General features: G+C 38.8%; 1 protein-coding gene across 3 annotated transcripts; it reads right to left on the reverse strand.

Annotated features, from left to right (window-relative positions):
- Positions 1 to 17,717: 17,717 nt before the first annotated feature.
- sobpb (sine oculis binding protein homolog (Drosophila) b) lies at positions 17,718 to 38,954 on the reverse strand. Of its 3 annotated transcripts, none has more exons than XM_017710714.2 (7): positions 38,667 to 38,954; positions 32,015 to 32,150; positions 30,393 to 30,578; positions 30,136 to 30,287; positions 25,135 to 25,236; positions 22,584 to 24,509; positions 17,718 to 18,207 (listed from the first exon to the last, which is right to left on the reverse strand). In XM_017710714.2, the coding sequence occupies exons 1-7, from the start codon at positions 38,862 to 38,864 to the stop codon at positions 18,193 to 18,195; spliced, it is 2,715 nt and encodes a 904-aa protein (XP_017566203.2). In that variant the 5' UTR covers positions 38,865 to 38,954; the 3' UTR covers positions 17,718 to 18,192. The 3 variants fall into 3 exon arrangements, with proteins under 3 accessions (XP_017566203.2, XP_017566205.2, XP_017566204.2); XM_017710716.2 differs by having other exon boundaries at positions 32,015 to 32,140; positions 38,667 to 38,723; XM_017710715.2 differs by lacking the exon at positions 38,667 to 38,954 and adding an exon at positions 36,965 to 37,801.
- Positions 38,955 to 72,071: the final 33,117 nt, after the last annotated feature.

Genomic DNA, 72,071 nt, shown 5'->3' on the forward strand with positions numbered 1-72,071 from the left:
CTTTTTACATTTTCAATTCATTGTTGCATATTTTATTATGTATTATATATTGGAGGATTTTGTTTTGTTTAATTTGGGGAACAGACAGTCTCAATTTGGTGGAACCTATGTGGTGTCTCAAGGCAGCTGATAAATGATCAGTTTAGCTTGTTTGTCTGCTGCCTGGCTTTGGCCCTGGTGTGTCAGCAGCTGATTGCCCTACATTGAAGCCTATCTGAGAGATTACAAGCTATGCTATGGGAAATGAGAGCAGCACCCTCCCGTGAGGGGTCCATACCATGCCCACTTGAAGACCCTACAATGGACACCAATTATCTACAAATCCCATTGTTTTCTGAGCACCACTTCGACAACCAGCAGTTCAGCAACCATAACCTGCTGTAGTTTTCGGTGCCACGTGGACCTGGGATGGGGCCACAGCATATTATGGCATTGAACATCATCTGGACTCATTTATACACCTCTTTAATGTTATCTTTAGTTGTTTCTGACTGCCACATATGAATGCCATAAGTACTTGCATGAATGACTGTTCTTGAATATCTACGGCTAGTTAGCAGCTTCAGATTCCCTCTAATGTCTGGCACCCTGGGTCCCGGTATACAGCTAACTGCTTCTGGTGTCCCTAAAGGAGAAGCTATATTCACATGTCATAAAATAAAATCACCTAAAACTAGAACTCTTTCAACAGGCATCTCAGAGGGTGTCTCACTGAGTGGGACAAACCTGTCTATTCTGCCAATAATAAGCTATAATAAGCAATATATATATATATATATATATATGATTCCTAGACTTTATGATTAATCTTGCTTTAACCTATCTGACCTCTTTCTCTTTTCATCTCTGTGTTATAATTTTATCATTGACTGTTTTCAACATATACAGTTATCTTACAATGACAGAATATTTTGATCTTTTAATGGTGAAGTTATTGTCTGGGTAGAAAGGAAATGAAGAAGAAGTAAAGATTACCAAACACAAAGCTTGTTATATTGTCGGTGAATTTCAATTTGAGTGACTATTTTTACATAACAGACATCATAAAGTCATAAGTTTATTTTCAGGGATATCCCACAGAATTTTGATTTTGAGACTTTCAGGTGGTGCAAGAGGTTAACAAAGGAGGTCCCAGAGCCTCCTCAGAACTCCCTGTATTTTGCGCCTTAGTTATCCCCAACAGAAAAAAACAAAAAATTATCGCACAGTTTAAACTGTTGGTGCACTAAAAATCAATTCCACTATTTCACAAACAAAAATGGCAAATCATTAATGAACTTCCCTGAAATTATGTGTTAATATTATTCCATATTTTCAACTAATTTTTCTGTTTGTGTAAAGCACTCTGATATCTGGGAGTAGACATACATATATGCTAGTATACCATTTTCCTTTCAACAACTATCAAGGATTATGAATGATAAATGATTTCTGATTGGTGTACAATTATGAAAATTCATCTTTTACAATACCTGTTAAGAAGTCTCATTTTGTTGGAGTGTTGGATTGCTCAGTGTAGCCCACTGCTGAATTCTCCACTAGATGGCAGTGCATGTGTGTGTACATGGTAATGAGTGTTTAACACATATTAAGTTGTCTAGCTTAATCTGTCTAATAACTTACCTTAGTATTTAAATTTGAGTCATTTTTTCCCCACATTTCCACAACCAAGGAATGTGATGCTTTGATGTAGCTGTAATGAATTACTTCACAGATGTGAATTCCCTCCCTTCAGCAAATATACAACATGAACTAAAATAAATGTTCATATTTATTTACAATGAAGTCAACCGCTGTTATGCTGATGAGTGCAAATGTTGTGGCCAACAAAATGTAGTAGGCTAGAACTCTTAGAAAAATAGGCTATAAAAAGTATATATAAATAAAAAAATATAAAAGGCAATAATACCCAGAGCTGAAGCACATGTGTATGTTATTAGGGGAAGAGCTTGACCTTTGGAACTGTGGGCCTTGGATCCAAGACAGAACCTGGCCAGAGAGCTGAGAGTGGAAGCTTTGCTTATAGACTAACTTTTAAAGAGTGCTTTAAGGCATTTGTATTCTCATTTGTGATTGAATCTATGTGTAATCTAAAAACAAAGCTCCCAGTTTGACAGTTTTACATTCACAGTACACTTCTGCATGAATTATGAAAGGGCCCACAGTCTATACATTTCCTCTTTTTTTTGTTGCCGCTGAGGTCCACTTATGTTTTTCTGGTTTTATGCATCATTTTCTGATTTTCTTCATCCCTCAGAATTACAGTGGATATAAAAAGTCTACACACCCCTGTTCAAATGCCAGGTTTTTGGGATGTAAAAAAATGACAGCAAGACAAATCATTTCCCAACTTTTCCCACCTTTAATGTGACCTATAACCTGTACAATGCAATTGAAAAACAAACAGAAACCTTTACATTGGAAAAATATAAAATAAAAAACTTAAAATAACCTGGTTGCATAAATATGCACACCCGTAAACTAATACTTTGTTGCAGCACCTTTGGCTTTTATTACAGCACTCAGTCTTTTTGGGTAGGAGCCTATCAGTGTGGCACATCTTGATGTGGCAATATTTGCAGACTCTTCTTTGCAAAACCGCTCCAAATCTGACAGATTGCGAGGGCATCTCCTGTGCACAACCCTCTTCAGATCACCCCACAGATGTTCGATAGGATTCAGGTCTGGACTCTGGCTGGGCCATTCCAAAGTCTTAATCTTATTCCGGTGAAGCCATTCTTTTGTTGATTTAGATGTATGCTTTGGGTCATTGTCGTGCTGAAAGATGAAGTTCCTCTTCATCTTCAGTTTTCTAACAGAAGTCAAAGGTTTTTTGCCAACACTGACTGGTATTTGGAACTGTTCATAATTCCGTCCACCCTGACTAAGGCCCCAGTTCCAGCTGAAGAAAAACAGCCCCAAAGCATGATGCATGCTGTAGGTGTGGTGTTCTTTTGGTGATGAGCAGTGTTGTTTTTGCGCCAAATATACCTTTTGGAATTATGTCCAAAAAGTTCAACCTTGGTTTCATCAGACCATAACACATTTTCCCACATGCGTTTGGGAGATTTCAGATGTCTTTTTGCAAAATTGAGCCAGGCTTGGATGTTTTTCTTTGAAAGATAAGGCTTCCATCTTGCCACCCTACCCCATAGCCCAGACATATGAAGAAGACAGGAGATTGTTGTCACATGTACTGCACAGCCAGTACTTGCCAGAAATTCTTGCAGCTCCTTCAGTGCTGCTGTCGGCCTCTTGGCAGCCTCCCTCTTCTTCTTGTCTTATCATCCATTTTGGACGGATGTCCTGTTCTTGGTAATGTCACTGTTGTGAAATGTTTTCTCCACTTGATGACAGTCTTCACTGTGTTCCATGGTATATTTAATGACTTGGAAATTCTTTTGTAGCCTTAACCTGACTGATATCTTTGAATAATGAGATCCCTCTGATGCTCTGGCAGCTCTTTGCGGACCATGGCTTGTGCTGGAAGATGTGGCTACAAAAATGTAAGGACAAGCCTGCTAGAACAGCTGAACTTTATTTGGGGTTGATCAGAGGCACTTTAATTGGTGACAGGTGTGTGCTGACTCCAATTTAACATGAGTTTGAATGTAATTGGTTAAATCCGAACACAGCCACACCCCCAGTTATAAAAGGGTGTGCACACTTATGCAACCACATTATCTCAGTTGTTTATTTTTACTTCACCTCCCTGAAAGATTTCTGTTTGTTTGTCAATTGCATTGTACAGGTTATAGGTCACATTAAAGGTGGGAAAAGTTGTGAAATGACTTGTCTTGCTGTTATTTTTTACATCACAAAAACCTGGCATTTGAACAGGGGTGTGTAGACTTTTTATATCCACTGTAAACATGCTGTTACTAAGACTGATACATATAAATGACCCCTGTTTGGACTAAAAAACAGTCTGAAACTCTCATAATTTCTGTGGATATATGTAATTGAGTTGATTCTTGTGACATCATAAAAAACCTTGACTTCAAAACAGGCTATTTTTGAGGTGTTGTTTTCATAGATGGATTGCATGCACTGGGGACTGAGTGTTGCAATTAGACACTTTATGAATCTTTACTCATTGACTAAAAAGGAAGCTTCACCTCCAACAACACGTAGGTTTTGCTCTTTATACAGTGATATGCTAATTAGTGGCATCTGATAAGTTGTGCAGAACTGTGGGTGATCTTTTCCAAGTATGAGTATAAACTCTGTGAGACTGCTTGACTGGCACTCCCAAAAGATGCTTTATACTCTCAGAAGAAAAGGTATGACACTGTCACTGGGGCAGTACCCCTCTTGTCACTGTGGTGGTACCCTCAGGGGTACATCCCAGTACCTTTAGACAGGGAACATAACTGAACCATAATCCACTGAAATTATATTTTCTAAGTTGTACTGACTTCACACACCCTGTCTCGCCTCCAGGCTTTTTATTTAATTGTTCTGTTTTAAAACATTAGTTTATAAAAAGATACACAGTTCTACTTTTCCACTAGGAAAAACTTACTTAAGGTACACAGTTGGACCTTAAAACCACTGTTGCACCTTTGAGGGTACACTTACATTGTTTGTAACTTGATGAATGAATCATGTACCTGCATGGTACCTTTATTTCTAACAGTGTAGAGTCTTCCCAGTAGGAGTGAAGTAGGGGAGAGCGTGAAATTTGTATGCAAAACTTTGGGTATCCCAGACCAAATGATTTCTTTTGTTGATTCTTGATATAAAAAGAAAGAAAACCCAGCCTCTGCAGCAAACTGTCACAACTTGCAATTGATTTTTGTCGTCAGATTCTTTCTATTCTTGTTTTACAAATTTTTCTTGCAGAACACTTCTATTTTTGTGATGTCCTTGAGCCATCTTCAATGTTCAAGATCCACCCCCAGATTTTCAAAGATGTTCAAAAAAATAATAATTTGTTGAGTCAACTTAAAAAATAAGTAACCTGGTTGCCTTAAAATTTTAAGTTAATTAAAACTCAAATTTTAAGTTCATAAAATGTAGTATTCAAATTAAGTCAAAGAAAGAAATGATGTGGATCTGATTAACATTTCAAATTAGACGGTGTTCTGTGAAAAACTAAATACTTTTTGTTAACACAATATTGTTTTGGTTAATATGACTTAAGATTCTATTCCATTTCAACTCATTCAAGCTTGGGTATGCATTGAGACAAGTCACAATTTTAAGGAAACGTGACACAAAAATGTATGTGTAGTTGTATTAATTACTGATTTTACTTTGTGTTGACTTAAAATTTCAGTCAGGTTAACTACAAATACCTTGTTGTCTTAACATTCCAAGAAACTGACTTGGTTGCCTTAAAATGTTAAGTTGTGTTGACTCATAATTAAAGTTAACATGACAAGACATTCTGTATTTCTGTTTATTCTGACAACTTCAAATGTACAACATACAAATACATCCATGTGATGTACAAAAACACATTAACACATTCATTTAAATTTTGCACAGGAGATTAATATACTGAAGTAGTATATTAGTCAAAAAAACTCAATACTGTACATTTATCACAGTCAGAGCAAAACTAACTTCAAACTGCATAAACCCCAGCAACTCCACTGCACTTGTACCAGCGCAGCAACTGCAACTATGATACTACTATGCCAGTGTCACTGCTTTGCAGAGAATGGTCTTCCTCTCATATTCACTCAACTGTCTGACTGTGGACAAAAACGTACCATAGTTTAACTGCATAGAGAATGGCAGACAAGCTGTAAATGGCAAAAAATGGACTATAGTTCTAAACAGATATCTGCTGTAACTGTACACAGAAATGCTAGTTTTACCCATTGAGTTTAGCAAAATGTAATAAAATTAATTTAACTAACAGAACAGTACCTAATAAAGTGGCTGGTGCACACATAACAACTTCAGCCTTTATGAAAAAGCTTCTTTTTATTATAAAGAGGAATGGCATATGCATTACCGAACCCAAAAACAGAACAAGATCAATAAACATTGCATGGAAACTACAGCACATGGCATTAAGTCATTCTCTAATACAGTGAAGGTATGTTTACATGTAGTTGTGTGGTACACATGCTGTTCAAGGTAAGAACTAAAAATCTTTGATTTCTTAGAATATGGAATCTTATAATGGCAACTTGTTTGACTGTGTTCCTAGAATGAACAGGATGAAACGGCTGTGTTACTTGACATGACACAGACATGACCAAGGAACATATGATGTATAAGCTACAGCATGTAACAACAACATGTAAATGACACTATACACCAGTTGAACTGGAACAAATTTTACGCCACTGTCATAACAAAACCTCAAACTTCTAAAACAATAATTTTACAAAAGTAGTTGGAGGAATTTTGAATATGTCAATGTAGCAAGATTTTACCTTAAGTAATTTTAAATTGACGTTTTTATTTATCCATTTATCATGAATATTTGACTTATGTAAACAGCACCTGGCATTTTGAAATTATAAAAGACAAAAACAGAGACTGTGTTTTGTTGGAACAGTGACAATATATTACATCTTTACAAAGTTTACTGCAGCAGTTTGCTACAGTTGAATCCGTGCACTGTTGCACAGCATGTATCCTCACCGATATTCATGATCACTTTTGGATGACCTCAAATGTATACCTTAACTCCTTGGGATAACTGATATTTGAGGCACAGAGAAGACCCACATAAAGGGCAAAGGCATGAGGCACATCCTGCTCCTCCACAACCATATCAATAATCTCTCTGCTAAGAAGGCTGGTAGGATTGCCTTTTGTTATCATCAAGTCCAATACTCATCCCCTTGACAATCTTGTCATCATCCTCAGTTGGCTAAGAAGGGAAGATGAAAACAACAGTTGGTCATCAATGAATCTGTCCACTGCTGGCTGAGACATTTTTAAATGCAGATACAGAGATTGCTTGCTGCTAAGTCTGGGTGGTATATAGACTTATTATAGTATATTGATTTATTATTAAACACGATATAGGATGGCACAATACCATTTATGTTAATATAGTCTGATGTAACATTAAAATATGAAGTATGAATTATGAAGATGTATATTTAAAGTAAATCAAATAACTTGAAATTTGGATAACTAACATGACAAAGGATAGTGAAGAGGATACACAAATTGCATATCTTGAGCTTAGAGGGCTGCTCTCTGAGAATGTAGGGAAGACCAGGAAGAACAATTTCTCTTCTATGCTGATTTGAGTTCTGTAATAAAGAATTCAAATGCTCTAACCAGTGTGTCCCAGTCCTCACCTTAAAGACCCTCTGCTCTGCACATTTTACTCTTTTCCTTGCTCCCAAACACCTGATCCAAATAATCAGCTGATTAACAAGCCCTTATTGAGTTAATGTATTAAAGGGAAACCACAAAAATGTGCAGGGCAAGGTGCCAACAGGAGCATGTATGAGAATATTAGATCATTTTATTATTTTTTCCATTAATGAACAAACCGTATATCAGTCTGGATGACAGAAACTAGTTAGTTCTGTTATTTTTAACTATTAATTTATATCAATTAAATGAAAATGTACCTTCAGTTTAAGCAGCAAACAAGCATAATAGTATGTTAACAGAACAATGATGGTAAATCTAAGTTGACTTGACAAAGACAGATATGTTATAATAACTAAAAGTCCAAATTATTTTGTGAGAGTCAGTTTCAGCTCACATTTCTTGAAGTAGTTCATGGTAAGTTTTGAAAATATGCTTTGGGTCGTTGTTATGCTGTGGTCTCTTTTCAGTTTCAGTTTCCTGATTGTGTTATATTTGCTTTCCAAATTTGCTGATGATTAGTGGAATTAATTTTTGCATCTACCATGTTTTCTTCGCCACTGGCTGCCACACAACTTCAAACCATAGTAGATCCACACTCTTCCTTAAAACTGTCACTTTGGTCTTTTCATCAAGTGTTGCTTCTATGTTTCTACAAACATACCTTTTTTACTGTGTCCAACGAGTTCTATTTTTACTTCATCAGTTTAAAGAATCTGTTTCCAATATGCTTTTGATTTGTCTAGATGTTGATTTGCATATGTCAGTAGTTTACTTTTGTACTGAGGTCACAGGTAAGGTATCCTTATGATGACTTATGTCTTCCACGCAGAACAAGTTTGTACAACTGAGGCTTCACAGTAGAATAATGCACCACCACCTCTGTGTCAGCCACACCTTCCTGCAGATCCTTTGCTGCCATATAAGAGGTTTGCTTTGCTTTTCTGGTCAGCATACGAGCAGTTCTATCTGAGTTTTATCAGTTGGCTTTCAAGATCTTGCCTTGACATTTTACCTTAGTTTTCCTTTCTTAATTAATTCCGGACAGTGAAAGTTGTGGTCAGGAAATGATTTGAAATCAGTTTATAGCCTTCTCCTGCTTTGTCGGCATCAGTTAGCTTTATTTTCAGATACTCAGCCAGCTGCTTAGAGGAACCCATTGTGGGCTTCTTGACAATTTTTTATGACAGTTATTGACCTGCCTACTCAGAGTTTTTTTTTTGATAATTCATGAATTGATTAAAAATAACTGCATTAACTACAGGAAAACACATTTTATATTAAATGGCAAATAGTTTTAGACCATGGTAGTTTCAAAAGGTTTTATATCACATAATCATGAAGTTCAGTCCAGAAATAATGACATTCTGGTAATGTGGCAGCCCACAATGATGAAAAGCCTGCATCTCAGTACTACTCAGTAAACAGTGACTGATTCTCAGCTAACCTCAGAACTTTGTTTAGCTTTGAACTAAGACGCACTCACATTCTATAGGCTAAAATATGAAATAGCTAAGATACACATGTGAGAGTTTAAGAGGGTTTCAGAGTTTTAATCTCTTACCTACAGAAGTTCTCTGATGACTCAGCGATCGTCCGTCGCATCACAAATGAGGACGACAGACAGTACAGAGAACTGATTCAGGACTTTGTGGACTGGTGTCTGCGGAATCACCTACAGATCAATGCAGGGAAGACCAAAGAACTGGTGGTGGATTTCCGCAGGCGCACACATCCCCCTCCAGCAGTGAACATCCAGGGAACGGACATTGAAAGAGTGGATTCTTATAGGTACCTGGGTGTGCACCTTAACTGTAAACTGGACTGGTCAGACAACACAGCTGCACTTTACAGGAAGGGACAGAGCAGACTCTACCTGCTCAGGAGACTGAGGTCGTTTGGGGTGCAGGGACCTTTTTCGACACAGTGGTGGCATCAGCCATCCTCTATGGAGTGGTCTGCTGGGGCGGCAGCATCTCCACTGCAGACAGGAAGAAACTGGACAAACTGATCAGGAGGGCCGGCTCGGTCCTGGGAACTCCTCTAGACACAGTGCAGGCGGTGGGAGAAAGGAGGATGCTGAACAAGCTAGCATCCATGTGGGAGAACGACTCCCACCCCATGCGTGAGACTCTGGCAGCACTGGGCAGTTCCTTCAGTGACCGGCTCCTTCACCCCAAGTGTGTGAAGGAGCGCTATCGCAGGTCCTTCCTTCCTGCTGCTGTGAGACTGTACAACCAGCACTGCTCCCAGTAGACCACATACAATACAATATACACTTACATTCAGAATGCGAACATTTGTCATTGTGCAATATGCTAAGTGCAATACAGATTCCTATGCAACTCTTATTTTATTTTATTATTATCCTTATTTTGTTGTAAATAGTTATTTATAATGTTGAAAAGGTTTATACTGTTTCCCGTTTCTATTACTGAGTGCCTTACTCCTGTTACTCTGCTGCTGCTGTAATACTGTGAATTTCCCCACTGTGGGACTAATAAAGGATTATCTTATCTTATCTTATCTTATCTTATCTTATCTTATCTTATCTTATCTTATCTTATCTTATCTTAAAACCCCAGGCTTATTACATATTAATGCTTGTTATTCAGAAACTACAAGGATACATGCTGGAGCCAATCCCAGCCATCATTTGGTGGAAGACAGGATATTTTTGGCTAGTGATGAAATTAAAATTTAATGGTAATTAAAAATTGTAGTATTGTGTCACCTACTCATACTGCAGTGATCATAATACAGATCACTGTTAGTTAGCATACCGATAGTATAGTATTGTTTAAAGTAACTGAATAATCAGCAGGTAGATGAGGCTATATTCTCAGTAACTGTATATTTATGATTGATACTGAAATTCATAGTTTCTTGATGGTTCCTGACATTTCTTTCTGAGAACTGTTCCTCACATTATTAAACTGATGCTGAAAAAAAATAATTGTAGCAAATAAATGTACAGGATAGAAACTACTTTTCCTTTAGTTACTACTACTTTTTCTCTCCCTCTGCTTTTTACACAGGCACAGACAGCCACATGAGATGTAGTGAATACTCTATAATGGCAGATCATTTGGAGTTATTTCCCTAAATTGACAATTTATGTGGCAGTTTTTTAATACAAATGCAAAGGCTTTCAAATATAGTTTTCAAATGTCCATACTCTACAGCTGCCACAGTAGAAAGCACAAAGCATTCCTTCGTTTTAAAAGTATCCATATTGGTAATGGTATCAGGATATTAGCCTTGGTATTATCTGGTATCAGACCAAAAAAGCCCCCCAAAAATGAATGGAATTGCCTAAGCCTAACAGACACATTTTCGACATATTGTTTAATGAATGCAGCAAATAGTGACAAGCGAGAAGCAAGAGAGATAGGTAAATGCTGTAAAGAGGTAAAAACTTACACCTGGGGCAATTTAGCATATCCACTTGACCTGGTTGCATGTCTTTGGACTGAAGGAAGGAACCGGGGAACACAGAGGAAACCCAGGCAGACACAGAGAGAACATGCAAACACGACACAGAAAGGACCCTGGTCACCTGGATGGGAACTAAACCAGGCCCTTCTTGATGTGAAGCTACAGCCCTACCCACTGCCGCCCTATACTGTATAGTTCAATAATAAACTAAATAAAATTGAACAGTGCAACTGGAGTCAAATCAATGTATAGCAGTAATAGCAGCTTATGGATGAATGGAGGAATGAAAATTAGTAAATTAATACACAAAAATGGGGAGAATAAGGAGCAATGAATCGCTCAAAAAAGATAAGAAATTAGCAGCAGGTGTATTACACATATTTAATGTGTTTATTTCCTATATGAAGTTTTCTGCTTAATGGACTTCATTAATACATATGGCTATTTATGATCTCACAAATGTTTTGATCAAAACTCTTTTTCTTGCACTTCAGACTGAGAAACAATGCCACACATGATGAGACACTGATTTAAATCACATTTTAATCAAAGAACATCATGGAATTTTAATAACTGGATTAGAATAGAAATGACAATGAGATTTAAAATGAAATATTTCACATCACAATATACTAGAAACATCATAAATATTCATGTCAGCTGAAAGGATAATGTCCAACCAAATACCTTAACTTTGTTTCTTTTTTTTGCCATGGACATATTAACAAATGGATGGATAAAAAAAGTTAAAACATTAGTCATTATGACATCCTGAGAGGTCTAAGTGTCTGATTTTAAAACTATAAAATACAGAAAGTTTTTTTTTCAACTTAATGAGCAAAATGTTTTTTACTCAATAGAAGTGCAAGTATGAAAATATTTTGTTGCAAGACTAGTAATTTTTCAGGTTTATTTTAACACATCAACCAAGGGTCCAGCCTTTGGCTCTGTGCTCTGTGATAATAGCAGAGGAAGTTCTTTCTTGCCATTTGGTTGAAACAGAGAATTTCTTTTGTAGGACAATCATTTAAAGGCATTTTTAAATCTCAAATATAATTAACAGTCAGTGTCTAGTCCCAGTATCTGAAAGTTTTGATTATCTAGATCAGATAGAATTAAACTCTGCAAGGTGACAGATCACCAGGACTAGGACTGGGTACCTCTGTCTTGGGAGAAAATCTTAGAATTACACTTAAGTCCCTTAAACCCTCAGGCTCATTACATCCCAAGGCCTTTTATTCAGTAATTACATAGAAAAAAATGCAAACGACTCAGTTTTTCCATTTACACAACTGAACACTGGACTGGCGGGTCCCGGTTATTGAAAGGGTTAAGTGGTGCTTCTCTCTCTAAAGACTCTTCTCTCTCAGACTAAATTTTGTCTTTACATCTAAAACAACAAAAAAAGAAAAACAAAAAAATGTTCATAAGAACAACTCAATTTGGCCCAATTTATTATTTGTAGCAAGCCACTTGTTTGATAATCCCCCTTCAACAGTGTTTACTACTACTTATGATTTGGAGGGCACATCTAACACTTGAAAAAATGAGGAACAAGTAATAAACATGACTAAATTATCCTGATATAATTTGACATTTGCTCATCTAGCTTCTTTTAATCATGGAAAGAAGAGTAATATTTAGCTGTTGCACATACTGCAAAACAATTTGCATGGCTATTTATTTCTAAAAAGATGCTGCATAACATCACTGATGTAACTTTTAACATTTTTTCCATTCAAATTCATAATACTGTCACTAAAATGGCATCATGAATTATAATGACTTATAATGAGTTAAAAATTGCAATGATTAATTAAATAATTTATGGTAACAGCTGCCAATGTTGTGATCTGTTGAAAAGTGTAAAACCACAAGGTGCAACACATTTTAAATGGCTGGAAATTATTTGTGTATCCAGTCCACAGGTGTGAATAAACCATCACATAAATAGCATCACCTGTCTGTTTATTCATTGTATAACATGATCCCCAGATATCTTGGATAATTACTGCTGACTTGGCAAATCATCAAATGTCAGTGGTTGATTACTCAATGTTTGCTATCCTGGCATTCATTCATGTGACACATTTAGTGTGTTATTTAGTAGAGTGAAGGGCATATACGGTGCTTTGCAAACATATTCAAAATCAGATTTGTCTGGATAACAAATTACACTTCTTCAGGATGTCTTAAAAACAAAAAACAAAAAAAAATAGCTGCTTGCATAAGTATTCAAACAATTCAAACCTTCAGATTAGCACTTGGTAGAACCAACTTTTGCTGCAGCTTTATGTCTGTTGGGTAAGTTTCTGCCAGGTCTATACACTGTTTAGGAGTGATTTTGACCCATTCTTTGTGATTTACTCAAGATTGTTTCAGGCTAATTGGATGACGCTCATGGACCCTAATTTTCAAACAGTGCTACAGATTCTAGATTGGATTGAGATCTGGACTTTGACCTGGCCCTTGTAGAACAGTCACCTTTTTGTTATTCAACCACTTCTGTGTTGCTTTTGCTTGAGATAATTGTTCTGCATTTTGCACTATCAATTTGTCTTTCGTCTTTAACAAGATGCCCAATCCCTGCTGAATAAAAGCATCCCCACAACATGATGCTTGCACCCACATACTGTACTGCTGTGATGGTGTTTTCTGAGGAATGGGTAGGGTTAGATTTGCATGACATATAGCGTTTTGAGTTTTGCTCAATAAGTTTGATTTTTGTTTCATTTAACCTTTTGTAATGGCTTCTGTCTAGACACCCTCCCATACAGGTCAATTGTACGCAAGACTTTGCAGCTCGTTCAGAGTTACTGTTGGCCTCTGTGTGGCTTCCCTCACAAGTCTCTTTCTTGGTCTGATGCTGAGTTCTGAAGCCTTGTCTAAGTAGCGTCTGGGTGATATGATGCAGCTTCCATTTTTTCACAGCTGATCCGTCATTTGAAATCCAGACTGTGACTTTCAAGGGGGTTCAATACATTTGCAAGGCACCGTATACAATAGTAGTGCACCCTTTTGTTTATTCAATTTACAGGCAAAATGCCTATTAAGTTATGGATCTATGAGTTTCAGGAAAAAAGCAGAAAACATACATTTATTAAACCAAAGCCTTCACTCCTAAGTATACCATATCTATCATTCTTTAAGTTGTTCACTCTTTTGCACTTTTGTGCACCCGCTACTTCCATCTTTCCAGTCTTTACATCAAAGAGTTGCAGTTGAGTCTTCACAGCAAGAGGTCTTTCCAAAGGTGTCACTGATGTTCTTAACACTAACTTTCACACAAGTAACTACGCAAACACAGCTTAGCTGCCTTGCAATTTCTGTCATGTGCATCTGATATGGCTAAAGGGGATATTTCTGAGGAGATTTAAGATATAACATGTAAGTGAATAGAGGAGTTTACAAAACTGGACTTAAAGCTGTTTAAAAACTTTCATTTTTGAGAAAAAGAAATCCACAGGTTTTTATGTCATCCATCCACTGTCAGAAGAAAGCTGTAATAATGGTGAAGGATGGCCACACTACAATACTTATGCCACACGTACAATTTTGATATTGTAATGCTCATCGCTATTAAAAGAGATATAATGCAGTGCTTTATTTTCCATCTGGTATCTGCTACAGGCACACTCTTTATCAGCAGAGTTTTTTCTCTAACAGCTTGCTCTTTGACTCAGCTAATCTCTCTCCTCTTTGCTCACACATGTTACATGCCCCCCTGGATGCTTCCCAGTCTCTTCAATAAGAGTTCATAGCAAATGTACCAAATGTGCATATAGCAAATGTACAATAAATGCTGGAGAATACTTAACCTAAAACTAACATGTCAAAACAGTTCTTGAATATGCTACAGTATTATATTTAGTTGTTGAGGCTTTTGTTATTTTCTTTTAAATATACTTTTATAGTTGTACTTGTACTAAATGGCTGTTTTAAATTAAATGAAAAAGGGTTTCTGAAGTTTGCACATTACTGTATGTGTTAGAACTGGCATAAGAGATCATGTTTAGTGTATTTCAACAAAATAATCATTTTATATATTTTATATAATAATATGGGAACTGGATATGCTAAAGTAGTTTAATATTGGTACATGTTGTTTTTGTGTGTATTTACAGTGCAGCCAGTAACACTGACATAGTTTGTGTTGTTTTGACTATGTACTCCAGCAGACTGAATTTGAAATAAAACAATGAGTATGATCTATGGCAATGTCTCTTAGGTAATCCACAAGAGAGATAACAAAACTTCTGGAGCTGATTCTGAATGTTGTATTAGCATCTGAAGTCTTGTGTCTCACAATATTAAGATCAAAGTAGTGTCAGTGTGAGTTAAGCAGACATTCAGGAGGTTGAAAATTCAGAAAAAAATCAACCAGAACCTCAAAACATGAGGTCTCAAAATAAACTCCTTGGTACATTTTTCTTAAGAAACAATGCACAAGTGGACTTGTGCAACAGCAAACAATCTGTTTTATCACAGGTCGTATCATCAGATCACAGGAGTGAATGACGAAAGCTTACTCTCAACTCGGGGAAAAAAAAACCTAATAGGAAGTCGTAAAGGGGAATCCCTTCTATTTTCAAAAATTCTTCATAATTGAGTTATTTAGATATAACCAAAGTTATTCTAAATGGTTTGATGTGAAATGGTTCATTGTAAGAAACCCACCAACTTAGATTTCTTGATTGGCACTGGGTGCTGATAGGATCCAGGGGTCATGATGCAAAACTATAGTCATTTTATTTATTTATTAAAACAGTAATGCAGTAACCCTACACATGTCTTGTGAGTTTGTACATGTAATAATGACATCAGTAAAATAGTGGTAAACCTGAAAAAAATGTTTTGGGTATTATTTTACTTTTGTAAGACTTTTTAATATTTTGTAAGAATATAGACTATATTTCCAAAAGTATTTGCTTGTCTGCCTTCATACACACATGAAATTGAGTGACATCCCATTCTTAATCTATAGGTTTTAATACGATGTTGCCATACCTTTTGCAGCCAAAACAGCTTCTTCTCTTCTGGGAAGGCTTTCCACAAGGGTTAGGAGCGTGTTTATGGAAATTTTTGACCGTTCTTCCAGAAGCGCATTTGTGAGGTTCTATAGGGTTCAAGTCAGGACTCTGTGCAGCCCAGACATAATTGTTCAAAGCAGTAGTGCTAGGTTTTAATGCAGCCAAAAGTTAAATGACAGGAAGTTATTGCATGAAATGATTACAAATATGCTGCCTGTTGAGATATAGTTTTAAAACAGATTTAAGATAAGATTTTGGAAATTTAAAAATAATGCATTCATTGTGGAGAGGTACATGCAGGGTACTGAAAGGCAAAATAGTCCCTGAATAAAGTTTTATTTTTATTTGTTTTTTTCTGATTTACCACTATTGTCCACCATTATCAACATTACAAACTCAGAAGACATATCTGGGTTCACTGGTGGTTTTTAATTGTGAATGAAATTCTCTTCAATTTTAATGTGCTGGAGTAGGAGTCTAAATGATTCCTGAATCTAAATGTTATTGTCCAGTTAACTGGCTGCATTATATAGTATCTCACAAAAGTGAGTACACCCCTCACATTTCTGCAAATATTTTATTATATCTTTCATGGGATGACACCATAGGAATAAAACTTTGATATAACTTAGTCAGTGTATAGCTTGTATAGCAGTATAGATTTACTGTCCTCTGAAAATAACTCTACACACAGCCATTAATGTCTAAATAGCTGGCGACACATGTGAGGACACCTCACAGTGAACATGTCCAAATTGTGGCCATTTGTGTCACTGTCCCTCCCTGGTGTCATGTGACTCATTAGGGCTGTTAAATTTGGTGCTTTGGGTACAATTCTTTCATACTGGCCACTGGATGTTCAACATGGCACCTCATGGCAAAGAACTCTCTGAGGATGTGAGAAATAGAATTGTTGCTGTCCAGGAAGATGGCCTAGGCTATAAGAAGACTGCTAACACCCTGAAACTGAACTATAGCACAGTGGCCAAGGTCATACAGCAGTTTTCCAGGACAGGTTCCAGTAGGAACAGGCCTGGCCAGGGTTAACCAAAGAAGTTGTGTCTACAAGTTCAGCGTCAAATCCAGAGGTTGACTTAAAAAAATAGACTGTTTTTAGACTGTGGGAGGTCCACCTGTCAGCATCAACTTGGTCTGCATGGCCGTCGTCCCAGAAGGAAGCCTTTCCTGAAACTGGCGCATAAGAAAACCCCGGAAACAGTTTGCTGAACACAAGCAGTCCAAGAATATGGATTACTGTCCTGTGGTCTGAAAAGACCCAGATAAATTTGTTTGGCTCAGATGGGGTCCAGCATGTGTGGTAGCGGCCTGGTGAGGAGTACCAAGACAACTGTCTCTTGCCTACAGTTAAACATGGTGGTGGTAGCATCATAGTCTGGAGCTGCATGAGTGCTGCTAGCACTGGGGAGCAATGGTTCATTGAGGGAAATATGAATTCCAACATGTACTGTGACATTCTGAAGCAGAGCATGATCCCCTCCCTTTGGAAACTGCGCCGCATGGCGGTTTACAACTTAATAATGAACATACTTCCAAAATGACAACTGATTTACTGAAGGTAAAGGTGATGGACTTGCCAAGTATGTCTCCAGACCTAAACCCATTAAGCACCTGTGGGGCATCCTCAAGCAGAAGGAGGTGGAGTGCAAGGTGTCTAACATCTCAAGAGTGCAAGGTGTCTAACATTCCATGCCCAAGAGGGTTCAGGCAGTGCTAGATAATAATGGTGGTCACACAAAATATTGACACTTTGAGCACAATTTGGACATGTTCACTGTGAGGTGTACTCACTTGTGTTCCCAGCTATTTAGACATTAATGGCTGTGTGTGGAGTTATTTTCAGAGGACAGTAAATCTATACTGCTATACAAACTGTACACTGACTACTTTAAATTATATCCAAGTTTCATTTCTTTAGTGTTGTCCCATGAAAAGATATAATAACATATTTGCAGAAATGTGAGGGGTGTACTCACTTTTGTGAGATACTATAAATGCACACATGAGTGTCCTTTTTCTGATATACAGTGAAAATTGTGCTTGACAGGTGGTGTGTCAGATAACTCACATAAACATACATAATATATTGGCAGAAAGGAAGAGTTTGCCTTTGTAAACAAGGAGTCCAAGAGAGCTGAAGTCTGTCTAAATGGACCATACAAAGGCTGATAACATGCTGTTGTTCATATTGAGTTGTTGACAGCAAGAGTCTCCAGAGTCTCCACTGCCTAGTTCACAAGTATGCAGATATCTCACTCGAACCGGGGTTCATGTAAACACAATGATTCTGGATATGGAGTCATCAGTAGATGTTTCTTGGTAGTCTTGCTCAGTTTCAGCGCCACAGGAAACATCTTCATTTTTATCCCACTTCACCAACTCAAGACTATCTCACTGCACACAAGCATGTTCATTCCACAGACATCTGAAACACAGTGTAAAAACAAAGAGATCAGCATTCCCTTTCTTATTTATTGTTGCTGCCTTACATAAATCTTCTGCTTTGCTAGATAATATATAACTTCAGACTTCAGACCAAAAAATATTTGTACACAGTTCTTCTCTTACCACAAAATGTAGTCGTACACCTAAAACCACACTTGGGTTGCTAAGTAATCTCAGATAGGCTTGATATGTTTTCCAATGTATGACATACTTTATCTATAAAAATGTACTAAAGTGCATGCAAAATTGAAGTTTCAAGATGGTTCCTACAGTGGATTTAGCTATAGTATGTGACATATTTTTGGTGACCATACTGCTGATGGAAAAAGTGTCTGCAAAATATTGAGGATAATATAATGAATTGAACTAGAAGAAGTTAGGGACACTTATACACAGAGTGAAGATGTTTTATATGTGAACGTGAAGAACTTTTTACAGGTGTAAAGAACTTTCCTAATTCATGAATTCTTCCTAGAACCTTTACATTATGTACATTTTATGTACATTATATCTTCTTCTTCTTTCGGCTGCTCCCTTTAGGGGTCGCCACAGCGGATCATCTGCCTTCATCTTGTACATTATATACATTCTTTAAAATAATAAAAATAATAAAAAAATATTCTTCACTTTCATTTATAAAAATGGTACATTCAAACAGTGGTTCTTAAACTGGCCCTTAGGTATACATTCTTGCTCAACCCCAAGCTACATTGCATAGGGATTGAGCAAGAAGAGGATCATTTGAGAATTTCTGCTCTAAAGAGCCATCCATTTAATGCAGAGGTGCACAACTCTAGTCCTAGTTGTTCTTTTGCAAGTAATAAGCACATAGAAATGCATGTTAGATTAGTAAAAAGGTAATTTTTAAAAAAAATATCATTTTATGGTCTGAAATGTAAAATTATGCAATAACGAGATTAGTACTGTGAAAAGTTGAATATTCTGATATGGCACCATGGACAAATATGAGTTGCAGTGGATGGTATTTCCAGTATAATACTCAGAATTACTGCAGATGTTATTAAAGCATAAAGTAACAGCTTTAGATTCATATGCTCTGAGAATTCCTTTGAAGGCTAGTGTTGCAAATGCACCCGTATGCTGTGATAAAACAGAAGTTTTACATTCACACATACCTTTATATATAAAAACTCAGTCAGATACATGTACACAACTGATGAATGTAATGTATATATGCACTAACCCACCCACACACACACATACATACACTGTGTGCACAATTATTAGGCATGTGAGTATTTTGACCATATTATCATTTTTAGGCATATTTTCTAACTCCAAGCTGGATAAACTTGAATGCTTAATGGATTTAAGCATAGCAGGTGATGTGTATCTGTGTAATGAGGGAGGGTGTGGCCTAAGGAGGTCAACACCCTATATCAAGGTGTGCATAATTATTAGGCAGCTTTTTTCTTTAGGCAAAATGGGCCAAAATAGAGATTAAACTGACTCTGAAAAGTAAAAAATTACCAAAAGTCTCTCAGAGGGATGCAGAACTGTTGAAATTGCTAAGATATTGGGGTGTGATCACAGAACCATCAAACGTTTTGTTGCAAATAGTCAACAGGGTCGCGAGAAACGTGCTGAGAAAAAAAGACGCAAAATAACTGCCAAGGATTTGAGAAGAATCAAGCGTGAAGCTACCTGGAACCCATTATCTTCCAGTTAGATGTTCAGCGCTCAGAGTCATGGCCAAGGTAAGGAAGGCTGAAACCCGACCACCACTGAACAAGACACATAAGCTGAAGTGTCTAGACTGGTCCAAGAAGAATCTGAAGACAGATTTTTCAAAGGCTTTATGGACTGATTAAATGAGAGGGACTCTTGACGGACCAGATGGATGGGCCTGTGGCTGGATCAGTAACGGGACAGAGCTCCACTTCGAGTCAGACGCCAGCAAGGTGGAGGTGGGGTACTGGTATGGGCTGGTATTATTAAAGATGAGCTGGTTGGACCTTTTCGGGTTGAAGATGAGCTCAAAATCAACTCCCAAGCCTACTGCCAGTTTTTAGAAGACACTTTCTTTAAGCAGTGGTACAGGAAGAATCTGCATCTTTCAAAAAGACAAATGATTTTTATGCAGGACAATGCTCCAAGTACTCCTCTGCATGGCTCGCCAGTAAAGACGTTAAAGATGAAAAACCTATGACATGGGCCCCTTCCTCACCTGACCTGAACCCAATTGAGAACTTGTGGGCAATTCTTAAACGGGAGATTTACAGTGAAGGAAAACAGTACACCTCTCTGAACAGTGTCTGGGAGGCTGTGGTTGCTGCTGCACAAAAAGTTGATCGTCAACAGATCAAGAAACTGACAGACTCCATGAATGGAAGGCTTATCACTGTTATTGAAAAGAAGGGTGGCTGTATTGGTCACTAATTTTTTTTTTTTTTCTCAGAAATGTTCATTGGAAAGCTTTGAGTTGTTTGTTTATAATTCTCACTTGAACAGATGAAAATAAAAAAAGTGAGATGGGAAAATGTGTTTTTCATTTAGCTGCGTAATAATTCTGCACCATTATAGTTGCCCAATAAATGTGCACATATAGATATTCTCCTAAGAAAGCCAAAACTTCACTTTATTTTTCTTAAACATTCATGTTTGAGGTTTATTAAATATAAAGGCATCCTTTATTGCAAAAGGTGCATGCAACATGAATAATCAAGAAAGACACACACACACACACACACACACACACACACACACACAATTAATATATATATATATATATAATTGTAGTAACCTGAGAACTCTTGCATAGTAAAGTCTTCCAACACCAACATCTGGAGCTATAAACAGAGTCTCTCTCTCTCCCTCTCTCTCTCTCTCTCTCTCTCTCTCATGCTTGGACACAACTACACACACACATTAACAGGTAAACTTGTGTCTGGGTTTTTGTAAGGTTCTCTGGTTTCAGCCTTTTTCTATACTAATGCAACTTTAGAGCTATGAGAAGGACTGTTCAACTGTTTGGCGCCATTATGCGGGACAGCCCAGTGCGCGCGCACACACACACACACACAGTGTACTCTTACTTTGTGAGTGTGCATGTCTGTGAGAGGAAGTGAGAGACAGAGTAGGAATAAAAAGAGAAAGATTAAATCCACAGCAGCTTCATTGCGTAAACATTTGCCTCTGAAGACAAATCATGAGGACACCTCAAAGAAACTTTCTATAATGAGTTCTAGAGCACTGACTTTAGAATGGAACACAGATCCCAATCCCATTTCTTCAGCTTAATAGCAAATCAACCAGCAGGACCATCAAAATGCTCCTCTGACATCTATGTGTACCATCAGTGTAGTAATAACTGTTGCTACTATAAATATTAGGCTGACTTAACCCTTGTGTGGTGTTTGGTGGGACCTATTTTTAATGTTTATCAAAAGAAGAAATCATGCAATTTATTATTATTTCCACCCCAGATTCTTTGCTCATTTTCTGTAAAGAACATATAAAGTACCACATTTTCAATGACTTCACACTGCACATCCCCTACACATTTATACTACACATGTGGTGTTGGGGTGAACCTGTGAGGAATACAAGTGTGGAGGTGCTGTGTCCCTTCACTCTGTTCTCCTACTACATGGCCTGCTGTTACTGTGTGTATATCTGTGTGTATACATGTGTGTGTGTGTGAGTTTGGCCAACATGGACAGGTTGCTGACTGGCTACAGCGGCTAAAGGAGAACCCTACGCTGACCACTTGTGATATTTTTAACCTCATGTATTTTACATAAATTGTTATGGCTGTATTGATAAAAAAAAAAACCTATACTCAGATCTACTGAGTAACAAGAACATGAACACCACACAAGGGTACTCTTAAGAGTGATATCACTAGACTCGAGCAGAAGGCAGGATTGTACATTAGGAGTGATTTGGATTATTATATAGATCCACTTTGATTTGTATATTGAAATTTTGTAGAATGGCATTTCTTAACTAAATGATGTCTTTTGAGGAAAGCATGTGGTGTAGCATAGCAAACAGTTTGCACATTGTTGGTGACCATCAGGGTTATTATTGTTAACAATAAAAATATTTAACATAATGCAAATTCAAATTCAAATTCAATCAAAACTACAAGTGAAACTAAATTGAAACAAAACTAAAATTATACACATACTCTTCTTCAAAGCTGACAAACTAAACTGAAATCATAATTAAAATGAACTATAACAATCCTGATGGCCATTAAAGCTTCCATTAACTGTTAGTTTCCTTTGTCCAATAGCTTAGGGTTGTCCAGGCTGGAGTCCAGCAGAGTTTTGTGATTTCTTTGCTTTACCACACTAACAAAACATGGCAATTAGAGAGATTCCTTCTTACCTGGGCTTCACTTTTCTGGTCTCTGATGCTTAAGCATCTCCTCTTCAAAGTTGGTTCTGTATCCTGATGCATGTTGCTTTGTTCAATGTTTTGTGGAACTGCTCGTGAACTCCTGTTCCAAGTGTGCACAATTGTGTGAGAAAGTGTATGTGCTGCTGTTAGTGTGATTGTGTGTACACTCTTCTCTCGTAATTTTGGTGGGATGCATCGTGCATAAGTGTGCTCTTCGTCAGTCCCAAGAGTGTCGCCTTCAGTGGGCTCTGACCTGCTATCCTCTGTTTGGCAGTCTGTTTGCTCCTCTGGGCAGGAGCACTTTAAGTTAGGGTCTTGGCCTCCTGAGAAGTTCTCTTTCACAATCTCTCTTTCACAATTTTTTCTTTCTGGCTCAGGGTTAGGAGGGGCTTGAATTTGCCCAGAGTTTGTTCTGTTTTCAGAGGGCGTGTCAGGCCTGTCAGTCGTCACCGATGTGGCCTGAAGGGTGGGCAAGCTGGCAGATGTGTATGAGGAGGGAACCGAGACTGGTGTGACAACTGTATTGCTCAGTAACACGGAGACTGTAGGAGTGACTACAGAGGCCATATTGTTGCTACAAGGATTGAGTGCTTTTCGTAGAACAAATGAAGTAGTTAGAGTTTGTGTTGGCAAAGATACATGCGCAAGGGACGAACTACGCACTTTGGTTAATGCTAAGGTGCCTGTGCTAAGATTAGGTGATTTTTGCTCAATTGAATCATCTCTCCTCTCAAGGGCACTCCAGCCAGGCCCTTCTTCAGCCTCTCTCTGCACAAGCTCAACCTGGGCTCCTCCAGGTTCCTGTTTCAGTGGGTGTCTATGGACCACTCTTTGGATCACCTGCCGCTTCCTACCTTCGTCCCTGTCCTCTGCAACATGAACTCCTGATAAAGGAGGAGAGGCAGATGGGCTATGCAAAGTTAAAGATGAAAAAGGGAAGGTACAAGACTCTGGAGGAGATGGAGACTCTTCAGTTTTTATTCTGTGGTCAACAAAACTGTGGTGGGTGATCTCGGTATGCTCAGGCACCTTCTCTTTTGCTAAATCTCCAGAAATGATCAACGTGGTTTCTGGCCCTCTTTTCTCTTTCTCATCACAGTTCTGAATGACACTTGCATGACCTGAAACACCCGAGTTAAGAAGTATAGGTATGGGTATAGGCACAGGCACAGGGAGTGGAACGATAATTGGGTATGGCACCAGAACAGTAGGTTGAGTACATGGGAGGCTCAGAGATGGAACAAGTGGAGGAACAGGGTGAGGGTACATGGGTGCAAAGGGCAGGACTGACCCTGTATATTGGTGCAAGAGGTGTGGTGGGGGAAGTGAACGAATAGGGGGTGCTTGTAATTGTGGAGATGGATCTAGGGGTCTCTGGTTTGGGCTGCTCTCCACAATGGGGTTGTGGAGACCTTGGGCACGGAGAGACGGCCGAAAGAAAGAGGGGGAGTTTTGAAGCACCCGTGGTTGATCTACAGCAAGGCAAGGAGCAGACTGTTCATTATGGAGCTGTGAAGAACCCAATATCTCCTGCTCTTTCTGATGCTGAGCTGGGACAGATGCTTTCATCAAGGTAGACAATGAGGATGTTAACACAGATGCTGCTGAAGACATCACCGGTGTAGGTGCTTCTTTAGGTGATGAAGCTTTTCTTTCTCCTTCCAGGGAAGGGTTGTCCCAGGACTCTGGCGTGAGAAGAGTTTGACTCTCTCCAGTGGCTGGTTGGCTCTCCTTGTCTAGGTGGCTGGGACTGGAGTCAGCACTGGTGGTGGTGAGAGCAGCCCGGGCTTCCCGGTAGAATATGTCCATCTTGTACTGGTTTAGGCACTTGGTGCTGCAGAACTGAAGCCTTTCTTCACCTGCACCAAAGTCCAGATACTTAGTGTGACGCACATGCTTGCACCAGTCACATACCTGGAAGGTACAGGACAGAAGCCAAAACACTTTTATAGCCCTTCATTGAACAAATGAGTGTTTGTGTGACATGAAACAAACAGGCAAATATAGATGTGAAATTTCCATCCTGAAATAACTACTACCGGGCTGCCCCATGATCAGTAGCCTCGGGTGCAAATGTTGCAATTGTGCTATCTGATGCCATGGAAAGTTGTCTCACAGCTTCTACTTAAACAACCTTTAAACCCATGGCTTATAATTCTGATATCACAAGAGGAATTATGCCAAATGTTTGACCTAATTAAATTGTTAAGATGTAAACAAAGTCATTCAGAGTGGTTTGATGTACAATGTGCCATTCTAGGGAAAGATATAAAATATTTTTTAGAGAACAAATTTTTTATACAATGCTCCATTTCACTTCAAACTATTTTGAATGACTTTGTTGACACTTCAGTGACTGACTTGAAAAATTTAGAAAAATCTCTGGAACTCCTTTTGAAGACTTTTTGTTCATAATGTAAAGAATAACTAGGTGTATATATAACATATACGTATATTTAATAATGTTAAACTTATATGAATACTATGTAAGTGGGGTACATTTTTGATCAAGGAGACTTTGTAACTTGAGAGCTCTTACTCGTGTGTTGCTGCTCATCTTAAGCATAAGCCGAGGAGGGGTTTCTGCTGTTTGTCCAGGAGATGGAGGAGACTGGTCACTGTGGTGATCTTCATCTCGCGCCTGAAAATAGTAACTTTTTAATTGCACCTAAAATATAGTACACTGTAAAAAATTATTCAATGTTTTAAAAAAGTAACCTGGCTGTATTAAAATTTTGAATTTTGAAGAAACTTTAAATGGTAAGTAAACAGAACGTAAAACAGATTATTATGCTGCATTGAAAGTGAGTGGGTATGCAGTGCTTGGTTTTCAATGTTCTTACTGAAAACAAGCTCTTGGGGTGTTTGCGTGTACAGTGACTACCCAGTGTGTGTATGTATAGTGACTGCTCCAGATTGTGGTAAGCTGATCCTGTGCTGGCTGTACCCAATGCTCTTGCTGTCTCGCTGGTGTGTAGAGTCTGAAACCTGATGCTGCTCCAGTAAAGTATGTGCTGCAAGAGGACACCCGTCTCTCCATGGCAGCCCACAGTGCTTCCTCTCAAACAGACTGCTACTTGTCTGTGTAGCCCCCTGTTTCTCTCTCTCTCTCTCTCTCTCTCTCTCTCTCTCTCTTTTCTCTCTTTCTCTTCAGGCTGGGTATTCCTTTTCTACCCCCCCCCCATTCTTTATTGTGGGAACAAGGTTTATAGCATGAACAGAAAAGTGCTTTTCCATTTCCATTGACTGCCTCAAAAATAGTGGCCGATGTACTTGTGAGAGGGTAATATTTATAGTAGTGTAGTAGTGTGTACTTCGAAATCAATGTATGGGTAACAAATTACAACTACTTTTACACGTTGCAAAATAATATAATGCGTTAGAGTACAACCCCAATGAAGTTGGGACGTAACATAAATAAAAACACAATGATTTGCAAATCCTTTTCAAACTATAATCAATTGAATACACTACAAAGACAAGATAATTAATATTCAAACATTCAAATATTCACTCATTTTGAATTTGATGCCTGCAACATGTTCCAAAGAAGTTGGGACAGGGGCAACAAAAGACTGGGAAAGTTGAGAAATGATCAAAAAACATTTGGAACATTCCACAGATGAACAGGTTAATTGGAAACAGGTGAGTGTCATGATTGGGTATAAAGGGAGCATCCCTGAAAGGCTCAGTTGTTCACAAGCAAGAATGGGGTGAGGTTCACCACTTTGTGAACAACTGCGTGAGCAAATAGTCCAACAGTTTAAGAACAACGTTTCTCAATGTGCAATTGCAAGGAATTTAGGGATTTCATCATCTACAGTCCATAATATCATTAAAAGATTCAGAGAATCTGGAGAAATCTTTGCAAGTATGCGGCAAGGCAGAAAACCAACACTGAATGCCCGTGACCTTCGATCCCTCAGACGGCATTGCATTAAAAACCGATGTCATTCTGTAATGGATATTACCACATGGGCTCAGGAACACTTCTGAAAACCATTGTCAGTGAACACAGTTTGTCAGCCATATATCATATATAAAGCCATATATCAACAACACCCAGAAACACTGCCGGCTACTCTGGGCCTGAGCTCATCTGAGATGGACTGAAGCAAAGTGGAAAAGTGTCCTGTGGTCTGACGAGTCCACATTTCAAATTGTTTTTGGAAATCATGGACATTGTGTCCTCCGGGCCAAAGAGGAAAAGGACTGTCTGGATTGTTATCAGTGCAAAGTTCAAAAGCCAGCATCTCTAATGGTGTGGTGGTGTGTTGGTGCCCAAGGCAGGGGTAACTTGCACATCTGTGAAGGCATCATTAATGCTGAAAGGTATATACAGGTTTTGGAGCAACATATGCTGCCATTCAAGCAACGTCTTTTTCAGGGACGTCCCTGCTTATTTCAGCAAGACAATGCCAAGCCACATTCTGCACATGTTACAACAGCGTGGTTTCGTAGTAAAAGAGTGCGGGTGCTAGACTGGCCTGCCTGCATTCCATTGAAAATGTGTGGCACATTATGAAGCGCAAAATCCGACAATGGAGACCCCGGACTCTTGAGCAGCTGAAGTTGCACATCAAGCAAGAATGGGAAAGAATTCCACCTACAAGCTTCAACAATTAGTGTCCTCAGTTCCCAAACACTTTTTGAGTGTTGTTAAAAGGAAAGGTGATGTAACACAGTGGTAAACATGCCCCTGTCCCAACTTCTTAGGAACGTGTTATAGGCATCAAATTCAAAATGAGTGAATATTTGCAAAAAACAACAAAGTTTATCCGTTTGACCATTAAATATCTTGTCTTTGTAGTGTATTCAATTGAATATAGGTTGAAAAGGATTTGCAAATCATCGTATTCAGTTTTTATTTGTTTTACACAACATCCCAACTTCATTGGAATTGGGGTTGTACAAATTCAAGTAATCACATGACAGTTACTGACAAGAATTTTGCTACTTGTGTTTCTAATGTGCCTTTGAAAGAACAACATTAATTACATCTGATGCATTTTTAAAAAGCATGTGCCACCGACGTCACCTGGAGAAGAGACTGTCTCAACCTCAGCTAAAGAGGTCAGACTTGATTTTTTTCAGGAACAGCTCTGTAAAATTTTTTTGAAGCATCTCTTTATGAACTGGTGCAGTAGAAAAACACCCGTTAGCCAGTGTCACTCCTTTTAAATATGTAGGTCCATTGGAAGGCTGCTATGATACACTATATTTCCAAAAGTATTCACTCAGTCAAACAAATCATTGAATTCAGGTGTTCTAATCATTTCTGTGGCCACAGTTGTATAAAACCAAGAATGTAGGCATGCAGACTGCTTCTACAAACATTTATGAAAGAATGGGTGAGCTCTCAGGAGCTCAGTGATTTCTAGCGTGGTACCGTGATCGCACGCCACCTGTGAAACAAGTCCAGTCGTGAAATTTCCTCGCTGCTAAATATTCCACAGTCAACTGTCAGTGGTATTATAACAAAGTGGAAGTGATTGGGAATGACAAAAACTCAACCATGTAGTAGTAGGCCATGTAAAATGACAGAGGGTCAGCAGATGCTGAGGGGCATAGTGCGCAGAGGTCGCCAACTTTCTGCAGAATCAATCGCTACAGACCTCCAAACTTCATGTGGCCTTCAGATCAGCTAAAGAACAGTGTAGAGAGCTTCATGGAATGGGTTTCCATGGCTGAGCAGCTGCCTCCAAGCCTTACATCACCAAGCGCAATGCAAATTGTCGAATGCATTGGTGTAATGCGCCGCCACTGGACTCTAGAGCAGTGGAGACATGATCTCTGGAGTGGCAAATCACACTTCTCTGTCTGGCAATCTGATGTCTGGATTTGGCAGTTGCCAGGAGAACGGTATTTGTCTGACTGCATTGTGCCATGTGTAAAGTTTGGTGGAGGGGTAATTATGGTGTGGGGGTGTTTTTCAGGAGTTGGGAGTTAATGCTTCAGCAGACCAAGAGATGTCGGACAATTTCGTGCTCCCAACGTTAGTGGAACAGTTTGGGGACGGCCCCTTCCTGTTCCCTTCCAACATGGCTGCCCACCAGTGCACAAAGCAAGGTCCATAAAGACATGGATGAGCGAGTTTGGTGTAGAAGAACTTGATTGGCCTGCACAGAGTCCTGACCTCAACCCGATAGAACACCTTTGGTGTATTAGCGCTTTGGTGTATTGATGAATTAGCGCAGAGACTGTGAGCCAGGCCTTCTCGTCCAACATCAATGTCTTACCTCACAAATGTGCTTCTGGAAGAACGGTCAGAAATTCCCATAAACACACTCCTAAACCTTGTGGAAAGCCTTCTGTTATAGCTGCAAAGGGTGGGCTGACATTATATTAAACCCTATGGATTAAGAATGGGATATCACTCAAGTTCATATGCATGTGAAGGCAGACGAGCGAATACTTTTGGAAATATAGTGTATGTTTACTTCTTGATATCCAGGAAAAGAACAAACTCCAAAACCCAGTAACACTACCTCTTAATACTTCAGCGTAAATGGGCAGACAGGTGAACCTGTGAACCATGTAAATGTGTTCATTGCTGTGACATCACACCCATGAATTTTGTTTCAGATGAAAGAGTCTGAGATGTGTTCATGCTGAACCAGAAGCTGTATATAATTAACAGTGGTGGACGAAGTACACAAATCATGTACTTGAGTTAAAGTACAGATACCCAAGGTAAAATATTACTCCAGTAAAAGTAGAAGTCCTTACTCTAGACCTCAACTTGAGTAAAAGTACAAAAATATTTGGCTTCAAATGTACTTAAGTAAAAGTACTAAAAGATTAATTATGGCTCTAATGTCCTGTTCTCATTTTTGCAACAAGAACTCATTTTAGGTGAAAATACTCCAGTGTCTCTCTGGTGGTAAACAAGTCTTTTAATAGAATGTCATTAATTAGTGATGCTGACGTCTATTAAAATTATCATAAGCACAAAACACTGAAGGTAAACAGTTTATCAGGTAGAACCAAGTGGCTCTGAAATCACATTTTACACCCAAGCAAAGTTTCAGTTTCAGATTACTTTGTAAATGTTACAAGTTGAATAAAAACTTGCTGTAAACACAGGTTTATAAATAAGCTTTCCTTTATTATATTGATCTGTAGGTCTCTGTTCATAAACAAAAAACTAACCGAAACAAATTTACTATAAAATGAAAGTGTTTGTATGAATTCAGAAAAAAAGAAACATATTTCTATATTGTGGTCTATTTACAGGTTAGGTTAGTTCCATCACTGGTGCTCTTGCTTTGCACTTCTGTTTTGACATGTTACGTTTTTATACACACAAAAACCAAAAGGAACGACAGATTTCTCAAAATGTAGTGGAGTAAAAAGTAAGATATTTGACTTTGAAATGTAGTGGAGTGAAAGTAAAGTCGCCCAAAATGGAAAAACTTGAGTAAAGTACAGATACAGAAAAAAAACTACTTAAGTACAGAAACTAATTGCATTTACTTAGTTACTGTCCACCACTGATAATTAAGAGCCCCTGTTGACGGAATAGAGAACCGACAAAAACCTTGTTGCGTTTGAAGTAGGCTCGGCGACACATGGCAAAACACTTTTCACTGCAGAAGCTCTTCAGCTCAGAGCCCATGATCAGAGAGTAGCGCTTCAGTCCCTCCTTCTGACACCACACACATACTATTTGAATATTCTGCTGCTCTTCCACTGAAAGAGAGAGACCGAGAGAATATGGATTACAAATTTGTTAATGTGAGACACTATGTACTCCAGTGAGGTGGTCTTTGAGTGTATGTGGCTGCAGAAACACACCTGTGGATGGCTTGATGAGTGGCACTACCACATGTGTGCTGTGCAAGTCCTTTGTGTGAGGGGAGGATGAAAATGATGAAGGAGAGAGAGGAAAGCAGGTGGATTCTCTCAATCCATTTTTAGCAGACATAGTCAAAGAGGACGAACCTTTACTCTCCACTGCACTAGGCTTCGGATCGGAATTCTCTGGAGCAGAAAATTAACAACAATATCACAAAACAGAAAAGAAGCCAACACTAATGTAGAAACAGTGAAAAAATGTTACTGAAACATGCTTTTTTGTGTGATGTGGTACAATTCAGATAGATAACTAACCCTAAGAAGCTGCAGCTGTGTTTGGTGATCTGTGCTTGATATTAATTGCCTCTAACTCATAGTTCAGTGAAACAAACAAAAAACTTCTGTTGGATATGTTTATTCAAATGCAAATTTCAATAAATATTGTTGTTGTACATATAAAAACAAAAAATTGTGGATGAAAATGTAAGTTTAGACAAGAGCAAACAATAAAAAGCCTTACCCTACAGTTGACATTTTCTCTAATAATATAATCAACTGGCACAGTTTTTTCTTGACAGGCTCATCCATTTAATTCTTTACCACAGAGTAGATTGTAGAGTGTAGAGTTTTTGTTTTATTTACATGTTCCCTGGTATTCTTTTCCAGATTTAACATCTACATTATAATCTTCCTAAGTAGTGTTCAAAATATGTTTAGCGCTGTGTAAAAGTTAGAGACCATCTGTCTGCAGGAATATTCTTCCACACCTCTAAAGAAGAATTTGATGGCACTCTCAGCTTCTCACAACAACCAGTCCATTGTTCTGAGAATACCAGCAGCCACTTTGTTTTATTTGATTTTTGTTTTTTGTCTGTCCTTTTTTGTCTTTCAGCTGACCTTCATAATGTTGAAAGGATGATGGATATCAAAAAATTCCTGCAGTCTTAGCTGTGCTTTAGAATGGAGTTTCCCAAAGGGTAGTTGGCAAACAATTTATATTAAAACTTCACAATGAGAAACAATCACCTACAGCTGAGATTTGTTAGCCCCACTGTCCAATAGCCTCTTTCCATGAATGACTTATCCAAGGTCTGTCCCGGACATATCATGACCAAAACCCAAAGATGGAGGATGGTTTATCTTGCTTTTAGATATCAACTCAATTTCCCTGCAATGAGACACTTTGCTTAAGGAGCCGGCAAGTGTCTTTGGTCAGCTAGCACATGTTTTGTCTGAAGTTTGCTTCTTTATTTTTGCACCAGGAGCTATGAGGCTAGTGAAGCAACAAAATTACGGCTACATTGTTTAAACTGCATGACTAAATATCACCATATACTTACCTATAACTGCCTCTAACTGATCATATCTTGGAGTCTTGACCCTATTTTGGGCAAGGGGAAAACTGATTTTTTGCCAACCTGTTGCCATATTTTTGACTACTTTTGATCTGTACAGGTTTGCCTTCTTTCATTTTCTTTTATAAGCCAAGCTTTATTTATATAGTTTTTTTTTGTTAAAAAACATCATACATCCACAAAAGCTACTATAATGGGCTTTTTATTTTGCTAGAATTTGCACCTGTATTTGGGTGTGGGTGTAAGTGCCTCTCTGTGAACTCTGACCTTTAAGCACAGACACATGATGGCGTCTTGCTCTGCTGGAGAAATTCCTGGATTCAGAGGCTTCTGCATCCTGTAGGTTCACTTTGTCATAACCGTACCAGCCAAGCAATTCATTCATCGTGCTCTCTGCAAAGCTCTGACAAACACACACACACACACACACACACACACACATACACACACACACCTCAGAAAACTGAAAGGATTTCTCAAACATAAGGGTAATGATAGCTTTAAAGAGACCACTTATGGATCATGAACTCACAAATATACAAAGCTGATGCAAATGTGCAGTAGTCTCAGAGAAACTGCTGCATCTTTCAGCTAGATAAAAATCTTAAACACACCAGCTGCCTTTTGAAAGCTTTTAGAATGTTATATTTAACATAAATGCTACTTGATTTGACATGTTGTTACCCAATACAATAAATTTAATACATGTATGGCACAAATGTCCAAGTACGTTTTGGAACCACTGTAAATGACCTCTGTTCTAATTGGCTGTCTTCTATTGTGGTTCAATGTGCAATGTGTACTAAAACACTCCTTACAACTTAAATATTAATGGGCTGGGCTAAACTTCTGCAGGCTAAATAGGTGTGTGTGTTGGCTTTTGTGACATCACAAAAATGGTAAATCTAATTCGCCTATTTTTACAGATTAGTTCATGTATAACGGACCATACAGCGTTTACGAACTACATCCAATTCTTTTATTTATAAGAAAAACACAAAACTGCTATAGAAGCTGTAGTTATGAGAGTTAAAAAGACATGCAAAAAAAATTAGAAAAAAAAATCCCCACTGCTCCTAAGTTAGCAAAGAGGAATACTTTATATTACAACTGCATCTCCAAAAAAGTTGGGATGTTGTGCAAAATGTAAATAAAAACAAAATGCAATGATGGGGAAGTAATTTAAACCTTATTTTTTATTGAATATAGTACAAAGTCAACATATCAAATGTTAACATTGAGAAAGTTTATTATTTAAAAAACATTTGCTCATTTTGAATTTGAAGCCAACAATACATTCCAAAAAAGTTGGGACAGCAGCAACAAAAGGCTGGTTAAGTTGTGTAATGCTAAAAAACACCTCGTGGTTGATTGGCAACAGGTCAGTAACATGGCTATATGAGTATAAACAGCATCCCAGAGAGACTGATTCTTTCAGAAGTAAAGATGGGGAGGGGTTCACCACTCTGTGAAAGACTGCACAAGCAAATAGTGCAACAATGGAAATCATGGACACTGTGTCTTCTGGACTAAGTACCACTCAACTTGTTACCAGTGCACAGTTCAAAAGCCAGTATTCATGATGGGATTGGGGTCCATTAGTGCATGCACACAACATGGGTGACATGCACATCTGTGATGGCACCATTAATGCTTAACGATATATACATGTTTTGGCCACATATGCTGCCTCCCAGCCAATGTCTTTTTCAGGGAAGGCCTTGCTTATTTCAGCAAGACGATGCCAAACTACATTCTCTATTACAACAACATTGCTCCATATTAAGAGTCTGGGAGCTAAACTGACCTGTCTGCAGTCCAGACCTGTCACCACTGAAAACATCTGGGGCATTTGGAAAAAAAAAAAGACAAAAATATGACCCTGAACTGTTGAGCAGCTGAAATCCTATGTTAAGCAAGAAGAGGGAAAACATTTTGCTTTCAAAACTACAGCAGTTGGTCTCCTCAGTTCCCAAACACTTACATAGTATTGTTAAAAGAAGAGATGATGAAACACAGTAATAAACATGCCCACATCCCAACTTTTTTTGATATGCTGTGTTTGTTCTATTTTCAATGAAATATAGAGTTTAAATGATTTGCACATCATTGTATTTTGTTATTATTTACATTTTGCACAGCGGGGGTTATAAATATGGGCCATGTTCCGCTCCTCCATTGTTGAAGCGGCTGACTGTAGCTGTGGTCGCAAGGTAGTTGGTGCCTGTCGGGGCGGTAATCCTCGAACCCGGTGGTGGACACCCCAGGTGAGAGATGCCGTCAAGCTGAAGAAGGAGTCCTACCAGACATGGTTGGCTTGTAGGACACCAGAGGCAGCTGGCAGGTATCGACAGGCCAAGCGATCTGCGGCTTCAGTCGTTGCCAAGGCAAAAACCCGGGTGTGGGAAAAGTTCGGTGAGGCCTTGGAAAGTGACTTTAAGTCGGCTCCGAAAAGATTCTGGCAAACCATCAGGCAACTCAGAAGGGGAAAGCAGTGTGCACTGTATATAGTGGAGATGGTGTGCTGCTGACTTCGACTGAAGGCATCATTGGGCGGTGGAAGGAATACTTTGAGGACCTTCTCAATCCCACCAACACATTCTCCAGTGAGGAGGCAGAGTCTGGGGACACAGGAATAGGCTTGTCCATTACTGAGGCCGAAATCGCTAAGGTAGTTAAAAAGCTCCTTGGCCGCAGGGCTCCAGGGGTGGATGAGATCCGTCCCGAGTTCCTCAAGGCTCTGGATGTTGTGGGGCTGTCTCGGCTGACACGCCTTTTCAACATTGCGTGGACATCGGGGGTGGTGCCACTGGATTGGCAGACTGGGGTGGTGGTGCCTCTTTTTAAAAAGGGGGACCGGAGGGTGTGTTCCAACTACAGGGGAATCACACTCCTCAGCCTCCCTGGTAAGGTCTATGCAGGGGTACTGGAGAGTCCGGCTCATAGTAAAACCTCGGATTCAGGAGGAGCAGTGCGGGTTCCGCCCTGGTCGTGGAACACTGGACCAACTCTTTACCCTCTCCATTCTGGAGGGTTCATGGGAGTTTGCCCAACCAGTCCACATGTGCTTTGTGGATTTGGAGAAGGCATTCGACTGTGTTTCCCAGGGTATTCTGTGGGAGGTGCTTGGGGAGTACGGGGTACATGGCTCTTTGCTATGAGCCATTCAGGCCCTGTACAAACAAAGCAGGAGTTTGGTTCGCATGGCCGGCAGTAAGTCAGACTTGTTCCCAGTGAGAGTTGGACTCCGTCAGGGCTGCCCTTCGTCACCGATTCTATTCATAATTTTTATGGATAGAATTTCTAGGCGCAGTCAGGGGATGGAGGGTGTCCGGTTTGGTGACCTCAGGGTCACATCGCTGCTGTTTGCAGATGATGTGGTCCTATTGGGGACATCAGGCCGTGAACTTCAGCTTTCACTGGATCGGTTTGGAGCCGAGTGTGAAGCGGCCGGGATGAGGATCAGTACCTCCAAATCCGAGGCCATGGTTCTCACGCGGGAAAGGGTGGAGAGGCAAGGCTCTCGATTTACTGGTCGATCTACGTTCCCACCCTCACCTATGGTCATGAGCTTTGGGTAATGACCGAAAGAACGAGATCACGAATACAAGCGGCCGAAATGAGTTTCCTCCACAGGGTGGCTGGACTCTCCCTTAGAGATAGGGTGAGAACTTTGGTCATCCGGGAGGGACTCAAAGTAGAGCCGCTGCTTCTCCACGTCGAGAGGAGCCAGTTGAGGTGGTTTGGGCATCTTGTTAGGATGCCTCCTGGACGCCTCCCTTGGCAGGTGTCACAGGCAAGTCCACCGGGGAGGAGACCCCGGGGAAGACCCAGGACACGCTGGCGTGACTATATCGCCCAGCTGGCCTGGGAGCGCCTCGGAATCCCTCCCAGGGAGCTAGTGGAAGTGGCTGGGGAAAGGGAGGTCTGGGCCTCATTGCTCAGGATGCTGCCCCCGCGACCCGAACCCCGGAGAAACGGAAGATGATGGATGGATGGATGGATGGGGTTATAAATACTAACATACAATTTGGCTTAAAGGCAGAGAGACCTCTTTGCTCTCTCTGTCTGTCACAGTTTAGAGAGGTAATCTGATTCATGCTTAGCTGAAATCAGAGGAGGATACAGAACACCACAGCTGGGCTTTAGGCTTCCCAGAAATCCCCCACCTCTTTAGCCCTCACTTCTACAGTCCTCCAGTTCCCCCTTTCCTCGTCATCTTCTCAACTTTCCCCTCTCAAGTATCTGATTCCATCCGCTCTTCCCTCTTCCTCTCTTTTCACTCCTCTGGTTGCTTTTTAAGCTATCTCTTCACTCACTCTTCTCCCCACCAGTTCTACAACCAAAACAAACAGTCGTGGTGACACTCTCTCTCGCTCTCTTGCCCTCTCTCTATTACTCTGTTACCTGACTCTTCAGCTCGTTCTCTTATTTCACTCCTTCTTGTGAAAACAAATCTTTTTGAGAACGGAGAGATTCTCTGAGAAGGGCATGTTCTTTACCTCTACTACCCAGGCCTGCCCAGTTAAAAGCCATGCGAAAGTATATATGTTTAGGTTATAGGTAGGTGCTGGCCAGGACAGGAGGCTTCTGTGTCTGATTCTCACACCTTTTCTTTGTCTTCTTAAAGGGACTCTTCAGCCAAAATGAAAATTTTAACCATTCCAATATTTCTTGCAAATATGCGTATTCTTGCATCCTACAGTGGTGCCACAACGGTCCCAAGGATGAGATTTTTTGTTGAAAGTTTAGGAAAACTCACTTTTGGTGATGTATCTTGAAAGGGTGGCACATATGAAAAACTACTGCTTTGATGTAGATACTTGAGGGTGGAACATTTGTATTTGTTGCCCTGCTATATGGCTAATGTCGAAGGAAGTACCTCTGCTAGGAGCCATTTATCAAGCTTGCATTTATTAGCAACTATGACTACACTGTCAGTCAGGATTTCTTCACTGAAGTGGGGGCATTCTCAAAGGTTGTATGACATATTTAAGTAATGCATAAATATTGATGAATGAAAACACAAAAAGGATACACTAATTGTGAACTCTCTCAAACTGAAGGACTCTTATTGGTATAGTGTAGGGTGCTTACTCAGGTGGGGGATTGAACCCTAGTCTACAGTGTAGAAGGCAGAGGTGTTAACCACTACACTACACCAACCACCGAAATGTTTACAAACATGTTTTTTTTTTGGCACAAACATTTACTCACAAAATTCAATTGTCCAAAGGCTTCTGTTGTTTTTTCACTGTTCCTTAGGCTTATACACATCTCCTTGGGTTCATAAAACATTTTCATAGTGTTTTGAATCTGTATTCCTTACATGGCTATAGATAAACTGAGTGCACTGTGTGTGTTCTCATTCTGATTGCGGTAAAGATTGATTTCATGAAAGATTGCATCAGTTTCCATCTCCCTGAAGATTACGCCAAACCCACACATATTGTTTTACTGTTTTCTCATTAGTGGGAGATTTTTTCCTTTCTTCACTGTAGTTACCACAATGTTGTTCTTGTTTCAGACAAACATCTGCTCAGTGTGGGAGTCAGCCCTATCCCAAATCACAGCAAGCACCACAGCCAAAGGCAACAAAACACACGGTGACCCCCACTCGAGCTCTGGCCGCACTTACATCAGGACCATCTATGGTTTCACGTGTTTGGATTAAAATTAGTTAAATTGTAATCCTACACCCTCTAGCTCCATGGATATCATATGCTGCAATCCGAAATGTCTCACACAAAGAAACCTGCGCCAGTTTCCTCCCACACAGACATGGACACCCTTCAAAACACTTTGATGCAGAGGTTGTTCTGTAAACCGAGCAGGGACACAGTGGTGCTGTATGTCAGAATTAGCTACCATGGGCAGACACTCAAACCTCTAAAACGACATAATATTGTGCATAAGGACAGTTGGGAAAGAAAGATAAAACCTAGTGATGGGTGTAAATTGCAATGTCAGAGGTTTTTACCAATACAGATTCCATTTGGTCTAGACAAAGGCTCAGTCTGGGAAACCGGCCCATGTAACTTAAACTTTAAGACTCCAAAATGACACAATAATACATGTAAAGCTCAAAATTAAAGACCCCCTCCCCCAAAATAACACTACATGTAGGGTAACTTTTCCAGACAGGGATTAAGCCTCGTCCTGGACTACACAGCACTCTGAAAGGAGATTCTTCACTGAAAGGAAAATGCAGACCAGGCTTAATCTCTGTCAGGGAAACGGACTGTTCAAGCTCAAGTTTGAACAAACCCAAAATAACACAGTAGCCCATATAGAGCTAAACCGTTCAGATCTCAAAATAACACAACAGTACACATAAGGCTCACACTTAAAGACACCTAAAATAATACAAGGCTCAATACAAAGCTTAAACTTTAAGATCCCCAAATTACACAATACAACATTTAGCTCAAACTCACAGAGCACAAAATGACACAGTATTACAGGTTAATCTTGTAAGTCGCTCTGAATACGAGCATCAGCTAAATGCCGTAAATGTAAATGTAAATCTTAAACTTTAAGACCACCCAAATGGCACAATAGTACATGTGTAGCCCTCAAATGACACAACCACGCATGTAAAGCCCGAACACTGACTGGCAAAAGTGGTACATGAAAAAGAGCCTGCATTACATATTCGCGTACAATTCAGCCCCATAACGCCTTTCGCGCAGCATGGTCAAAAACGTGACTCTGCGCAGAATCCGCACATCTGGAACAGCTGGCTCGACGCTTCCAGAGGGACAGTGTTCCCAACACTCAGAATGATCAAACTTAACTAAGCACGTAATCGTAAATCAGGTTCACGTTAAAATCATCGAACAACACATCGAAACTGCCGCGTCACGGTTTAGAGTAGCAGAAACCTCCGGCCACCGACTACAAGCACGCTCGACCGTACCTTCATCTCTTGGCTGACCTCTCTTTTGACGGGATGAGCCGGCTTCCTGCTGCGCTTGTTTTCCGGTGGCCTCCCTTTTTCCATCTTTGGCATCGTTTGCTGCTCAACAGTGCGAGCACCACCGCGCAGAAAGCGAGGAATACCGTTCAGAGTAGACAGGGAAGCGAAAGCGGTCTCGCTCTGACCGCTAAAGTGCATGTAGTGGTCCGAATAGGCGCGCTAAAACAATGCGCGAGGGAGCACAGGGGGAGGAGCTCGAGCTGGAACCAGACACCTAGAGCCCACCTCTCGCGCTCCCGCACTGAGCGAGGTGGCCGAAGTGAGTTATCAGCTTGAGCAGAGAGACCACCGTGGACACCATCAGTACGTACACAACACCAACAGCTGAAGTTGACCAGCTGCCTGTGTCATAACAGAGGGTACAGTTAACTGCATTTAGTGCAGTGTTGTATGTGAAATATTAAATAAAAGTAATTGTATATCTTTTGCAATGTGGCACTTCTTTTTTGCTTGTTCCAACTGATCAGCTGATATTTCATGTATCTTAAACTTAGTGATATTATATTTCTTGAAGAAGCCTTGAAAGACTCCAAAATACAAGTGATGTTTCTGAGGCAGATGGCAGACTATTCATATCTTCATTTCTAGAGTGATTTTTTGTTATTTTGCAAAATGTATGGATGATTGGTAATCCTGGGCAAAGCAGTCTTAGAAAAACTAAAGTTTTTTTCTCTCTCTCTCTCTCTCTCTCTCTATCTCTCTCTCTCATTGATACAGTGCAGATCTCTGCCTTGGTGTTTCAAAGAATCTGTGTGTCTATGAGTAAGAGAGCTCTTTCAGCAGCGTAGAGTAGCTCAGATTTCGGGTCTTTCTGCAACCCTGCGGCTGACATCTGATCTTTACTGGCCTGGAATCAATGCAGCTATGAAGGTAGAGAATATGATTAAAAAAAATCAGTATGAAAATCATTTCTCTCTGTGTAATGTGTGTACAATTCAGTGGTGGTGACTATGCTGGACATTTGACATGCTGAAATGTAAGGTTTCTGGTTTTGAGGTGGCAAAATGTGAATCCAGTTATGATTCTGAACTCAGAGATGACAGTCAAGTTCCAAAAGATGTCTTTAGAGTTGTGCCATAGAAGAAGCACCTTTAGGTTTTCTAAAGAACCTAAGGTGGTTCTATAAGGTTACATGAACCTAATGTTGTTTTTCCCTGGCACTTCTGAACATTTTTCTTTAGGGAAAAATGATTCTTTAAAGTGGTACTCCAGCATTTTCCAGCCTAATCTCTATTTGTCACATCTGTTGATCTGTTGATTAGCACCGATCATAATTTAGACACATTTCACTGTACTTAAAGAGAGGGACTGAGGAATTGAAAACTTACTAAAGTTGAGTTTTCAGTTCTTTTGCTAAGTATGTTAAATCATGCAAAAGTACTGAAATTATTGTCTGTAATGATAACTTCAGGTCCTTACTTTTGAAAAACCCTTCCAAATTCAGTAGGCATGAATCTACTGTGAAGGGGACTTTAGAAAATCACCTAATCAAGGTAAATGGTCAACTGCCACTTGTCAATATCAAAAGCAATTACCAGTTGAATTAGTAGTTGGAAACTCAGGCAAGAAAATATGGCTTGAAATTGACTTGAAGGTGCTGCAGTTAAGGTTTGACTTTAATCTAATTAAAACCAAGCACTCTCAGATTCCCGGCACTAGCAACATAGCATGTCACTTTATTGCCTTTTGTGATAAAGTGTGGGGGGATATCACATTCAATCAAGGAAAAGCATAAAGCAATTATGAAGCAATACTTGCAAATACTTTATCATTATATATCCATCCATCCATCCATCCATCCATCCATCCATCCATCCATCCATCCATCCATCCATCCACCATCTTCCACTTCTCCGGGGTTCGGGTCGCGGGGGCAGCATCTTAAGCAATGAGGCCCAGACCTCCCTTTCCCCAGCCACTTCCACTAGCTCTCCGGGGGGGATTCCAAGACGCTCCCAGGCCTGCTGGGCAATATAGTCACGCCATCGTGTCCTGGGTCTTCCTCCCTGGTGGACTTGCCTGTGACACCTCCCAAGGGAGGCGTCCAGGAGGCATCCTAACCAGATGCCCGAACCACCTCAACTGGCTCCTCTCGACGTGAAGAAGCAGTGGCTCTACTCCGAGTCCCTCCCGGATGACCGAACTTCTCACCCTATCTCTAAGGGAGAGTCCAGACACCCTGCGGAGGAAACTCATTTTGGCCGCTTGTACTCGTGACCTTATTCTTTCGGTCATTACCCAAAGCTCATGACCATAGGTGAGGGTAGGAACGTAGATTGACCGGTAAATCGAGAGCTTTGCCTTGTGGCTCAGTTCTTTCTTTACCACAACAGACCGGTAAAGAGCCCGCATCACTGCTGACCCAGCACCAATCCGCCTGTCAATCTCCCGCTCCCTTGTACCATCACTCGTGAACAAGACCCCGAGATACTTAAACTCCTCCACTTGAGGCAAGAGCTTATCCCAGACCCAGAGAGGGCTCTCCACCCTTTTCCGCCTGAGAACCATGGTCTCGCATTTAGAGGTACTGATTCTCATCCCGGCCACTTCACACTCGGCTGCAAACCGATCCAGCGAAAGCTGAAGTTCATGGCCTGATGTCCCCAATAGGACCACATCATCTGCAAACAGCAGCGATGTGACCTTGACGTCACCAAACCGGACACCCTCCGTCCCCTGACTGCACCTAGAAATTCTATCCATAAAAATTATGAATAGAATCGGTGACAAAGGGCAGCCCTGACGAGTTCAACTCTCACTGGGAACGAGTCTGACTTACTGCCGGCCATGCGAACCAAACTCCAGCTTTGTTTGTACAGGGCCTGAATGGCTCGTAGCAAAGAGCCATGTACCCCGTACTCCCGTAGCACCTCCCACAGAATACCCCGGGGAGCACTGTCAAATGCCTTCTCCCGACCCACAAAGCACACGTGGACTGGTTGGGCAAAGTCCCATGAGCCCTCCAGAATCCTGGAGAGGGTGAAGAGTTGGTCCAGTGTTCCACGACCAGGGCGGAACCCGCACTGCTCCTCCTGAATCCGAGGTTCGACTATAAGCCAGACTCTCTTCTCCAGTACCCCTGCATAGACCTTACCAGGGAGGCTGAGGAGTGTGATTCCCCTGTAGTTGGAACACACCCTCCGGTCCCCCTTTTTAAAAAGAGGCACCACCACCCCAGTCTGCCAATCCAGTGGCACCACCCCCGATGTCCACGCAATGTTGAAAAGGCGTGTCAGCCAAGACAGCCCCACAACATCCAGAGCCTTGAGCAACTCGGGACGGATCTCATCCACCCCTGGAGCCTTGCCACCAAGGAGCTTTTTAACTACTTCGGCCTCAGTAATGGACAAGCCTATTCCCGCGTCTCCAGACTCTGCCTCCTCACTGGAGAACGTGTCGGTGGGATTGAGAAGGTCCTCAAAGTATTCCTTCCACTGCCCAATGACATCTTCAGTCAAAGTCAGCAGCACACCATCTCCACTATATACAGTGCTAGTGGCACACTGCTTTCCCCTGCTGAGTCGCCTGATGGTTTGCCAGAATCTTTTCGGAGCCAACTTAAAGTCACTGTCCAAAGCCTCACCAAACTCCTCCCACACTCGAGTTTATGCCTTGGCGACGACTGAAGCCGTAATACTGAATACTGAAAAGACTGAAGATAATATCATTATATAGCTGACTGTAAAATGTGTGGTATGTGTAAAGCATGATGTTTGATTTGGCCCACCAAAATGTTAGGCTGACCCCTCCTTCCCAACAAGTGAAAAAAACATTTTAAACTATATATAATTTATTGAATTCTTATTTTAGTATTTCCTCATGACCCAGAAGAATAAGCAGATTAGAAAATGTGTGTGTGTATGTTGGTATTTTAATAACAAAATTTAATTCTATAAAATATTTTTAAAATACCTTTTGAATCTACATAACTTCTTTATTTACATTTTGTTTTGTCTTTTTGGCCATGAGCTCACTACAAACATTGCATTGCATCCTCCCAAGACAAACATTTTGGGCACACCTGCTTTAAAGGAATGGCTTGGTTTAAAATGCTGTAATAATTATACCTCCATATGAAAGATGACTACAGTGGATTAAAAATTCCTAATACTGGCTTTAATTAGAGCACAACTGCCGTTAAATTATCTCTAGCAGTTTGATTTCCGGTTTGTATTGGTTACATTACACACAATACTGACCTGCTGAAATGAATGGACATGCAGTTTGTTGCAAAGTTGACAAAAGCTGCCATCTAGGGGTTCAAGTGCTAATTGTGTCACGTATTGATATGGGTGAAAATGAATACATTTTTATATTCTACGTTATTGTTTGGACTGAACACGAGTATTCAGCGTTAAAACTGCATTAACATCAAGTTAACCTACACTGACATGATAAACTGTTTATGAGAGGGCATTTCAGAGAGAAAACGGGCCATATCAGTGCAATACATAGACGTGTCTTCCAGCAGTGAAGTGTAGGCTTAATTTACTACCGAGTGTCCTGCTTGTCAGGGAAGTAAGCTCCAATACAATGCACTTCATATGGCCATCTCTGAGCATTTGGGTGCCCTAAGTGACATCATAGCTGGAAAGGCTTCACACATCCCAATCATATTATTTTGTGTGCAAGAAAGACAAATAAATTATACCTAAGAGTGTACATTAACTTAAAAATTAATAATTAAGAGTGACTCAAATGAGAAGTAGTATATTTTAACCAACTAAAGGAGGAAATTAGCCTTCTAGGACCAGAATGATTAAAGCTACAAGAATTTTCATAAGGGAAACCAGCCACCCTGTAGCCCACTCCCCTGCTGTGTAACAATTAATGGCACATTTCGTTCACCTAATGCCAAATTGAACTCACTTCACTTATCGGCATATTTCACTCAGGCACTGTCACAACAGGCAAATTTCAATGTAGGTAGCCTTCTGGTAAACACAGTTTGAAAGCAAATGACAATGACACTATTATTGTGCTGTACTATATTAATGCCCACTGTAATTAAAATCAATATTAGACCACATGTGGCTTGAAGTTTACACTGAAAGACTTGTCATTCGAAAGCATTTAGGAGGAACAGGAAAATACCAATTGCCTTTTGATGTAACATTACTAGCCTAGTCTCATGACTTCACTTACTTCAGCATACCTTACCTTACCTCATACCTTTTAGCTGGAAAACAGTTTGCTGAGTTAGTTAGCAAATACCAAATGTGATAGATCCAATAAATTATGCTGAAAGTTTAATTAGATTACATGTATACAATTATAGAAGATAAAATGAGCCTAATGGTTAATGATTATTGGCACTCTCACTGTAAAGCTTCCTGTATCCTGTTTAACTATGGCTGCATTCAAAGTTGAATGAACTTTTTTATATTTGCTTGCCTTGTTTTTGGTCTAATCTTTTATCTTGAAGCAATGTAGAGCCACAAGCTAGATTAGCTCTGCCAACATATATTGACTGCCACTTGTACTACAGATCAGGCAGAACAAAAAAAAACAGGTAGGAAGGAAAGATTCACTCAGCTATTCTAAACCAGCCTAGAATGCCCTGCCACAGTAGTGGATCATTAAAAAGACACTGCATCTTTACATCACATTTCCAAGCCCAGACCAAGGACCCAAAAGCTATCAAACAAGATAATGTGAGCTAGACCTTTAGCTTGTAATAAATGTCAAAACAAGAAGAAAAATATGATAATGCTAATTTCTTCTAGCATCTTTGTTAATATACTAGCATTCTAGTAGTATGTTAGTGTTTAATTAACTGCAATTCAAGACTGGTAAAGTCGTGTGATAATAATAAAAAAAGACCTGGTGGTTAACTGGCAACAGATGAGTAATATTATTTGGTATAAAAAGAGCATAACAGAGAAGCTGAGTCTTTCAGAAAAAACGGTGAAGTGAAAGTGTGGGCAAACAGTGCAAGCATTCAAAAAAATAACCTCTCTCAACATAAATTAGCAAAGAATTTGTTAATTTCACCATCTACAATACATTATATCATTAAAGGATTTAGAGAATTCAGAGAAATCGCTGTTTGCAAGCGACAAAGCCGAAAAACAATATTGGCTGGCTGTGAGCTTTGGACCCTCAGGTGGCACCGCATTAAAAATAGACACAGTTCTGTGGTGAAAAATCACTGCATGGGATCAGGAGCACTTCTGAAAACCAAACACTTCTGTGAACACAGTTCGTCGCAACATCCTTAAGTGCAAGTTAAATCTCTGTCATGCAAAGAAGAAGCCATATGTAAACCACTGTCTTCTCTGGGCCTAAGCTCAATCAAAATGGACTGACACAAAGTGAAACAGTGTTCCGACAAAAATTGAAATTATTTTTGGAAATCATGGACAATGCATCCTCCAGTGCAAAAGACCAGCTGACTTGTTATCAGCGCATAATTCAAAAGCCAGCATCCGTGATACTATGAGGGTGCATTAGTGCACATGGCATGGGTGACTTGCACATCTGTGAAATAAGCATTAAAAACCTGCTAAACTGAGCCTTGAGTCCAGACCTCTCACCCATTGTAAACGTGTTGAAATGTGTTGCTGATCAAATTTAAAATGGGCATGTATTTTTCACAAAACAAAATAATTTTTTTCTGTTTCAACATTTGGTAGGTTGTAGTATTTTTTTATAAAATATAGTGTTTAAATGATTTATTCTTATTTACATTTTGTACAGCATCCCAACAGGGTTGTATTTTCATATTAAACTGACAAGCTGAAACCTATAAGTTACCAAAATGATAACTTTACAGAAGAAATAAAAAACTTTACTTTAACTGTAAGTCAATGGAACCAGACTTTTTTCCATGTCATTTTGTATAGTGTCATTAAAATGACAACTTGGGTGCTGCATTTTACAAGTGGGCTGCAAATTCAAGGACACTCTGCAAACTCAGAAAGAACTTTTATCGAAATGACGACTCTGATGCTACAGTTTGTAAATGCACTGCAAATACAGAAAACACATAAAACTTCAGAAATGCTAACAAGCTAGTCACAACACAAAGGAGGTGTTTCTGGAGAACACTTAAAGAGGACAGAACCATTCAGACTTTTACATTTTATGCAGCACAAACATTCATTGGTAAAAGTAAATTAACTTTTATTTGGGCAGATTAGTATCATCACTGTATAGTAATAGGAATTAGCTCTAGAGAGTACCTCTAAAAGTTTAACTACCACCACTAGTAATACCAGATAACTACCACCATACAGCTGTGACATGCCAGATAACAAACTAGTTATGAATATGAGATGTGATGATCTGCGACCAAATCACAACCGTTATATTATTTTGTGATAACACACTCCTTCTCGTGTTCTATTACTTAAATGACTAATAAACTGGGCAGCAACAGATGAGCTTACAGCTATAACTTTACCTCTAAAATGGCTAATAAGGTAGGTATGTAATTGGACACAGTGGAGTGCAGACACGTGATTCTGATTACGTCGAAAATCCAGGTGAAGGGCAGGAGGTGAAAAACAGAATGGACGGCAAGCCCATACTATGATAGCTTATACAATATTACAAGAGAAATGTACAAACAAATTACAACATATGTTAAACATGATCCTTCTGTTATGAAGTTGAGCTATTTTTAAACTGAATTGCAAGCCTTGCCTGCTATCGAGGCAGTAGATAAACAATTACCTCCTGCAGATATTGTTCTCAAGAAAGCAAATGAAAGTATACAAAAGTATTAAGGCATACAACCTTTTTGTTACTGGTTCAGTTGTTTACTTAAATAACGCCAGTAAAGACTGCAATTGCATGGCAGGGGTACGTTATTTATTGTAACTCAAGTCAAACCTGGCTTATGATATTTGTCATGTCCAGCCCACACAACACTTGCAAATGCCATAACTGAGCCATGAGTACCAAAAGTGGCACAGATAAGGCCCAAATGTGCCTGCTATCTGCCTGTTTCTTTTGCTCTTTTCCTCTTCTGTCCTCACAGATCACTGAAAAAGCATGCATATAAATACTTTTTAAAAGTCTGTCTCTACAAAAACCCCAGCTAACAGGAAGGAACTCATACAGTTAACCAGACATATAATACAGCCAAATGTACCTGCTGATTTCTGATACATTACATTACATTACATGACACAGAACCATCAGTATGCAATGTTTTCATGCTAGTTGCAGTATGTTATGCATAGGTAGCACAATACAACTTTAAATTACCATTAGTTTCCCATCTAATTGCTAATATAGCAACCATAGCGTAAACTGAGCAGCTACTGCAAGTAGACTAAAGCTAGCTGATTTAGTTAGCCACTTTACTAGTGGTCCAAATACAAAATGAGTTAATGGGGTTACATTTTACAATTATCATAAAATCTCACATATTCATCATTGCTATGTTGTGTTTTAGCTTATAGCATGTGAGCTGCATACCTGTACTGTTACATCTCAATAAGTCAAAGTTGCTCTGGGAAGCGTTAGCATAGCTAAAGAGATAAACACAGTGGGCACTTCAGTCTGTAGCTGAAAAACAGTGGCTCTGAGGTCAGGTGAGAGCCAGTCACTGCTGCTTGTGGGGTTTCATCATAAAACGCTTCCGAAGACCTGGGTGTTCCTTCCACTGAAACTTCCGAGGACCTGGATGTTCTCATGCATGACAGGCTTGAGGTAACTGCAGATAGCAACGATTGTGAAGCATTGATTGGAGGGCAGAGAGAACAAGGCAGAGTGTAGAGTGTAATGATTTGATTGGCCATAACACACCAGCAGCGATCACAGAACCAAATTCTGTCACTTAAACACTCAAATGTCTTAAGGAATTTGGCTTAAAAAGTAATACTTTCCCATTTGACCGGGGAGGCCTGTGAGAGCTAGAGCCCTGAGCAGGTTACCACATGATCAGACCAGCGTTGTTTTCACATTAAATCTCATGAATTGAGATATGTGAAAATCCCTAACCTCACCCTGCATTCCCCCAACACTACATATGTGTATAAATGTACAAAATAATTGTTTCCAAATTTGTACAATTAATGATACCATTTTTTCTTTTAATATAATCAACAATGCCATCATTAATGTTATTATTTGATATTTTATTATTAGATGTATATGTTGTTACTGTCATTGTTGTTGTCACGCCTCCCTCAGACCTGCTCAGAACTACATTTACATGTAAAGAAGATGTTAATCAAGGATAATTAGAATTTGTGTAACAGACATATTTGCTAAATGCTATATATTCTAAAATAGTTAATGAACAAGCACTGATCGTGTTTTGTTTGAAGATTGTATTTTAGTCTAATGGGTAAGTACTCTAAAAATAGTCTCCTAAAAATGTAAAAAGGAACTGTATTCTTCATACTGTCTTTAGAAAATGTAACGTATTCTGATGTAGATGTATTTCAAATACCTGTATTCCGTTACAACCAAACCCTATATGTAACATATATATCAAAAAGGTTTTTACTATTGTTACAAGTTCCATATAGAACTCCCAGCTATGGGAGGACAGGCCACAAGATTATAAGTTGGGGCTAGACATTGCAGCTATCACTAGCTAAGGGGACATTTGTAGTTTTCACAGCAAAAACTTTTGTGGCTCCCACAGGAGTAACTGTTTGGTCTGGAGATGTCTCATTAGTTCTGAGGGTTTTAGCGCCTCATTTGAAATAAACCACACTCCATTCAATGTTCTTTTGGATTAGCCTCATCACATTCAACAATAATAATAATGGTCCTTTTATGATATCTGTTTTTTTTGTGTCAGTAGTTTATCAATTTGAGTTTAATTGCTGATTAAACTAGAAATTAATCCAGAAATTAAATGCAGATCTTTTGCTATTATTTAAGGCTCATCTGTCATTTTTTACACCAGCTAGAAACGGAGCTGCAGATACGGTATGAGAGCAATGAGAGTCTGTAAGGTTCAACAAGCAAATTATGCTGACAGTGCTGATGTGAGTTTCTCAACCTGTGGGCCGTGGACCACCTGTGAGCCTTCAAGCATCTACTAGTGGTCCATGGACTAGTGGGCCAGTAAATTCAGTTCCCTTTTCCCCTCATTGCTCATGTCCAAATCATGACATCTTCAGTTGACATTGGTCTCCGGGGCTTAGAAAGACTTAATGCGCTTGTGTTTGTACTGTTATTTCGTCCTATTCCTCAGAACATCTTTAACCAGGGCCTGAGAAAGTTGGTATAATATGAATAAAAGTTACAGAGTGAATTGATCATGCACAGATAGAGATTATCAGCATCATAGCTCTGGTTAAAAATGTTCCCCTTTTATTCTCAGTGTAAAGGTGATATAATATAAATAAAAGTTACTGTAAAGACAAGTCACATTAGTACCATAACAGGAAGACTTCAGCCTCAAGACTACAGGAAAAACCAACTTCGTAAGTGCACTTACGAGTTAAGTGGTCTAACAGTAATAACACAGACTAATTACTGTTCTGTTTAATGCAGTTTATTTATTTCAGCAACAAATGTTTCAAATCGGGGTGGCATGGTGGCGTGGTGGGTAGCGCTGTCGCCTCACAGCGAGGAGGGCCTTGGTTCGATTCCCCGGCTGGGCGGCCAGGGTCCTCTCTGTGTGAAGTTTGCATGTTCTCCCCGTGTCTGCGTGGGTTTCCTCCAGGTTCTCCGGTTTCCTCCCGCAGTCCAAAGACATGCAGTCAGGCCAATTGGATATGCTAAATTGCCCCTAGGTGTGAGTGACTGTCTGTGTCTGTCTGTCTGCCCTGCGATGGACTGGCGACCTGTCCAGGGTGTATCCTGCCTTCCGTCCGAAGACTGCTGGGATAGGCTCCAGCATCCCCCCGCGACCCTGACGGAGAAGCGGCTTAGAAAATGGATGGATGGATGTTTCAAATCTATTCACACAACTTAAATACACCTTAAAAATCACTGAAGTCTTAACAACAGAATGTGCTTGCATGTGTATATATATATATATATATATATTCAGTTCACTGGGGAATTTGCTAGTTTCCGTCCTACCAAACTGTTGAGTGTAGTCACTAAAGGGAAAAGTCCATCTATAGTGCTCAAACTTGGCTCGCCATCTAGTGTCCAAACAGGTGCACACGCTACGTGCAGCCAAATGGAGGGGAGAGTTGAAACAAAACAACAAAAAACTGACCAGTTCACAAAAACAGCATCGTAATATACCTACTCATATTTCTTAAAACCAGTTTGCAAAGCAAATTTCACTTTTCTTTACCAATATATACACATTTGTACCCTCTTAACACCACATGGCTGGATTACTTTTTAGTAGTACAAAAAGGCGGTTAGCATTACCACATACCCAGCCATCACCATGTCTTGGGATGTCTAGAGACACATTATGAAGACGTCTTAGGACATCTTGAGGCATGTCTTAACAAACGAAGACTTTAAGTCTTTAAGACAAGTCTTTAAGACTTGTCTATAGACGTGGATCTTAAGATGTCTTGGCTATAATGACATCCCCAGATGTCTCTAGATGCATATTGTAGTAGGATGCATCATGGTATTATTTATTTTAATATAGTTGTATATTATTTTATAAACATACAAACATTACATACATTAGTTCATACTACAGTCATAAATTTCAGAACAATGATTGACACATGATTCCAAGACTGCAACTTTCTCTACAATGAGCCATTTTATATGAAACCACTAAATGACTTTGTTTACATCGCAATGACAGAATTTTGCCAAGTTTTTATAGTAATTAACCCTTAATATTTTAAACAATCTGTTTTATTACAATTACTATTTTATAGTTGCTTCGTTTTTTTAACGAAGGTATCATTTTATCAACTTTTAACATAATAATAAGGAGATTAATAAGGATAATAATAAGCACACAAATTACAGTAATGTAATTTAAAGGGGGTATGGAAAATCACTATTTTACAGTTTGTATTTCCTTGTTAGCCTGTTAAAAATTCAGAATACTTCTACTTTCAAATAATTTACTCTGCAGTCCAAAGCATAGCCCATGAAAAACACCACATAGCTTTCAAAAATATAGATTACAGTTATTGTTTATACAACTGTGTATGTGCATAGTACAATAGCATCATCACACATGTTCTACAGACATAGGAAAAACATGTTAACTGACTTTGTGTAGAAATTTGAAATATACTGCTATAACTACACAGTTCCACAAACCAATAAATCTGATTAAGGTCTGCTGTTATTCTCAGTGTTAGTCTTCTTTGTCAGAGTTATGAGGAAAATGCTGTTGAAAAATCAATTTTAAAACAAGACATTTTAAATTACTTTTGGATCTGCATACAGAAGCAGGCAGAATTTAAAGGGGACCTATTATGCTAATTTACGGTGTTCATAATTTTATTTTTGGGTTGAGTCTACTATAATATATTTACATGCCTCAGTGTTCCAGAAACACATTATTTTTCTGTAAATAATTTTTTTGCATACTGCAAATCTCTACTCACCCTGTTTAAAACGCTCTGTTAAAGCTCCTGTGTCTTTAAGCCCCTCCTTCCTGATGAGCCCAGTACGCTTTGATTAGTCAGCTGGCTCACTTGGTTCTGACTGGTTAAGCGCCAGGGTGGTTCTGTCAATACACGTCCTCCGAAAGATGCGATGCATTGTGTTGTGTGATGGCATGCAGAGCTTGCTAGTAGGTGGGCAAGAAGGATTGTGTTATGGGATTACATCATCATGTAACAAAGGAAAAGGGCTGGGGAACTCCAGCCCTCAGGCAGCTGAGAAAAGTGGTTTCTGTGGGAGAGAGTTTCTCACTCTGGCGCATACTTTCAGCTTTGTATCTTACACGCACAAAAAGCTACATAACACAATAAATGAAAGGGAAAGCATTATATATTCCCTTTATAAATAGAACATAATGTACAGTATACTTATACTCATCTAAAATCGACTCTGGTATTTAGTACACAAAGAAATGTGACAAGTCTTTAAATAATACCTATGCATGAACTCCAGCATGGCATCCAGCTCACGTGCATAGCTGATGTTCAGACAATGATGTTCAGTGCAGTGAAAGAAGCATCAGGATGAGGCCACTTGGGTAAGAGCACAGTTGAGTGTTGACACTGCCATCATACTGGATGAGGCCTAAGGAGAGGATGTTCCTTTGGAAGGACTGAAAACAACAAAGTTGATTAGATAGAATTCATGATTCTATTGTTTTCAACCTCTAACATGCCTCAGTCAACATCTGCTGTTGAGGCAAGTGTGAGCTTAGTACTGATATCTGTAGCTGTTAAAAGCTGTGTTAAAGGAGAATTCCACCATCCTTAAGCACAATTTCATCATTAAGATGCAAAAAACTAGTTGATACAAAATGTTCCATTTTGTCTCCAGTCAGAGTTGTTCACAGTGGCAGTAACAAGAACCAGACATTTGAAGAGTTCAGTGCCTCTAATCTCTCACAGAGAATTATTACATTAAATGATTATTAAAAAGAGCTAAACTCTATTACAGCATGTTTACCACATGCTGTACGCTATAAACTGTAGCGCTCAGAGACTTGCAGTATTACACATTAAAGCACCATGTAGAACTAAAATCATAAATATTGATACAGTGTTGGTGATATTGCCATATCGATATTTTGAACACAGCTGTAATGGCAAATAACATATTAATAAATTGAATGAAAAAAGTGCAGATATTTCAGTACAGTAATCCATCTTAACCTAAACATTCTGCTCTTCTGTATTACCAGAAATCCATCCATCCATCCATTTTCTAAGCCGCTTCTCCGTCAGGGTCGCGGGGGGGTGCTGGAGCTCACACCTAGGGGCAATTTAGCACGTCCAATTGGCCTGACTGCATGTCTTTGGACTGTGGGAGGAAACCGGAGAACCCGGAGGAAACCCACGCAGACACAGGGAGAACATGCAAACTCCACACAGAGAGGACCCCGGTCGCCCGGCCAGGGAATCGAACCCAGGCCCTCCTTGCTGTGAGGCGACAGCGCTACCCACCACGCCACCGTGCCGCCCTTTATTACCAGAAATAGTTTATGAAATATATTTGTTTGAAATACCCGTCAAATCTAAACATCTGGCATTCAAAAAATTAAAACTTGAGTCTCACCAGTTGTTCAGCTTCAGATGACTTCTGATGAGAAACATCTAAAACCGCGACCTTGGGTTTGTGAAAGGCGCTATATAAATGTAATTTATTATTATTATTATTATTATTAAAACAGCCACATGAGGTAAATGCAGCAAAACAGCAAAACATAACAATGAACTTAAACACAAAGAAACTGGTCATTATATATTACTGAGTAAAATGTAGCAGAGTAAATGTAGATTGTTAATATAAAGCACAAATAATATCGTTTAAAAATACTCTGGTATGTACAAATCCACCAAGATGTTACTAGAATAGTGTTAAATGTAACTAAGCAAATTAAAATTATTACTGCCCCTCTCTGAACTATACAAACTGACAGACTGTGTTTTGTGTTATTTTATAAAACTGTGTTTTATTATATTTTTCAGTGCGATAACCTTGCTGCACTATGAACAATCTTTTCATTTTAATTCTGAATCAGACTTTCATTTGTTCCAGCTACCTAAATGCTTCAACTGACTGATTCTGCTGCTCACTAGCACAGCATCTCACCTGTCTATACTGTCTATTTTATAGCTCCCATGGCTGCACCGCTGGGTAAGGCAGCTGCACAGATGTAAAGCTGGGCAGTCACTGTGTTTGTAGTATGCTGCTGGATGAGACAGCTGTACAGATGTGAAGCTGGGCGGTCACTGTGTTTGTAGTGTGCTGCTGGATGAGACAGCTGTACAGATGTGAAGCTGGGCGGTCACTGTGTTTACAGTGTGCTGCTGGATGAGACAGCTGTAGAGATGTGAAGCTGGGCGGTCACTCTGTTTACAGTGTGCTGCTGGGTGAGACAGCTGTACAGATGTGAAGCTGGGCAGTCACAGTTTACAGTGTGCTGCTGGGATGAGACAGCTGTACAGATGTGAAGCTGGGCAGTCACTGTGTTTACAGTGCGCTGCCTGGGATGAGACAGCTGTACAGATGTGAAGCTGGGTGGTCATTGTGTTTACAGTGCACTGCTGGGTTAGACAGCTATACAGATGTGAAGCTGGGCGAAATATGGCGTTAACTGAGGTCCAGTGAGATATGTTAGTAACTGAGGTAAATCTGCAGAAGCTGAGTGAAATATGGCATTAACTGAGGTAAATCTGAAGTAGTTGAGTAAGATATCATTAACTGAGGTAATTCTGCAGGAGCTGAGTGAAATATGGCATAAACTGAAGTAAAATTGTAGTAGCTGAGTAGAATAGAATTTAGAACTACAACCCAATTCCAGTGAAGTTGGGACGTTGTGTAAAACAAAAATAAAAACAGAAAACGATGATTTGCAAATCCTTTTCAACCTATATTCAATTGAATACACTACAAAGACAAGATATTTAAGGTTCAAATGGATAAACTTTATTGCTTTTTGCAAATATTCACTCATTTTGAAATTGATGCTTGCAGCACGTTCCAAAGAAGTTGTGACAGGGGCATGTTTACCACTGTGTTACATCACCTTTCCTTTTAACAACACTCAATAAGCGTTTGGGAACTGAGGACACTAATTGTTGAAGCTTTGTAGGTGGAATTCTTTCCCATTCTTGCTTGATGTACAACTTCAGTTGCTCAACAGTCCGGGGTCTCCGTTGTTGTATTTTACACTTTATAATGTGCCACACATTTTCAAACCTCCAGCCCACAACTACCCCAAATATACCACTAACTGAGGCAAATCTGCCATAGCTGAGTGAAATCTGTCATTAACTGAATGAAATATGTTACTAAGTGAGGTAAATCTGCAGAAGCTGAGTAAAATATGCCATTAACTGAGGTAAATCTGTAATAATTGAGTGAAATATGCCATTAACTAAGGTACATTTGCAGAAGCTGAGTGAAATATGCCATTACTGCTACTCAAATACATTTGTTTATTATTGTTTGGCTGAAAGGTTGGTGAATTAGCAGTTATGCATTATTTCCAGCGTTTAAGACCATTAATTGTGAAAACTGTGTTAGAACTGTGTGTTATAACAGTTCTACAGCAAAGGAGGATTATGTTATTTTACCTAAAAATCTAGTTCTGCTGTGGAGCTGCAACAGCTTTGCAGCAATGGAGAGATTATTCAGGCTTGATTCTCATCCCAAACAGAGTCAGAGTCAATGATGAGAATTTTGAGGCTAAAGCGTTGCTGAGGTTTACAGGATGAATGTCCTGTCTGTGCTGGAATCTGAAATGTTTAAATTGGAGCAGTTTTATTTCAACAGTTGACAATGCTTTGCATAAAATTGTTTGGTTTGTATTTCGTTATTTTTGTTGATTTTTTGTTAGGAAAAGCCTGGAATCATTGACTTTATTAAAAATATTTGTTGGATATCATACCTTTGGCTGTGTGTAAGTTTGATTTTTGGTTACACTTTTTTTTTTGTTGATCTTTTTGTATATTTGCAGTATCTTTAGTCCCGCTCCTTTTTAACATCTGTGAACACTCCACACATATTAGGATCTGCATCAGATGCTGGTTCTGCAAAACCCACGGTCTCGGTTTTCAGTGTATGCAAGTAAGAAAAAAAAAGGTAGACCTTGGGGTGCAAAAGGTTGAGAACTCCTGCTGACTTTTTTGTCTTGGGAAAACCATCAACGCAAGCCTGGTTGAGTATATATGTGTAACTTGTGTGTTCTCAGTATAAATACCACTAAGACATATGCAAAGTGTTTTGAGGGTAAGTGAAATTACATATGGCCCACCTCTCTGCAAAGGATATGAACCACAAATGAGAGGCTGCACTGTTAGCTGTTGTCCGCTGTGTGAGTGGTCTTACTCATGATTGAGGCACTTTTGTATGACACTCTTTGGTCTAATAACTTTTTTTCTGAGGCCGCTTGGCCTGACAGTGTTTGATCTGAAGTTCAGTTACCCCAGATCTAAGACATGACGGTTTTCCCGAGCCTCAAAGTCTTTTAGTCCAAGGAATGATGCTGAGGTCTGAGGATGTCCTACAATGTAAGTAGCTGCGCCTTGTGTTAATTAAACACATGTTTAAATGTTGGTTAACTTGAAAATGAAAAAGCAAAGTGGGAAATGAAAAGTAAATCACCAGCAGATGGTGCCTTTGCCTTTTATTCTGACACATCCACACTGAAAATTGAATCGCTACCTGTCACTTGCTATTGATTTATTCATTTTGCATTTTCATTTTTTGAGATATGCAGCCTATTTTGACTTTAGTTTTGACACGTGTTATGCATTTCATGAAGAAAAGGCAAAGCCAAAGTGAAGCTTGGATTTTCTTTTCAGCTTTTCCATTTTAGACATTTGATAAATTAGAAGTCTGTTTAAACATCATGACATTACATTTGTAAAAAGTGTTAATGAATAAATCATGATGTGAGAAATTAATGTACAACCGTTTGGAAAAGTCATGTGGGAAAGGGTGTTAAAAGGTGCAGGGTGTCAGAAAACCCTGACGGAGAAGCGGCTTAGAAAAATGGATGGATGGATGGATGGATGGATGGATGGTGTCTGAAAAAGACACGAAACCGTATGAACTTGAACGATATGGCCAGAACGCTCGCGGATACTCTACTAGCAGTGAGAGGATCTTCTGTTCAGCGTGAAAACGATGGCGATACGCAACCTTTTCACGGGTGTGTGCGAATAGTTTCACTAGTAATCCTCTGCGTAGCGTTAAACATGGCAGATGAGGCTCAGCCTACTGCACGTCACACCTGCTGGTCCTCAGCGCTGTATAAAAGAGCGCATTTTATCCGCAGCCGCCTTCCACAGCGCAAGAACTCTACAGAAAAGACGCTTCTCTATTCACCACATAATGCCTCGAATCACCACAGCGCACCTCGCAACAATCTTCCTCCTAACCTGTTTAACAGCGCAGGTATGGTGCATTCAGTTTATTCATGTTGACGTTTTCTCTCTCTTTGACAACCTGTCTCATCTGGAATTAAGTGGCATTTCAAGTATTTTTGGTGATTATGCGAACTTCAGAATGGTTTATTTACTCTCTGTTCTGTGAGAAGTTTCTCTAGCAGGTGGTGGTACGTACTTGTTTACGTGTTAGGTAAGCTTTTGTTGACTTTTTAAATGCACTGTGAAATATCGATATGTATTTACTCTATACTTGCATTACTGTTGGTGTGTGAAAGTTACTTTTGGGGAAAAAGACATTAGTTAAAATTAGGCTTCTACTTTTACTTCCATGCTCGTCTTTTAAACATTAGTAAATAAATGATTAAGGCTGCCTATCTGTATCTCAGCTGGATATCGAGTGTCTCTGAACTCGACGCCTTGTAGAAACCTGATACTTCAGTTTTCTTTCATCTTTTAGCACTAACGCGGCACACGTGGTGGTGGTGGGGGGGGGGGTGATAAAAAAGTGGTCAAATCAAAAAATGTGGTCATAAACGTGTATATATATATATATATATATATATATATATATATATATATATATATATATATATATATATATATGGGTGGTATTATTAGGAAAAAAGAATATTCTGCATTGCAATTCAGATGCTCCACAGTGTAGATTAACATTACATAAGACTACATATTACATTAAGAAATCAACGAATCAGTGGGTGGAGTCTGTCAGTGGGTTTAAAGATTTAAATACTTGCTTTCATGCTGTTTTTAATGTACTCTAATTTGTCCAAGGGTGCATATCCTTAACAGAGGACTCTTAACACAAAAGTACCAGAGTAAAATTCAGATTACATACAGTACTGTGTAAAGACCAAGACCACTGTTTTATTTATTTTATTTGAAGTCAAAATAGAATAATAAAGTTAATGAAAGTTCATTTTTATATCAACTTAATCAGTATTTCATTTGTCCACTTTTTACTGTTTTTGCGCACCCTATTGCCACTTTAACACTTCTTTCTTCAAGTCTGAAAGTCAACTAGTTGCAGCTGAGGCCTCCCAACAAAAACTGTTCCCAAACCTGTCACTGACATTGTGTTCCCCTTCAAAGAGACGCTGACATTCATACAATCAATTACCTAAACACACTTTAGCTGCCTAACAAAGTTCTTCCTCATATGCATCTAAAATGACTAAAGGAGATTAGATATAAGATATTCTGCTTGCATTAGAAGGGAAATAAGTGGAAAAAAGCAATAGTTTAATAATGAGAATGATTAAAATTTATTAAGAAAATTGGACCAGCAACCATGCAGGACCTGGTGGATGACTACTACCATTAGATAAACAGTCCTTAAAGCTTTCATCTTTGTAAGATGATTAAAAACAAGCTCCATATTTGCTTTAAATCTGAAAAAAAAAATCCATAGGTGTTGTGGTCCATCCGCCCAATGACCGCTGGGATAGGCTCCAGCATTCCCCGCGACCCAGAAGGAGAAGCAGCTTAGAAGATGTGTGTGTGTGTGTGTGTAAGTGTGTGTGTGTGTGTGTGTTGTTGTCCATCTTTCCACTGTGAGAAGACAATTCAGTGCTATAGGCCTGAAAGGATGTACAGTAAGGTTTTCAGGAAGCAAAAAAGAAAATTTACACTAGAACACTAAAAGTAAACATCTTAGATGTATAGGAAGGTTTTGTGCACTGATCAAGATTTGTCAAGTCAAGATTTCTAGTTGGGAACAAATTGGATAATTGGGATCAAGCGCAAAGTGCAATTAACTTTAAGACTGAACTTTGGAGGTATGGAAAATATGTCAGATTTCTTTGAAAAACTAAAAGCAAGTCTCCTGAAAATAAAGGAATCTGTAATGATTTATTTATATTTTTTTTGGTTGTCCTGATCCTAAAAACATGAATAACTTGGCCCTTTTTCCTGGAATTTAAATGAATGACGGATGATCTCTGTCTATTGCACAGTACTGTACAGTCTTAAAAATAAAGATGAAGCTATAGGAGAACCATCTTTCAGTATTCTTTAAAATAATACTCCAGCCTTTTTTCTGTTGACTCACAATACACTGCCCATGGGTTTTTGTTATGAGCCTGCACATTTTTTTTTCTGTGAAGGCAAATGTGCCCAAATGATTGCCCAAAATAATTGTGGCATCTTTAATTTTAAGAATTTAAAAGCTCCAAAATAAAAGGTGACATTCTTTACTCCGTCCTCACCTCTTCTCAAGTTGAATCCAAAGTGTTTATTCTAAATATGTGACAAATGGGAACACTGTATAAGAGTATTTTTCATGATCCAAAAATACCTCCTAATCTGCCAGGCAGTAGATGAATGAAAAAAAGGCTGATGGAGGTGTTCTGAAGAATATTATTGTATCCTGTTAGTAGAGTACTGCATTTTTGAGTGACATTTTTGCTTGACAGTTGCATTTGAAAGGTACCCAGTTTTCTCATAATAAACATGCCTCCTTCTCGAAACTATTATAGACAAGATGCTAACAGCATGTTAAACATATGAATTCTATGTCAATATCAAGTTAGAGGGTGGATTAGCTTATGTATCTCACAAAAAGCCTGAGAGAATGAACTAGTTAAACATAAACTGAAGGTGACAAGGTTGTTCCAGTAGTACTGTTTGCACCCTGTTACCTCATTTCTTCTCTGCTCTCCTCCTTTTCTGTGTTTTTGTACTTGAAGCTGTGGCTAGATGACTCACTAAAGGGTCTTTAAAGGTGCTCTAGATAACCTTTGAATAATTTAACAGTTTAAATAATTTAATAAAAATAGTTATTTAACCCCTTAAACCATTAGGCTTAGTATTCAGAAACTACATGGACTACAGTGTAAACTGTTATTCTTAAGCTACAGAATTGTGCAATAGATATTTCGACAGATGAGCAGGTAGACAGGTAGTGGCCAATTAACCAGCTAGAAGAATACTCCAGTATTTTTAAACCCAATCTCTATCTGCACATCTGTCGCATATTGCTCTTGTTGGAAGAAAACCTTGTATCTCCAAAATGGTCACTTTGCAGAAAAAGGAAAAAAAAAACTACTTTACTTTCAATGTAACCAGATCAATGGAACCAGACTTTTTTCCAAGTAATTTTGGGCCATTTCTTTTGGTCTTTTCTTCATTAAATTTACAGTGATATGCTCGATTACCACAAACTGCCAGAAAGTTGTTAGTTGTTTGCTTTGTGTTTTGTTCTTTTGGTCCAACATAAATACTACAAACTGGGTTTTAGGAGGAGCTGAGCAGTTGAATTAGGTGTAGTTAATGAGGAAAAACACTATATCTGCAGAGGTGTGACCCAGAAAGAACCCAGTGTGACACCCCTTGTCTAGTCCTTAATTGTAATTAGGTAAAATAATATTTCAACATGCTTGATAATTTTTTTTTTTTGTGCAGGCTCTTAATCGCTTAACTGCTATTCTGTTTTGAAACTGATGTACCTCTTGGCATACACTGATTGATGCTTATTCTGTATAAGCGTAACTTTGTCATATCTTATTTTTTCACTGTGTAGGTGGTTTCTCAGACCACATCGTCTGCAATCTCAACCCTGTCACCGATGAGCAACCAGACAGTTAACACATACAACGGCACTATGGCAACAAGCACATACGTCGGCCCAATGAACACCACCACTGCCCCGGCTGGCACCGCCTACCAGTCGCAGTCCTGCGCCCTCTTTGTGGTAATATCTGGAACCATAGCAACCATGTTGGTTCATTACTGCTGCTGAGTCACACCTGTAATCCTGCTGCTTCTGGATCTTCTGCCTGAGTCTCACCCTTTTCTCCGAGCATGGAAACAGCCACACTGAGTGAAGAGCCACTGGACTTTAAGCACCCCCAAGAGCAGAAGAAAACTGTCTGCAGCTTTGGAGTAGGGGGTAGTTGTCTTTCTTTGCTGGAATAGTTGTTCTTTGACAGAAGCGATGTATTGAATTTACTTGATTCAAAGGTGTACATGGTTTCCATGTGATTATTACATCAACACAATTATTGCCAAAAGTAAGAAAACTGATGGACAAAACTGTGTTAATGTAATGCATTTACTTTGTGCAGAAATGACTGACACATTTAAAGTAAATTCAATGCAGCACTTTTTCAGTTTTTTTTTTTCATTAAAAAGGCATTCTTCCCACTTTTCAAAATTTTGAGATTATTTAATCATGACAATGCAAACAAGGTTATTTGGAGTGGTTTGATGTGAAATGCACCATTCTAGAGAAATTACAGAGTCAGAACTGTTCACAGTGGTGATGACAGGAAGGAGACATCCGAAGCATTCAGTGCCCCTAAAAGGTCCCTCACAGAAAGTGATTACAGGAAATTGTTAAGAATAGACTGTCTGATACCCGAGAAAATGTTTTATAAATGTTTTGAAATACTGTTATAGAGCACTATTATGCAAAGCAGTACATTACCACTATTTAACCCCTATTTATATTACATATAAAAACATAAGGAAACACAAATCACTACTCATTTTGGATAATTGCAAAATGTATTATCACACATTTACATTGTAGAGATTGTAACTCCTGGCTATTATATATATATATATATATATATATATAGTAGAGTTGGTTAGTTTCTCATCAATAATTATTTCACATCAGACAACTCTGAATGACTTTATTTACATCTCGATGACTGAATAATGCAAAATTTTAAAAAAGTCAGTTTAATTTGAAAATATTTAATTAAGAAGTAGAGGGGAGTACTATGTTTCACCACAAAGCTCTGTCATATCAGTACATTAACTAAATCCCTTAGTTTGTTTTTCACTGTTTAATATGTGTGTACTCTGGAAATGACATAGTTGACATTAATCTTGTACCATATGCTTCAACTGTATTACTGTAATGCTTAATATGATACCATGGACTCTGCCTAATAGCCAAAAGCACAAATATCAATGACACTATCATAATAAATGCATGTGGCAGTGCAGTGAATGCCACTATTCGAGCCAATGCTGACTAATGCTTCTGTCATAGTTAATTGGGACTTTACTTGCTTCTTTTATGAGGCACTGACAAAAGCAGGCATTGTGTAAAAAGTTGCAGGTTGGTAATGAATTTCACAAAAATACAATAAAATAAAAGAAAGCATGTTCACTCAAATGATGTCCAAATTGAGATTTGGGTTGATTTCAATGTAAGATGGAAAAATAGATCATAGAATAAATTCAACTCTATAGTGAAACCAAAGGATTTATATGGCTTTGTCCTTGTTTACATGGGCTTTTTTTGCACAGTAGATCAAACAGGTCAAAGCTGAGTGCCTAAGCTGTTCACATAGGTTAATTGTGAATATTAGAGCTGGGTGCTCAGTTTGTGGTATAAATGTCAAAACCTGCTCAAATGCCCCCAAATGAGAAAAAGCCACAAAAGAGTTAGTCCTGAAGTAATGAAGTACACAACATATAATTCTACAATCAGGATTTTTTGTCTGTGAACTGGAGGCTTTATATACTAGTTTAGCTACCAATATAAATAGAAAGTAACAGAGGCCTCAACTAATCAATTTTGATTTAGAGACAGTGGGGCCAAAGTCCTAGACAGATCACTGACTGTGAATATGAGGCTTAGTGTAATCAGAGGCTTCGGTTAGTTGCTAGAAAATGGTGGTGGCAGCTCTATGCTAGGGCTCTGTACTATAAAACTATTATAATATACAAATGTAAAAAATATAATAATGTCTGTTACAAACCTCTTTTACACAATGTCTTTTCAACTTCTATTTTGAGACGTGGCTCTTTTTTTCTATTTTTAACCTCAGTGGAGTGAAGCTCCAGCTAAACTGAAGGTAAGAGATTACTTTTAGAAGTTCCTTGTTTTATATGCATAATAATATAGTCAGAGGTGGACGAAGTACACAAATCATGTACTTGAGTTAAAGTAGAGTTACCCAAGGTAAAATATTACTCCAGTAAAAGTAGAAGTCCTTACTCTAGACCTCAACTTGAGTAAAAGTACCAAAGTATTTACCTTCAAATGTACTTAAGTATCGAAAGCAAAAGTACTAAAAGATTAATTATGACTCTGATGTCCTTCATGAACTCATTTTAGATGAAAATACTCCAGTGTCTCTCTTGGTAAACCAGTCTTTTAATAGAACGTCATTAATTAGTGACGCTGACGTCTATTAAAATGATCATAAGCACAAAACACTGAAGACAAACAGTTTCCATCAGGGAGAACCGAGTGGCTCTGAAATCACTTTTTACAGACAAGCAAAGATTACTTTATAAATTAGTTACAAGTTGAATAAAAACTTGCTTTAAACTCAGGTTCACAAATAAGTTTTCCTTTATTATATTGATCTGTAGGTTTCTGTTCATAAACATAACCTAACCCAAACTAATTTACTATAAAATGAAAGTGAAATGAAACACACCAGTCACGACTGCATATATGTACATATTTCTATATTGTGGTCTATTTACACAAAGTTAAGTTAGTTCATCATTTAGGTAAACGCATGTGCTCCCAAATTTTTATGCTGCTGCGCTGACGTTGAACCGTGTGCTGCACTGGGTCACTGTGACCAACAGGTCAAAACAAGCTCAGAGCAAAGTGACCGCTGTACCCTGATTGGTGCTCTTGCTTTGCACTTCTTTTGTTTTGACGTTTTTTTTTATACACACAGAAACCAAAAGGAACGACAGATTTCTCAAAATGTTGTGGAGTAAAAAGTAAGATATTTGACTTTGAAATGTAGTGAAAATGAAAGTAAAAAGTCACCCAAAATGGAAATACTTAAGTAAAGTACAGATACACGAAAAAAACTACTTAAGTACAGTAACAAATTACATTTACTTAGTTACTGTCCACCATTGAATATAGTGCTGGTCTTATTACAATATTTACTGTAGGTAGCCTTAGCTTGGTTAGTTAATATCTGATAGATATCACACTGCTAGATAGTTAAGCTGTCTGGCTAGCCTAGCCTTGAGTACACATTTAATGCCCTTAAACATGTTTATTTAGTTTTCTTAACACAGTAAGCTAATTAGTGTATGGTGCAGTCCCAGAAACATCATCCAGTCTTGATCCACAATAACATGTTAACAATTGTTTTCCAACAGTGATTTAAATAATTTTATTGTGGATATTATTAGACTTTGTTATTCTGAGAACATTCTCTTGAGACCCGAGTGCTTCTACATATACTGTAAATACATGAATACATAAATGAATCATGAAGCTCACTATTCAACAGGAGGAATGGAGGACATTTACTCATAGCAAAAAAATTATAGTACTGGATATTTCATATTGTAAGTAAAAGTGATTCCCATTCTGAATGATCAATGAATAAAGCTGGAGATAACATTGAGCACATGTGATAAATAAATAAGCTTGTATAGGTATTGGTATATTTCATTTAGCCTTGTTGGCTTAATTCTGTCATCTTTTTATTTGCAGAAATAACATTCTTTTATGGAGAAAGAAAACCAGTATGCGCACAGTAAAATGATTAGTGTTCTCCTAAATTGAATGTGTACTGCCGGTAAAGTGTGCCTTATCTAACACAGTACATATATTTTTATACAAAGCTTTCGATATATCCTCACTCTGTGCATTCAATGGCCAAATTCAGTCAATCAACCTTCATTTAAACTCTGAATACACTGAGGGAGACCCTCATTTACAATGTAGCCAAGCAATACAGAAACCAGTGATTGAGCAGTTGTACAGTAAAAAAATAAATCAGATGTTATAATGAAATAAGGAAAATCGAAATAGGGAAATTTCACAATAAGAAGGTACCAACAATCCATAACTTATAGTAACTTATCAAGTAACAGATCAGATAAGGATAACATAACCAAAAACAAATTAATTAAAAAAAAGAAATAGATGTCAGACAATAAACTGACAATAATAGAATAAAAATAATATTATTAAAGGAAATAAAAATGAAAAGGAATAAAATTAAGGAATACATAAAAAATAATGTATAAAAGAAATAAAAAGTATAACAATAGCTAAGACTTGGATAAAACATACCAAAAGTCATATTAAATATTAAGTAAAATCTAATAAAGCGGTTGCAGGCTGTGTGGAGGTGGTTAGAGACTAAAGGTTTAAAATGTTCATGTGAAACCAGAGAGTGAAGTCTTAGAGTTAACTGTAGTGAACTGCAGCTCATTGGTGCACTGTAGCTAAAAGGAGATTTTCCCAGCTCCTGGCACCTGAAGGGTGATCCAATCACTAGAATGAGTCTGATAAACTGCATAATTTACATTGAGCATTTCTGTGATGTACGATGGCATATAGCCAGTAAACGTTTTATGGATATAAAAAAGCCAATGTGTCTCCCAACGCACAAAAAGAGATGACCAGTCAACCTTTTCATGCAGTATACGGTGATGGGTGTTGTAGAGGTCACCAGTAATGAATCTTAAGGCAGCGTGGTTTACAGAGTCTAGAGATTTCAAAGTAGTTACAGGTACATATCTGTATAATTGTATATCCATGTCTGGGCAGTTGTGGGCTGGAGGTTAGGGAGCTGGCCTTGTGACCGGAAGGTCACTGGTTTGATCCCCAGCACTGACAGTCAATGACTGAGGTGTCTTTGAGCAAGACCCCTAACCCCTAACTGCTCCCCGGGCGCTGTGGATAGGGCTTCCCACCGCTCCAGGCAAGTGTGCTCACTGCCCCCTAGTGTGTGTGTGTGTGTGTGTGTGTGTGTGTGTGTATTCACTAGTGTGTATGTGGTATTTCACTTCATGGATGGGTTAAATGCGGAGGTGGAATTTCCCTGGTTGTGGGATTAAAAAGTATCACTTAACTTATAACACGTTACCATAATCCAAAACAGTCAATAGGGTAGCTTCAACAATCTTTTTCCTTGTATGCTTTGGGAAGCATACTTTGTTATGATACAGGGAGCCACGTTTTTGTCAGTTTACATGTAAGTTTGTTAACATGTGGTTTAAAAGGTCATTTGTCATCTAGCCATATGCCGAGTTATTTGTACTCATTGTTGCTTTCAATGTCAGATCCCTTTAGGGTTGTGATTTTAAAAGTGCTAAAATCAATGTTAGAGACTCTGGAAAACAGCATAGATTTAGTTTTCTCAACATTTAAAACTAGTTTATGATGGTAAAAAGCTGACTCTAGGACAAAATGCTGTAGTCTACTGTAGTACCAATATAGTCAGTCAAGCAGTACAAGATAGTGTTATCAGAACATAATTGTACTGTGCAGTCAATAATTGATGAAGCAATGTCATTTATATAAATATTGTGTAATAGTGGTCAGTGGTCCGAGAATCAAACCTTGAGGGATCCTGTTTGTTATGGGATGTAGCTCTCATTTACTCTGTCCTAGGGCCACATGTTGCTGTCTATTGGAGCAATAGTTTCTAATCCCGTTCGTAGCCCTGAGATCAAAACCAATGTTTTGAGATGATAAACTGGCTGGTTGAAGTTGTATTGGACATTCATTTCAGGTAATTGTGTACATGCATGTATATATTTACATTTACAGCATTTAGCAGACGCTCTTATCCAGAGCGACTTACAAGAAGTGCTTTGTCAATCTAGAGAAAGTATCTTTGCTTAGTTACCAATAGCTTAGAGAAAAAGACAGTCCTGAGCTCAGATACTGCTAGAAACAAATATGTCACTGCAGACACCAAGAGAAAAAGAAACAGAGTTGAACGCAGAACTCTGTGCCATTCAATGCAATAGAATAACAATAAGATACAATACAATACAATAAACTACAATACACAGTGAACTACAATAAAATAAGTGCAGCTTATAATTCAGTGCTCATTTACTGTAAGTGCTGGGTAAAGAGATGAGTCTTCAATGACTAGGATGATTTTCCTTCAACTGCAATTGTCTAACTATGCTAGCTAACTAGGTAACTGCCAACAAGCTAAAAGATCTGCTTCCATAATGTTGTTACCTTAAATATATGAAAAAATGTTGGAAGAAATTGTTCCAAAATTTTAACAGTGAAAAAAAGGACAGTAAATGAAAATAAGGTTAAACATTATGCTAGCCAGACAGCTTCAGTACCTAGCATTGTGATTACTTTCAGATATTAACTAACCAAGCTACAGCTACCTACATTTAATATGGAATTGTGTAAGTAAAACCAGCACTATATTATTAAACATGTAAAACATGGAATTTCAAATAGTAATATCTTACCTTTACCAGGGGGTGTAGTTTAGCTGGGGTTTCTCTCCACTGAGGTTAAATATAGAAAAAAACGAAAGCCCCAGTTGCATGTGGGGATGTCATAGCATCAACTTTGCATTGGTTAAAGAAATTTAGTTTAAGCACCTACCCTGTTGATCCAAGACCACATCTTACTCTACAATTTCAGGACATGCTTTTAGAGAGTTGGCCCAGCACCAACTTATTATTAGGAAATGTGCAGAGTTTTAACTGAAATTAGTTTTATCAAAGTGATGGGTTCTCCAGCTACTGAAGACCTAATCAATGGGGGATCTCATTTGTCTGTATCTGCCTAGAAAACCTTGAGTAAAAATATTGATTGCAGAATTTTCTGTTGTGTACTTCAAGACTAATGTCTTTGTTTCCAACCATAGCATAACAATGAAATAAGTGTATTTCTACAATTCCTGCAGAGTTTAACTAGAATAGTTTAACTAGAACAAGCATGCATAAAAAAAACTTGGCACAAACAACAATAAACTGAAAAAACATGCATTTGTAGTAGCCTAGAAGGCACTAAGGAACTAAGGATTCTCCTCTGGCTTTTCAGCTGGATTTTACCCAGTTTCCCTTTTTATTTGTCAAACATTCATTATACATTCATAGAATAGCTGCTAGTTTGAAAATAACATAGTGGAAAGGATAAACTGTATTGGATCAAACTAAGTGATTTTGTGTACATTTTTGGTGATTACAACTGATTTAAATAAGTACCCACTAAGTACTTACTAGCTGTGCACCCTGGCCGATTTTAGATCGTAACCATGATCTACACCCATAAAAATGATTTTTCAAGGGCTCTTAAGTAAAGACAATAGTTCAAAACAGAACCGCGAACCCTTTGAATACATAAATGGTCATTTCGTTAAATAGTTCTTCTCTATGATTGAAAACTGCTGAACATCATCTTTAAACAACTGTACAGCAACAATAAAAGGTTCCACCATTGTTAAAAGTCAAAGGACCTTTTTGGTACCACATAGAACCATTTTGCTGCAAGAAAGAGGGTACATGAGATAAAATGAGAGGGAGAATCAGAGAATAGTGTTGTATGTGAAAGAGAAAGGTCAGTAAACAGGCAGGATATTCCACGTGACCAAGCCCAAATCTGCTGAATGAGTGTAACAGTAAATCTATTGTATGTGGACGACTCAAAGTTTGACAACGAAAGAATAGAGGGATGAGTGATTGAATGCAGTGGGTATTAGAGATGATGTAGAGAGGGATGACATTGCGTATCTGTGTGTGTTTAATCACGATGCTCACAATGCTGACATATATTCACTCACACAGTCAGTGTACAAAAGTTTGTCCTGTTTTTGGGGAATGTGGTCTGTTTGTGTGAGAGAGTGTAAGAACATAGCTGCTTCTGCACTGAAATAAAACACACACACACACACACACACACACACACACACACACACACACACACACACATATACACACACACACACACACACACACACACACACACACACACACACACACACACACACATATACACACACACACACACACACACACAATCTTAACAGTCAGATTCAGATCAGGACCCTGATTATACTTTAGATCTGCTGAAATGCAAGCTTTTTAACCACATTCTTAAAAATAAAGCTCAGACCTCAGAACAGCTATAGTTGCTCACTATGTTTTATGTTTGAACTAGCTAGAAAGACTTGTCTGAAAGATATATAAACATTTTAGAGCAACAATATTCTGCTTTCTAGGAGCTGCTTATTTGAACATGACAACAGCAACCCATATTCTACACATGTTGCAACAGCATGGCTGCATAATCAGACAGTGCAGGTGACAGGCTGGTCTGCCTATAGTCTCACATTATGAAGCCCCCAAAGGGGAAAATGGCAAAAACAAAAAAAAAAAGAAATGAAGGTGTTGTTGAAAGGACATGTGTTGTAACACAGCAGCAGAAATGCTCCCGCCTCAACTTTTTTGGAACATGTTGCAGGCATCAAAATTTGAATAAGCATATATTCACAAAAAAATATAATAAAATATCAAATACTATGTTTTGTTCTGTTATTTAATATATACCAGACAGAACGGAATAATTCCTGCTTTCTGTTTTATTGGCATTTTGCATGCTGTCCAACATTTTTAGGACTGAGGTTTGTACTTCCACTTGTAGGAACAATGAAAAGTTTTCATTAGAAGTATACCAAAAACTTCAGTTCAGTATATATCTTAAAACAATAGGATCTAACTATAAAAACATATTTTTGTTAGTTTAACCATGAGATTTATTTGTATTTAGATATACCAGTTCAGCTTGTATTGCTGCAATATCATTTAAAAAGGGGTAGCGCATATTGGTTTTATCCTATTATTAGGCTAGTGCTCCAAATCAGTCCATTAGTTGCAATGATTTTTGCTGAGACTGATAAGGCCACGGGTTGTCAATATTGACTTATGGGCCAACCAATGTATTGGTTGGGCTCTACAACACAGCTGTAGTTTTGCAGTCATTTTACTCACCACCTTGCAAAAGTGATCTGTGTTTGTGTCACCTTGTAGGCCTTGCGTATGGCCACAACAGCTTAATGTTAAAATCCTTTATCTGTTTCCACTGTTTTTAAATTCTTTAAAGACTATGGCTAAAAATAGTCCAAATCCAATCACTAGTTGGAAATTCTTTAAAAGAATCATGAAATGGTTGACTTTGGACATAGCACATTTACATTTTTTGAACAGTTCATTAAAAGAAACCTCAAATGAGGATGATAATTTATGTTTCCTTATGCAGTGATTCCACAGTGTGTAATGAGAGTTGATCCCCAGTAATTTTACACAGTAAGAATGAGAGAGAATCACTGAAACACACTTGTGTAGCACTCAGAACAGAATTTGCCCTGCTGTCATCTGACTAGCTGTGATGTGGCTTCTGCCAGCTCATGTTTCTCTAAGCTGTTAGTGGTTAGTTGTTAGCTCATTTGAGGGCAGGCCAAGCTGTTTTGTTCACATTTGGCAGTCCTGTGAAATCCCCTGGCCCTAAGCTAACTCATTCTCTCTCTCTGTCTATCTTTCTCTCTCTTTTTCTTTCTCTCTCTGTCAGGGGTGCCTTATTGATTTTTAATCTTAACCTGGCACCAGGGCTACAGCTTGTTGGGAACATTCTACAAAGCTGATTCCTCTATGGCAAAAATGAAAGCTGAAAAGTGGCACTCTTTTTTGAAAAGTAGCATTATTTGGTAAACAACAAACCAGATATGTATTGACATATGCACAGTTTTTCTTTTGAATGTCACTGGTTCATCTCAATTCTGACATCGGTAAGGAGTCAAACTTTTCTACAACCCCATTTCCAAAAAAAGTTGGGACATTGATGGGATTTCAGCTGCTCAACAGTTCAGGTTCTCCTTTATCATATTTTTCATTTCATAATGCATCAAATGTTAGCAGAGGGTGACAGTTCTGGACTGTAGCTTAGCACCCAGTGTCTTTTAATATGGAGCAATGCTGATGTAATACATGCAGAATGTGGTTTGACATTGTCTTGCTGAAATAGGCAAGGCCTTCCCTGAAAAAGATGTCGGGGTGGCAGCATATCACTGTTGTTGGAAGAAAACTTACCAAAATGGTAACTTTACAGGAGAAGGAAAAAACATACTTTACTTTTAATGTAAGTCAATGTAACCAGAATTCTTTTCAAGCAATTATGGGTCATTTCTTTTGGTCCATTCTTCATGAAATTTAAATATAATGTAAAGGACAACAGGCATTTTCAAATTATGCCAAAAATTGAAAATGGTGATATACGGTTTTCTTTTGACAACTGCGATATGTTGCCAAAACGTATATATTGTTCAGCATTAATGTTGCCTTCACGAATGTGCATGCCACCCATGCCATGTGCACAAATGCACTCCTATACCATAATGAATACTGGTTTTTAAACTGGGCACTGATAACAAGCTGAGTGGTCTCGAGCCCAGAGGAGTTTTAACTTGCATTTGTGGATGCAGCGACAATCTGTCTGCATAGACTGTGGTTTTGAGAAGTGTTTCTTAGACCATGCAGTGATTTCTTATACAGAATCAGGTCTGTTTTTAATGCAGGGCCCAAAGATTATGACCACCAAATACTGTTTTTTAGCCTTGTCCCTTGCATACAGAGATTTTTCCAGATACTCTGAATCATTTAATGTTATTATGTACCATAAGATGACAAAAAGCAAAAGTTCTGTGCTATTTTATGTTGAGAGATGTTATTTTTGAAATGTTGCACTTTTTACACAATTTAATTGTGTAGTCTTTTACAGAGTGGCGAACCCCTCTTCACCTTTACTTCTGAAAGGCCTTTTCTGTTCAATCATATTACTAACCTGTTGTCAATCAACCGCCAGGTGTTTTTTTAGCCTTATACAACTTCACCAGCCTTTTGTTGTGCCCATCTCAACTCATTTGTAATGTGTTGTTTACATCAAATTCAAAATGGCATATATTTTTCATAGATCAATAGAATCTTTCAGTTTCAATATTTGATATGTTGTCTTTGTATTATTTAAATTCAATTAAATACAGGGTTTCAATGATTTGCATAACATTGCATTTTGTTTTTATTTACATTTTGCACAGTGTCCTTACTTTTTTGGAAATGGAGTTGTACCTGTGAACTACTGTACTGAATAAGACAGGCAACCTCACTAAAATACCTCTAACAAAACAGCAAGCAAGTTGTTATGGCAGTAGTTGAGTACATTCGGAGTATCTGATTTCAAAAGTTGCACAGTAGACTTACGTTAATGCAACATCTTTTTTATTGTGCAGCGGTGGTAGCATGCTACTGCACGCATATAGTAATGTTCATATATCAGCTCCTTAATGACCACATAATTAAGATGATCCAGTAACATTCAGAGGAAAAACTTGACGTCAACTTTAAAATCGCTGGCTCTGCATGGAAGTAGTTTAAATCTTATATGGAAGTACACTGTTATCAGATAAAATGGTGAGGGTCGATATCTGCTTCATCCAGTCTCTCTACTGGTATCCCTCAAGGCTTTGTTCTGGGTCCTCCAACTCTTTTTACTTTGCGCTTGTTCTCTTGGTGTTGATGTAATAGTCTCTCATGGCTTGCTTCCGACCTTCTGACACTCAGGTTTCTGGTTGCATCTAGGAAGGTCTGGTTGGCATATCCTCATGGATGGCAGTTCACCAACTGAAGCTCA

The sequence above is a fragment of the Pygocentrus nattereri genome, chromosome 1 (assembly GCF_015220715.1).
Source record: "Pygocentrus nattereri isolate fPygNat1 chromosome 1, fPygNat1.pri, whole genome shotgun sequence".
NCBI classification, from domain to species: Eukaryota; Metazoa; Chordata; class Actinopteri; order Characiformes; family Serrasalmidae; genus Pygocentrus; species Pygocentrus nattereri.

What these genes read in the sequence shown, in the direction of transcription:
- sobpb (XM_017710714.2), bottom strand. Translation starts at nt 38,864, where the DNA reads ATGCACTTTAGCGGTCAGAGCGAGACCGCTTTCGCTTCCCTGTCTACT. An exon ending in TCATGTGTCTGTGCTTAAAG is followed by an intron (nt 30,579 to 32,014) that starts GTCAGAGTTCAC and finishes TTTCTGCTCCAG; the next exon opens with AGAATTCCGATCCGAAGCCT. An exon ending in AGATGAGCAGCAACACACGA is followed by an intron (nt 24,510 to 25,134) that starts GTAAGAGCTCTC and finishes TGTACCTTCCAG; the next exon opens with GTATGTGACTGGTGCAAGCA.